The 72089-nt window shown below is 37.9% G+C and overlaps 1 protein-coding gene across 2 annotated transcripts; it reads right to left on the bottom strand.

Annotated features, from left to right (window-relative positions):
* Positions 1-19172: 19172 nt before the first annotated feature.
* LOC134840534 (calcium-transporting ATPase type 2C member 1-like) lies at positions 19173-57842 on the bottom strand. Of its 2 annotated transcripts, XM_063856412.1 has the most exons (20): positions 57572-57842; positions 56103-56215; positions 54648-54737; positions 54273-54370; positions 52860-53008; positions 48046-48200; positions 46928-47072; positions 45629-45695; positions 44177-44498; positions 43393-43584; positions 42748-43072; positions 39833-40148; positions 39238-39306; positions 38989-39105; positions 35558-35705; positions 35198-35293; positions 34639-34780; positions 29896-30022; positions 28453-28495; positions 19173-19674 (listed from the first exon to the last, which is right to left on the bottom strand). In XM_063856412.1, the coding sequence occupies exons 1-19, from the start codon at positions 57654-57656 to the stop codon at positions 28480-28482; spliced, it is 2772 nt and encodes a 923-aa protein (XP_063712482.1). In that variant the 5' UTR covers positions 57657-57842; the 3' UTR covers positions 19173-19674; positions 28453-28479. The 2 variants fall into 2 exon arrangements, with proteins under 2 accessions (XP_063712482.1, XP_063712483.1); XM_063856413.1 differs by lacking the exon at positions 28453-28495.
* Positions 57843-72089: the final 14247 nt, after the last annotated feature.

Below are 72089 nucleotides of genomic sequence, written 5' to 3'. Positions count from 1 at the left end.
TTCGGTACAATCCCGAATGTCCCAGTGGACCTTCTGTTTCCACAATTTTTTTCCATTAGGCATTTTATCGTGTCTTGATGTCACGATAAGAGGCTTCGTTTATCTTCTACTTTCTCTCTGTTTTCCGACTAACGGCTGTTCTATTTTTTCGTATATTTCTGGTCAAAATGGCCATTTTTCGTATTTCTCAGAAATGTTCCAGTCCAAACCGAAATTTTGGGAAAATTAAAGCTCTGGACATTCTGAGCCTCTTTCTGACTATAAGTTTGGTAATAACGCCTTTAACGTTGTTTTCGGCGTGCGTCGGAAGGTTCGACTGTGCCATCCGGTGGAATGGCACAGTCTGATCCGTTTAACAAATGTTTAACAAATTTCAAAAGTTTGAGGCAAGCTTGTTGGTTTATTTGATACAATCCAATATGTAAAATTGACCCTTCTGCGCTTAACTTAACTTGAGGAGGCAGGGTTTCAAAAAAAACTCGAAAATAAGCTAATTTAATTTTCAATCTTTTGAAAACTTCATCCATTTTTTTTCAAAGCGAACGCTACTAATAAGTACTCAAAAAGCAGTCAAAAAATTAAAGGCTTCGACCTGATATTAGCAGTTTTGTTAAAATACGAGACCTTAAAAACAACCGCGTGTTGGATGATAAGACAGGGGGATGGCGGAGATAAAATGACAAAAACAAGGTAGAAAAATTTTTAATTAGTCTTTCAAGGGAAACTTTTCTAGCTAGCCTTCAAGTTCAATCGGGCCATTCTTTGGTTCGCTATGACATATAAGCAGTCTTGGTTGCTTTCAAAACGTTTTAGCGACCCATTTATTGGTTGTATAAACTGAAAAAGTATACAATTTGTTTTCTGAACGACGAACTTTCAAATTGAGGTCTATTCAATTTCCACTCCTCGCTGAAATAGGATCCAATTAGAAAATTTTCAGACCAGTTTTTCTGGTCCTTGAGGCGCTTTGGGAATTAAAATGTCTGCTGATTTTTTTCAACGTTCCCCTCTTTAATATGAACTTACTATTATCAATCGGCTGATGGTTTTTTTGTTTCGAAATTGACATAAACCTCAAACTCTTAACGCCACAGGAACATTTAATACCCATTTGAAACTATTGCTGAAAATCTACACTGCGAAGCAATATTGTTTTTTTAATTGAAAATAGAATTTCCATTCTTTTTTCTAACTCCCCGTGGAAACTAAACCCTACATTGACCCAATTAAAAATTGCTTTGTCTGCCAAAGGTTATGAGGAAGAATGAACTTTTAAAAACTCAATGGGTCCAAATCATTTAAGAAACTGCAGGAACTAATTTCCGAAAAGTTTTTTATCTGACTAACAATTAAGCGCTGGCATAAATGAAAATCTTTCTTTTGAAAAACAAGCTAAAAAATCAATCAACTTAAGTCTAAATGCGCCTTATATCTGATTTTAAATGGAACATAAAAAGTCCTCGAAAAACATTCGAATTTCAGTACTGAACACTTCATTTTTTTTGTTTTGCATTCTAGTCAAATTGAAAACCATGTCCTAAATGATGCAAGGTACGAAAATTGATCTTTTTGATTTTGATTTTTGTTGCAACTTCCTTTTTAGCAAAAAATTTAGCAACCGTTTTTACGATGTACCACAAAATTGGATACCATGTCGACACAATTGATGAGAATATTCAGGTTTCGATGTTCAACCCTTCAAATTCTGATAAATTCCATAACCAGTTACATTTTTGGGTGAAGGTCAGAAATTAGCGTTAAACAAGTTATGCTAGACCTTCTGCTGAATAACTGTGTGTTGGATTTTGAAACCATGCTTGTAGCAGGTAGCCTCATCTTTTAAAACCAAAACCAGTCGAACATCCCGTGGTCTTTCAAAAAAAGAGCCAAAATTTAGTTTGTAGTGATTTCAATTGATGATGCTGAATGACACTTATCTTTTTGTCTGAAAACCATAAGAGTTCGAGAAATTTACCTTGAAAAACGCCCACACAAAATATTGCCTTATTTTAACCGTGGTAGTTCGATCAATAAATAGTTTATGTTTTATTCGATCTCAGGGTTGAGCCCAAAATCCACAGTTCTTGATCAACAAAACAACTTTTCTGTCAAAATTAGGCATAAATCGCACGGAAAAAACGCCTTGTTGTCAGACTTTTTAGCCTTTTTATTTGATGAACCAAAAAAATGTAAGTTTTGAGCTTCAATAATTTTCTGGAGACTCTCCAAATAGTCGGTAAGGTTGAACAAGTAATTGAAGAAGCAAAAAGCTTGCGTTTAGGTATCAAAGTTGCTACTTTTTTCATGACATTCTCCAGAACTTGTTGAATTGTTTGTCGCTGAGCTGCTGTAATGATCACCCAGTAATCAATTTCCTCCTCACAAATATCGTTGAATTTTTTTGCGCAAAAAATTACAATTCGTTTCTTCATCTTTTGAAAAAATTTGCCTCAGTGCCGTAGCAAGCTGATCAAATATGATCAAGTTGTTTGAAAGGTAGCAGTGTGAAAAAAATGGTTTATGTGTAACCGTATTCAAAACATTTTAAACTTAATTCACAACATTTTCTTCAAATCAAAAAAGTCTTCACTTGGTTCTCCACCCAATTAGAAAACGATTAAGAAACAAGACAACTTCTACCTACGATAACAGTTTTTTGAACGCAGCAATTCAAATTCTAGTAAACTTTTTACACCGGCTAGGGTCAAACTTAAGCTGTGATGACATAAGGACAAATTTGAGTTATTAAGTAAAGTCTTTGGTTCCGTCTGGGGACTCGCTGCAGTGACCTTGTGATCGCTACTCGTCTGGCGCACGAAACAGAAGAGTGCAGTTTATAGAGTACTTGGAACAATACAGTTGCCTTACAAAAACAAACATGAATACATTGTGTTTATGGCGCAGCTAGCTGAAAGAAAAGTGGGGGGGGGGGCAAAGAACCAACTGAATTTTGTATCATTTTAGGATGCGCGTACACCGGAGCCGCCTATATACTGCGAAGAGTGGATAATTGAGTGGATATCGACACTGGTGATTGTTATTTTAATGCTATTTTAAGCGCAACAGCGATAGCGGCCTTACCCGCAGACGTGTACGTGAAGAATCGTTAGAAATCGGAAAAAGAAGTTGAAATCAAATTTGCATAAACGACGAAGCGCAGCAAATTTTCAAGCCCGAAAGCCAGCGGTTAGCATTAAGACCGAAATATATTCTAGCGTTTTGAACGAAATGCAGAATGTCTTCAAGCGGGAGCGTATTATTACGCAAGAGCGGGGATTGTTCTAAAAAGAGAATGAAACGTTCGAAGAACTAAGCGCTTTAGCAGGAAGATACGATTTTGTAAATGCTGCTGAAACAGTCGAAGAATCTTCATCATGAACATGCAAGATTTGGCAACGAAAACTATCAAGGTCTAGAAAACCGCCGGAAGAAGTCTATGGAATCGCGTTATCGTACAAAAGAGGAGATCGCGCGTATAAATCTTACACAGGAAAATCGGTATCGTCAGCGCCGCACATGACTATGAAACAAGAACCGGTCTATGCATATGCCTACCCCACTCAAAAATTTTGCAAAAACGAAACCCAAATAGCCCTGTTCTGGGAAATTTATTACCATGTATATTTCAACATATGACGCAGTTCTAGTATTTTGTTGTTAACATTGCAGAAAAAAGAGTAAAGGAAAAATTGGACGAGTTTTTGAGTAATTTTAGCCTCAACGTGGATACAACTACTTTGAACTCGAGGCACCTATCTGCTATCAGTTACCCCGTGCTTTGCGGCTTTCAGCAGTGTACATGCAGAGAGCAGTCTTCATTTGAATGAATTCTTCAATGAGCTTCAGTTTGCAATCTTGACTGGACCCTGGACGTCACCGTCAACCTTCAAGCTGTTATTGCACCCTGCAAAAAAGACCCCAAGGTCTGGCTTCAAGATTCAGAAGACAATTTTTCAAAAATGGAAACAAGAACTCAAACATTCCTCATACAACCATTCAGCCTAAACCTACGCCTTGCAGACTTTTATGGCCATTGGTGTCTGAAGCCATATCGGTTTGCAGCCCCTTCAAACAGATTGTAACCATGGACATCCAATAGCGCATTCGTGGAACAGCTGTGTATGCTGCAAGCTGCTACTTCGTTGGAAAACTGAAAAATATGAAAATGAAGGCTTTGGTGATCTGGATTAGCCTTACAAACGATGTGGTATCTTTCCCAGCGAGTTTGAAATAAGAAAAAAAACGGCGTTTTCCTCTGTAGAGCAAGCATTGGGAAGTGCTGACTGTTACAATGGTAGTCTTTTTGCCTAAAACAAGATTGCTGCCTCCCTAACTGTGAAAAACTGCACCGTTGGCGACTTTTCAGCTTGAAGTTAATACAAATTTAAACATTCTCTTCAATCAGAGTGAAAATGTTTGGTCTCTCAAGATTGGCCCTTGTAAATGCTTATTAAACTAGTTCTAAAGTGTTGATTCAAATCTGACTTTTAATGAGCATAAATGTATGCCCTCGCACTAGATCACTTTTAACTTTTGGCGTATAGAAAAAGCAACCAAAAATGGGAAATTAAAAAAACTATAGGAACTTTTCATGACAAGATATGTTTTGAATATGTTTTTGGTTGTCTTCTTTGTGTCAGTATTTTAAAATTTTAGGCAGTAAAATTCTTTTGAATTTAATAGAATTTAATAATTTTGGGTTTATTGGAACTTTCTGAAGAAACTCCTCAAGGGTTTAAACAAAAACAGGATAAAAAGGTTAAGATTTAGTATTTTTTAGGGTAATCTTCTCATTTAATTACAGAAGAGTAAGTTTTCTGCTTTGATTAGAGACATTTTGAAACATTTTTGAGTTCAGCTGCCCTGCATGTGAAACATTTTAAAAAGCTCTGTAAAACGTTCAATACAACTAAAATGCTCTTAAATATCAAACAGTTTATTTTGAAGCAAATAGATCTCAATAAACAAATCTTTTGGGTGATATCACGCAGGATAATTCATTTAAAGAAACGCCAACTGTCGCCAGAAAATGTGCGATGCTATGGCATCCTACGGCACCAACAAAGCAGCAAAGATCAACTACTACAATATCTCCTTCTGCAATTTCTATTAAATGTTTGTCAATTTTTACATTATCTAATTACTTAAGCGAATTACATATAACCTTGATTCGGCTTCTCGCCGGTTTTCTTCCAGCTTACCTCTTGCTTAACAAAAACAAATCGCGGATTCTAGAACTGGTTCTACCAAGTTTACCATTATTTTTTGCAGGTCGTTTTCCAGCTTCTCTCGTATATTCAAGAAACCCATTGCCGCGTTCAAAGCTATTTACACCTAGCTGGCCCCTTCTTTTCGCTGATCGTCAACCGGCATTATTCGGGTTTCTCAGAAGGACAACTTCTTCAAAGCTAGCTTTGACTGGCTTGCTCCATGCTTCAGCTGGTCGTCATCTGGTTACATTCGTGTTTCTCAGGTCTTCATCCGGCATAATTCGTGTTTTTCAGAATCACACCTTCTTCAAAACTAGTTTTGACTGGCTTGCTCCGTGATTTTGCTGGTCGCGTTCACGCCTCTTTTTTTATTTGGCCGAAAATCTTCGCCACTTCCAAAGCTTAGTACCGTCATGCCTTCACTGGTCGTTTTCCAGTTCTCTTCGCGTTTCCCAGAAACATATCTATGTCGTAGCCTAGCTTGCCCAGTGTTTAACTGACCATTTTCCGGCTTCCTACGCCTTTCTTAGAAGCACACCCTATTTCACAGAAAATTTTACATAGCTTGTCTAGTGTTTTAGCTGATCATCACCCAGCATCTTTCCTGTTTCTCAAAAACTCATACACTTAGAAACTAGTTCCACGTAGTTTGTTTTCTTTCAAAGGCTTGTCCCAATCCGGCACCTGTTGTGGCCTAAAAATCGCCTCAAAGTCCAAAACTAGTCTGTTTACTTCGCTAAATTTTCTCGCTGGTCGTCATCACACTTGTTTCAAGTTGAACTCGTGCCCACTGGTTCTCCTTTCCGTGCCACTCGTAGTCACCTTCTTTCCTCACGTTCCTCTCTTGGCCCAGTTTCCTGTTAAACCAGTGCCCGCTGGTTCCGAATTCCGAGTCTCACCGTAACACACTCGCTCCTAGTTGATTCAGTCTTCACTGGCTTCTCTCATTCTGACATTCAGGATACCCCGTTGATAATTGTCACCTTTACGTGCCATTTTCTTCAAACAAACTAATCATTTTAGTTGGTTCACCACTGTACCTTGTGACACTACTTCTATATACTGCGAAGAGTGGATAATTGAGTGGATATCGACACTGGTGATTGTTATTTTAATGCTATTTTAAGCGCAACAGCGATAGCGGCCTTACCCGCAGACGTGTACGTGAAGAATCGTTAGAAATCGGAAAAAGAAGTTGAAATCAAATTTGCATAAACGACGAAGCGCAGCAAATTTTCAAGCCCGAAAGCCAGCGGTTAGCATTAAGACCGAAATATATTCTAGCGTTTTGAACGAAATGCAGAATGTCTTCAAGCGGGAGCGTATTATTACGCAAGAGCGGGGATTGTTCTAAAAAGAGAATGAAACGTTCGAAGAACTAAGCGCTTTAGCAGGAAGATACGATTTTGTAAATGCTGCTGAAACAGTCGAAGAATCTTCATCATGAACATGCAAGATTTGGCAACGAAAACTATCAAGGTCTAGAAAACCGCCGGAAGAAGTCTATGGAATCGCGTTATCGTACAAAAGAGGAGATCGCGCGTATAAATCTTACACAGGAAAATCGGTATCGTCAGCGCCGCACATGACTATGAAACAAGAACCGGTCTATGCATATGCCTACCCCACTCAAAAATTTTGCAAAAACGAAACCCAAATAGCCCTGTTCTGGGAAATTTATTACCATGTATATTTCAACATATGACGCAGTTCTAGTATTTTGTTGTTAACATTGCAGAAAAAAGAGTAAAGGAAAAATTGGACGAGTTTTTGAGTAATTTTAGCCTCAACGTGGATACAACTACTTTGAACTCGAGGCACCTATCTGCTATCAGTTACCCCGTGCTTTGCGGCTTTCAGCAGTGTACATGCAGAGAGCAGTCTTCATTTGAATGAATTCTTCAATGAGCTTCAGTTTGCAATCTTGACTGGACCCTGGACGTCACCGTCAACCTTCAAGCTGTTATTGCACCCTGCAAAAAAGACCCCAAGGTCTGGCTTCAAGATTCAGAAGACAATTTTTCAAAAATGGAAACAAGAACTCAAACATTCCTCATACAACCATTCAGCCTAAACCTACGCCTTGCAGACTTTTATGGCCATTGGTGTCTGAAGCCATATCGGTTTGCAGCCCCTTCAAACAGATTGTAACCATGGACATCCAATAGCGCATTCGTGGAACAGCTGTGTATGCTGCAAGCTGCTACTTCGTTGGAAAACTGAAAAATATGAAAATGAAGGCTTTGGTGATCTGGATTAGCCTTACAAACGATGTGGTATCTTTCCCAGCGAGTTTGAAATAAGAAAAAAAACGGCGTTTTCCTCTGTAGAGCAAGCATTGGGAAGTGCTGACTGTTACAATGGTAGTCTTTTTGCCTAAAACAAGATTGCTGCCTCCCTAACTGTGAAAAACTGCACCGTTGGCGACTTTTCAGCTTGAAGTTAATACAAATTTAAACATTCTCTTCAATCAGAGTGCAAATGTTTGGTCTCTCAAGATTGGCCCTTGTAAATGCTTATTAAACTAGTTCTAAAGTGTTGATTCAAATCTGACTTTTAATGAGCATAAATGTATGCCCTCGCACTAGATCACTTTTAACTTTTGGCGTATAGAAAAAGCAACCAAAAATGGGAAATTAAAAAAACTATAGGAACTTTTCATGACAAGATATGTTTTGAATATGTTTTTGGTTGTCTTCTTTGTGTCAGTATTTTAAAATTTTAGGCAGTAAAATTCTTTTGAATTTAATAGAATTTAATAATTTTGGGTTTATTGGAACTTTCTGAAGAAACTCCTCAAGGGTTTAAACAAAAACAGGATAAAAAGGTTAAGATTTAGTATTTTTTAGGGTAATCTTCTCATTTAATTACAGAAGAGTAAGTTTTCTGCTTTGATTAGAGACATTTTGAAACATTTTTGAGTTCAGCTGCCCTGCATATGAAACATTTTTAAAAGCTCTGTAAAACGTTCAATACAACTAAAATGCTCTTAAATATCAAACAGTTTATTTTGAAGCAAATAGATCTCAATAAACAAATCTTTTGGGTGATATCACGCAGGATAATTCATTTAAAGAAACGCCAACTGTCGCCAGAAAATGTGCGATGCTATGGCATCCTACGGCACCGACAAAACAGCAAAATTCAACTACTACAATATCTCCTTCTGCAATTTCTATTAAAATTTTGTCAATTTTTACACTATCTAATTACTTAAGCGATGTACTTATAACCTTGATTCGGCGTCTTGCCGGTTTTCTTCCAGCTCACCCCTGGTTTAACGAAAACAATTCGCGAATTCTAGAACTAGTTCTTCCAGGTTTACCCTTCATTTTTTGAAGGTCGTCTTCCAGCTTCTCTCGTGTTTTAAAGAAACATGGCCGCGTTCAAAGCTATTTACACCTAGCTGGCCTCATCTTTTCGCTGATCGTCAACCGGCATTATTCGGGTTTCTCAGAAAGACAACTTCTTCAAAGCTAGCTTTGACTGGCTTGCTCCATGCTTCAGCTGGTCGTCATCTGGTTACATTCGTGTTTCTCAGGTCTTCATCCGGCATAATTCGTGTTTTTCAGAATCACACCTTCTTCAAAACTACTTTTGTCTGGCTTGCTCCGTGATTTTGCTGGTCGCGTTCACGCTCCTTTTTTTATTTGGCCGAAAATCTTCGTCACTTCCAATGCTTAGTACCGCCATGCCTTCACTGGTCGTTTTCCAGTTCTCTTCGCGTTTCCCAGAAACATATCTATGTCGTAGCCTAGCTTGCCCAGTGTTTAACAGACCATTTTCCGGCTTCCTACGCCTTTCTTAGAAGCACACCCTATTTCACATAAAATTTTACATAGCTTGTCTTGTGCTTTAGCTGATCATCATCCAGCATCTTTCCTGTTTCTCAAAAACTCATGCACTTAGAAACTAGTTCCACGTAGTTTGTTTTCTTTCTAAGGCTTGTCCCAATCCGGCACCTGTTGTGGCCTAAAAATCGCCTCAAAGTCCAAAGTTAGTCTGTTTACTTTGCTTATTTTTCTCGCTGGTCGTCATCACACTTGTTTCAAGTTGAACTCGTGCCCACTGGTTCTCCTTTTCGTTTCACTCGGGACACATTTGAGCTCTTAGTCACCTTCTTTCCTCACGTTCCTCCCTTGGCCCAGTTTCCTGTTAAACCAGTGCACGCTGGTTCCGAATTCCGAGTCTCACCGTAACACACTTGCTCTTAGTTGAACCAATCTTCACTGGCTTCTCTCATTCTGACATTCGGGATACCCCGTTGATAATTGTCACCTTCACGTGGCATTTTATTCAAACAAACCAATCATCTTAGGTTCACCACTGTACTTTGTGGCACTTCCGGGCTAGTCAACACTACTTTTAATTGTCAAGTCTTATACGAAACTCATCATCTACTCAAAAAATTCTCAACAAAGCTTGCTGCATGCTGCTGCTAGCCATTAATCAGCTCTTGTGGTTAGACAAAACTACCAATTCCTGAAGACTAGTTCTATCTATAGGTTTATAAAGTGAGCTGTTAGTGCTCCGGCTTTTTGGAATGGATAACTTTGCCATAACAGCAATTAGATAAAAATTATGAGCAAAAACTCACCATGAAAAACTTATTAAGCAATGGATTTACAGATATTGCTCCATTGAGAAATTGGAACGGTAACTCAGAGACAAAATCTCTAATTATGCGGAAGTTGAAGACTTGTTTTCATGTATCGGTGAACTTTTATCATAAATCATTGAAGTTGAAAAGATTTCAAGTGAACTGGCAGAATTTTTCTCCGTTGAAGCAGGAGATTGATTTGGAAGAACATCTTTGTAACAAGGCTAAAAGGCAATTTTTCAAAGAAAGCGAACAGTCTGAATTTTTTTTTCTTCAAAAGGCGCTGACGATTGTTCTTCCAACAGGAGCACTTATGCTGGTTCAAGCTATCAGACTTACTTGGCATCCTCTACACCAGTTTGTACCTTAAGTCTTTTCAGAATCAACAGAGAACACAACATTTTCAATAGGTAGAACCTCAAAGAATCCTAAAATGATTTACAACTTCAGGAACCAAGGTCCAACCATCAGAATAACGTTCAACGAAGGATACCTACTGTACAATCAATCTCACGTTACGACTCTGAATGAGTTGTTTTATACCCATAAAGTTTCTCTCGACGAGATTTTCATTTGGTTTCGAGCTGTCAAATCAATCTAGAAGTTTTATACCTGCTTCCTTTCTTCGAAGAAACAGGTTATAAGGGTTTTCTGAACCCTTGCTCGGTTCAGTGCTTACAACATAAAAGTTTCAAAGCGTTATCGTTGATGTTCATTTAAGTGATCAAACGTTTTCACGCCAAACAACTCTTTTGCCGCAAATACGAAATTTCGCTATGGCAAAATGTCAACAAGATAATTTGCTCTTTTATGGAAAAAGATGCGGTTTACGTTTTGATCCGAATTAACAATTTGTGAGCACTTGTCCTTTCATTCAACTGAGTTTTGCGCACCCACTGAGAATTTAAGAATGCATGTGCCTAAAATTTGAAAGGATTCAGAAATTTGACAGAAGCCCGCTGGTATGGAAAAAGTGGTTTGAATTGTTTCGTAGTGCTATCGGAGCAACCAAACATTTGCCCAAGTTACACGAAAATTTGCAAGTCCGAATTATGTAGTCCCAGCTTCCATCAGAGATCTCGGAGGTTTCGAACGATTTCATACGCCGCAACCGGCACAGTTTTGTGAAAATTTAAGCTTTTCTATAAAAACTTATACACAATTTCCATGCGAAATTCGTTGGCATAAATTTTTTTCTCGAGCAATCTCTAAAGAATAGCCTAAAATAATTGTTTTGCTTAATAAAAAAATAAGTGTTTGGCTTCCTTCACGGCGTAGAGTACGCGACACTAATCAATTTCTTTGATTGGCAGAGCAGTTATGCAAAAACTTAAATAAGCCGCAACCGATTTAAATGCAAAAAATCAGGTTAACATTTTCAAGATTGGATTTTGAAAATAAAAACATTCCACCTCAGACCATTGAAAAATCATTTTGACCTCATTTGGTTTCCCTATCGATTTTTTGGACCACAATTTGGGTCGTTGCACAAAATTTTCAAAACTCAATTAGGAAAAATGAGCCGGTCAATTAAAATTTGCTCTGCTTCAACTGTTTGAACGACAGCTTCATAAAGACGGTAAAAATGAAAATGACATTGGACAGCTTCTGGAAAGTTCTTTTTCCAGTGTTTTCACTCATTCTCATATGCTGTACCAAATGGACGAAGCCTGCAGATGAGATTCGAGTCAACGACATCATTTGGGTACCCAAGGATTTACCCCAATATTTTTTTACGGCTGGTATGATTGACAGAGCTGTTTATTGCCTGCTATGAAGGCATAGCAGGTTCGTGCATGGTAAAACAGCGCTTAGCAAATTAATCACATTCCTGATAAAATTGGCTTGGGTTCATTCAAGGGAAAGTATTAAGGATTCCTCAGTGGATATTAATGCTTATTAGTCTAGTTCTCTTCTTTTGATTCAAAGTTGACGTCTAATGATGATGTAAAGGTGATCCTGAGCCTGAAAATATTAAAAAACTCTGAAATTTTGACATATGAAAAAGGCAACCAAAAACGGAAATCTAAAAGAAATATATACGACATTACTTTTTTGAATAGCTCTAGCTTGCACTCCTAATCAATTTTCATCGAGAACGTCTGCTGCTATAAAAGTCGAGGTTTGTTTGATGGTCTACCTACTTTTTGATTGGAATTATTTATAAAATGAGTTTGGAAAAAAAGATTCACTTTCAAATACATATTTCGTATCGGTCTTCCAAAGTTTGAGAAATGAGCTGAGATTTTAATGAAAAAACAAATAAAATAAGACTTCATCACAATTAAACTAATTTCATGCGGAATGTTCTTGATGTAAGTCTAAAAAATTTTTTGATGAACTAAGTGTGGTAATTTGATGTTTTAATTATTTTACGAAATTGCAAGATATTGGCATCAGTACAATTGTTTTTTTTTTCAGTTTCAAACCTAAACTTTAAACGGTTGGTGTCAAAAATAAAAATGTCAAAAATTTCAGTTATATTGTTTTTAACACCGATTCTTACTTTGTATAAACTTAAAAAAATTTGGAATCGCAGCTGTCAATGTCAGATTGCTTCATATAACTTAATTGGTACAAAATTTCTTTGTGAACCCTAACTTTGCGTTAAAAATAGAATTAAACTAAGTTTTTTCCCGTGGCGTGTCGGATACAAAATAATGAAAAAATAATCATCAATTACATACAAACAATCGCGCAAGCTCTTTTTTTCTGAGTTTTGACTCACATAAAACTTATAAGGGGTCGTCTGTGGTATAACTTTACAGTCATATTGATAATGATCCAAAATCCAAGAAAAAAATCAAAATTTTGCCTCAGTTTCGGGAAAAAGCTGTATGGCGTTTGTTTATCAGACATATTTTTCAGAGTGGAAAATTTACGACTGATCTTCCAAAACTGATCTCATGCCATCTTAATCAACTCAGTCCCTTTCGCTAATTGAACAACAGATCAATAACAAAAGGTAACAATATGTTTTGCTGAACTACCTTGTTTATTTGATGTTTACTCAATTTCAACAAATTTCAAGAACACGGCAACACAACAGCTGATTTGTGTTTTTCTTTACAGTTAAAACTTAAATAAAAAAAACAGTTTTCGTCAAAAAATTAAATAGGCTAAAACTTCAGGTATGTTTGTCTCGACACAGGAAACACTCTGTTGGAACTAATGCTCTTTCTAGTCGAACCACGATTAAAATCGGCAGAGTGTTCCATGTGCTTTTTTTGAACAAATTTCTTCATTTTACTTTAAAAATACCATTATACTAGCTTATTCACGAAACTATCAAATTATTTAGAATTCTAAAAATTTAATCGACGAATTTGGCAAACACACGTTGAATTCGTTAAACTAAGATATTTTTTTGGATTGTGTTAAGAATTGTTCCGACTTTCATAACAAAAGTAACGGAATATTTGTGCTCGAGGGAGGTTTTTTTTTCTTCAGGCAAAATTCGACTTGTTAACTTATCATTTTTACAAAGTTTTTTTCATATGATTCAGAAGGTAATATTTCTGAGCTTGAACTTGAAAAAAATTCACCTGTGATCATTTCTTGTAAAAATATGGGGGGTTTACAGGTAGCCATTTTGGCCAATTTGGGACTATTAACCCGCCATTTGTTTTACGCTTTCAACTCGTAAGCGGCGATTCAATCCGTCTTAGAAATCGTTCCAATTTGGTTGAAGGAAACTTATCTGCCATAATTGATTTTTTTTTATTACTAGGAGCAAATTTTATCACTTTGTACTTTTTATGGCGTGTGGGGGATGATTTTCACAAAATGTCTCGAATTTTTGAAAAAAAAAATCGTTTTATTTTATTAAATTTAATTTTTTCATGTTATTACTGCTCCATAGACCTTAAAAGGCAGTCGGAACATTCAAGGCTCCACCCTGATATGACCAACCTCGATATTTTTTTGTTATCCTTTTTTCACACATTGCATAAATTTTAAATTTTTCTTAACACACCTATTTATCTCACGTCCCTCTCATATGCTTTTAGATTTCGAGTTGGCCAAGAACAGTCCAAAAACTTCTTTGAAGTTTTTTTAAAACATTTTCAAACTCATTATACTCTTTTAATCTTATAGAGTGTATCGTACACTCCAGTTATATTGTATTACACTAGTTGTATACACTCCAATACACAAGTTGTATACACTCATAATTGCTCTGACATTCGAAGAAAGTAATAAAAATTTATGCATGTGATTTTTCAATCAGTCAATTTTCGACTTTTTAACTAAGCTTTTTGAGCTCAAATTTAAAAAGTTATTTCAACTGTGATCATTTTTTGGGAAGTTACGGGGATTCGTGAAGGTTAATTTGGCCATTTTTTTATTATACGCGTAGGCGGCAAATTAATGCGTTCCAAATTCAATTGGGGCCAGCAATTTAGTCATAATGAGACTATTCAGGCGCTAAACACACCCTTTGTATTCTACATAGTGTGTGGGGGTATAAAATGAAGAAAAAAAGTTTAAAAATTTTTCAATTATTTTGTCAATTTATGTAAGGTCAACATTTTTTTTTACTTGACCTTAAAGTGCAGTTGGAACATTCAAGGCTTTGCCCTGGTATACGAGCAGTCTTGTTCTACATTAATATCATTCTACATTAATCATACTATCCTATTTTATACAGTTCATACTCCAACCCCTAAAATTGGATTACAATCAATTTGAAATTTTCAAAACCCAGTGGGTTTTATGAAGTTTTAATCAACTGCGATGTCTAAAAGCCGCAGGTTATCCTATGTAGCCATTAGCCATTATTGTTAGCCCATAGTCATCAGAAAACATACTGCCTCTCAATTTAGCTGGACAATCTACCTTTCGATTTTCAAAATATAAGTTCAATAAATTTAGAATAATTTTTTCTATAATGTTAAAATAAGCAGTTGCTTGAAAGTAGGTCTGCTATTAGTGCTAACCAAACTATCAGTTTTTATTATAGTACCAGTATTTTTCAAATCACGTCTGATACTTTCCAATCATCACTTAAGCGACATGGGAAACGAAACCAGCAGACAAAATGATGGGTAGAGTTGTTGTCCAATCTCAACTTGAGCTGTTAACTGGCAGATTCGTTAAGATTTTCAACCCTTCCCCCCCCCCCCACTTTCACAGTAGAACAGTAGCGGATTTCGATAGGAAGGGTCAGACCAGAAACTCGATTTCTGACCGTGGAAAAGGCCTCCTTTTGGTACTATTCTATGACATCAAATTTTGACCGATTGGTGGTTTATTTTCCTTCAATTGATTTGGGCGCCAAGATACAATATTTTTTGAGTGGGATGCTGCGCACCTGAAAATGGCATGCGCGACTGCTATTAAAGTTGACGGAAAAAACAAAAATTCTAATAAGTTTTTTGCAATACGGCCATAGTTTAACCACTATTAGCCAAAAATTAGCATGATTTTTTTGCTGATTGAGAAACAATTCACTCAGTTTTTGAGCAAGAATTCTTTTCAATTCTTTGGACGAAATTTAAAGAACAGTACAATCTATTTGTTTTTGCTTGAAAAAAAACTAAAAAGGTAGCATTTTTGCATATTCACAAATATTAAAGTTTTTATGGAAAATACGTATTAGAATACCAATTCAAGGAAGGGGTAAAAAGTTCAGTTCTTAAAACATTTTAAAAATTTGTTTGTGTGATGTAAATTCTACTTTTTTTTCGGTCTTCTTGAAGGATTCCATGGTTTTTACGAATGAAATTTTCAAGCTCAAACTAATTTCTTGTTATGTTTACAGTAAAAGCCTCGCAGGTCATTGATTCAGCAGATTTTTCTTGTAAGCAATTCGATAACAGCATCTATCAAAATCAATTTTTCAATTCGAATTCATTTTTTCCTGATAATTGATCTAAAAATGAAAAATTTTTCTCAAATCTTTATAAAACTCATATAATCATATCCCCAACTAAGCTAGAAAGTCATTTTGCAATTTATGTTCAATAAACAGCAATTGTTTTTTTGCGCATGTTAATTGCGGAAAACCTTTAAAAATTTTCATTTATTAAATCTGCATTATGAATCTTCGTTCATACTTCAGACAACTTTAGCTTAGAAACCGGCAGTTTTGATTAGATTTTGGAAGACGAGAATGCGAAACAGCCTCGATAAATTCAAAGCATTGACGTAATTGAGAATAACTATTGCTCGATTGTTTGATAGTCGGACGTCATTGGAAAAGTAACTTTATTATTTTTCCAATGACGTCCGACTATCAAAATTGTTTTTTAAAGCACTTGAAAACCTCTCTCACAATAGAGTTCAGCAAATTTCTCGATTATAATTTTTTTTTCGGATCGTTAGATAATATTTGTTTGAACAACAAAATAATTGATCACCTTGCTATAAGGTGTTGCGATGGGGTAGCTTTGTAGTTCCTTAAAAATAAAGCTTTTTCTTACAAAATACTACACATTTAATCAAGTGTGGACTTGTTTCCAACGAATAGATGTGATTCTGAAGCAGCGCACGTCAAAACTTAAATTGACAACGAAAATTAAATCGCACTTAATTGGAATGTTAAAAAACAATATCAACTAAATGGCACCATCCAAATTTAAATGAACTCTACAATTAATTGCAAGCACGAAGCATCACTCTGGGACAAAAATTTGTGACGCAAGTTCATTGTCCCAGCATTTTTGTTGATTTTCAGAAATAATTGTAACTCCAGGATTTGCGGCAAAAAAAAAACGTTTAAAACAGGATTTGCGGCAAAAAAAAACGTTTAAAACAGGATTTGCGGTAAAAAAAAGACAATTGTTTTTTGACCTACCCTGTTTTGAATGTGTAAACAGGTTACGTAAGCATTTTTTTCACTGTGATTATAGTTTTGACTGTAAGCCATGCTTTACAAAAATGCCGATAAAAATCAACCTGAAGTATGATTTTGTCAATTTTTTTGTTCGACTTTCAACTTTTGTTCGACTTTCAATTTGTTGTTCGACTTTCCTTTTAACCTGGCGAATTATCCAACACTACAACTGTTCCGATTTCAATTGAGGCAATAAGCTAGTTGGTCTTCATAATTACATACACAATTCACAATTGCAACTTATAATTTGATATTATCAGCATAAAATTCATATTTTTGCCAATATTCAATTTACAAAAAACATTCAAGAACAAATAAAGGGAAGTTTGAACATTCAGGGTTTTGCCCTTATACTAGAAATCTACTTCATTTTTTGTAAGCGTTTTTTTTTGTGGAGAAAATGTGAAAACTATAATAAGAAAACGACGAAAAGAATTCTCTGAATCAATTTATCAAATCAATGAAAAATTAACAAAAATAATAATTTACTTCTAATCATGTTTAGTCGAAAAAAGAATAGAAATTGATTGTTTTTGAGTTGTTTCGAGGTAAATTTTACAGCCTTATTTGACAGTTTCAACTCAATTTGAAAAATTTTGTGTCAAAACAATTCTTCAACTAACACCTCTTAATTTTGGCAAACAGCTGACAACAAGTTGGTTGGTCTGAGTAAGCAGTTAATGCTTAATTGTTTCAGAAACAAAAAAAACTACTCGTATCAGGGTAAAGCCTCGAATGTACCGACTGAATTTTAAGGCCAATTTGAAAGTTTTTTGGTTGAAAAACCGACGATATAACTTTTTTATTTTGTCTTAAATTTGGCGACACTCTTTTGTGAACAGCGCGTCCAGACAGTTCGGCCAAAGACAATTCAGCCGATTTGAAATTCAGAAAATTCAGCCAAAAGTATGCAGACAATTCAGCCAAAGACAATTCAGCCAATAAAATTGACCGCCGCAGTCGCGCCAACGTGTTGCGAGCTTGCCAACAGAGGGTAGGACTCTATACGAAAATTGGAGCCGGTTATCGTATAGAGTCCGGCGACCTTAAACCGAGAAATAACTCCAATTCCGATTTTTTTTTCTGTCGAATCTAGCGTTTTGTAAAACTGGCTGAATTGTCTGTATATTTCTGGCTGAATTGTCTAAATTTCAAATTGGCTGAATTCTCTTTGGCCGAATTGTCTGTGCGCCGTGAACAGTAAAGGAAAGTGTTTTTGTTCTGACTTTCGATACGAAAGTAACGGAATATTTGTGCTCGGGGTGGGTTTTTTTTTTCTTCAGACAAGTTTCGACTTTTTAACTAGCTATTTGTGACGGAAATTTTTATATCATTCAAAAGGTATGCTTGTCCTGAGCCTAAATTTGAAAATATATTTCACCTGTGATCATTTTGCGTAAAGTTATGAGGGTTTAAAGATTGCCCTTTTGGCCATTTTGACTAATTTGGGACAATTAACGCGCTATATATTTCGCGCTATTAACGCGTAAGCGGAGATTTAATCCGTCTTATAGATCTTTCCAAATTTGTTGAACGAAGCTTATTTGCCATAATTGATTTGTTACAAGGAGCGAAATCTATCTTTTTGTACTTTTTTTGGCGCGTGGGGTGATGATTTTCATAAAAAATTTCAAATTTTAGACAAAAAAATTTCATTTTATTTTATTTCATTTATTTTTTTTATGCATTATTGCTGCTCCATAGACCTTAAAAGGCAGTCGGAACATTCAGGGCTTCGCTCTGATTTGAGCAGTCTTGTTTCTCTTGTATCCTAATACGATCGTATGACTTGTACCCAAATACGACTTTATAACAAAATTATTATTCGTAGACTACTTGTCTTTGTAACTTTGCTATGGCAGAAACTGATCTTGTTCAACGAAAGTATTGCCAAACGACAATAAGGCAAAACAAGATTGCTCGTATCAGGGCGAAACCCTGAATGTTCCGACTGCCTTTTAAGGTTTATGGAGCAGTAATAACATTAAAAATTTCAATGAAATAAAACAAAATCAAAAAAAAAATTTCTAAAATTTGAAATTTTTTATGAAACTCATCCCCCCACACGCCATTCAAAGAACAAAAGGATAGATTTTGCTCCTTGTAACAAACCAATTATGGCACATAAGCTTCTTTTAACCAATTTGGAACGATTTCTAAGGCGGATTAACTCTCTGCTTACGCGTTAATAGGGCGAAATATATCGCGCGTTAATTGTCCCAAGTTGGCCAAAATGGCAATCTTTAAACCCCCGTAACATTACGAAAAATGATCACAGGTAAAATATCTTTTCAATTTTAAGCTCAAGACAACAATACCTTTCGAATGATATAAGAAAAATCCGTCAAAAATGGCTAGTTAAAAAGTCGATATTTGTCTGAAGAAAAAAAAACCCACCCCGAGCACAAATATTCCGTCACTTTCGTATCGAAAGTCGGAACAATAACTGCGGTGGCAAAACATGTCGAAAAATACTTGAAAAAATTTTAACTGACTTGCTGTTGGTGATAAAAGTTTGTGTAAAATTTATATTGAATTTTGGTTAAATGGTACAAATTACAATCCGTTCAGCTCAGTGAAACTATTATTTGCAATAAAACACTAAATTTTAATATTTTCATTAAAAACAAACAAAAAGAAGATCAAAGCTGTCAGAGGATGTTATCAAATCACAAGTGCCGGTTTTCCGAATTTCTCTGGTTTTCTTTTCCCAACTGACAGCTTTTTCAAAATAAACAACAGATTTTCGACAAGTTTAATACAATTTCATTGAGTAAATATCGCACTTTTTTAATAGACTTGGAGCTCTGATTGAGTAATTACAATTAATTAAACGTGCATTCAAGCAAAGCAGTTTATGCACAAAGGTTAAAATATTAAACTTGAGATGGTTTTTACAATATTGACATTAAGTAGTATCTATGCGCAGATTTTTTCTTTGCGAAACTTGGAGGTTTCGAAGTCATACGCTGAGCATCTTTGAAGAAACTCGTTGCTGAGTGAATTCCTCGGCACCTTAGTAATAGCTAAAACACAGACCATAACTAAGTAAATAATACAAATAATCAATTTGCCTTCTAATGACAAATCGAAATGATCTGGAGCTTCAAGATTCAACAAAGATGTATAGCAAACAAGTTTGAAAGTTTATAGCTGACGGCCTTATTAGGAATTGGTAACACGAAGGCAATTTGAGGGCTTCTGGGCATGGTTTGCTGCTTTCTGTTTTCGTGCTTTGAGAAACCTGACTTATTTTTGTTTTATTTTAGATAAACTTTCCTAGTTTCTTGAAAGTTTTTTAAGTTTTTGAAAGTTTTGTCATTTTTGAGCACCATGTTCTCATATAAATTGTATGCACTCAAAACACTTTTATTCAAACGCAACGATCCTTCTACTTTATCCTGTTTCTCAATGTGTTTCACAACTTAACCTACGGCACAATTGATTCTAATGGTTTTGCCATTCGTCGCGAAAAAAAAATTTTTCGCAAAAAAATCAGATCGAGTCGCTCAAATGGAAAAACATGCCTGTTTGGCTGCTGAGGTACCAAAAAATTTTACTTGAAGATTGCTTTTGTTATAACCGAATTTTAATTTGAGAAGTTGAATTATTTTTTAATACAGAACCTTTGAAATTTGAAGCTTGATCTCAACCTATATTTCAAGCCAACCTGGAAATTGAATTTACAAAAATTTGGAGAAATGAAAATTGATGCAAAAAAATTTGTGCATAGAAGAAAAGCACAGCTCAGTTCCAAAACAACAAAAATTTATTTGAAAAACATACTGACACTCATTTACTCAAACTTTTTAAAGAACTAATTTTATGAAAAAGCTACATCCGTTTTTTTTTGTTTCCAACTGTGTCTCTTTTTATGTTATTTCTGAAATCAAAACAGTAAATTAAACATGTAATTGAATAAATCATACAAACTTAAAGCAGCACTTCACAAAAATATTTGAAAGTTTCGATCTGGAAGCGATTTCAGGTGCGAAATATTTCTTAACTATGCATTCAATTTGAAAGAAACTAAATAACAATCCAATGAATTTAAAACGTAGCCAAAAAACAGTGGGAAAAAGGTTCATGAACGTAACTAAACAGCAAAAAATACTGACTTGAAAATATACTGACTTGAAAAAAAATTATATGATCTTTTGAAGATCATTTAAAAAGCCTTAACTATCTTTGATTTTCTAAAAACTATTGATGATTGACATTTTTGATAAAATTAACTTAATTTGAGAAAACTGGATCAAATGGTAATTTTTTATTCAGCTGTTATATCTGAAAAATAAAATTGCCGCCAACAGACAGTAGGAAAAGTGTCAATGAACGCAATTAAGCAAAAAATAGAGTCTTTTTTTTAAAAAAATCAATTTTCAAAATATTGAGAAGAAAAACATGCCCTTAAAACTTTTTTAGTTTCTAGAAAAATTAATGAACGGTACCAAATTATAGAAAACTGAATCATTATTTTAAATTTTTTATTTCGCTGGGAGAACTGAAAATTAAATTCTAGTTTTGAATTTAAAAGTAGATCGCCTTTTCTGAGATCTTTACACTTTTGCTGTTCATCATTGGAGTTTGCTTCTTTTTAGCAAGAAAAATTGAACTGAAATCTGAAGTCAAAAAAGTGATTTTGAGCCTGAACAAATTTAAAATTTTTCCTGAAAAAAACTTTAAAAATTTATCGCGACCTTTATATGAGTCTGAACTAGGTTCATTGACATTTTTAAAAAATCTCTTTCGAAACTAGAAGTCTTTCACGTTTCTCAAGGTCCCTACAATTTCGCTGTTTGATATTGAAATTTGCTTTCAATTTAATAAAGAAAATAGTCAAACTCCAAACCGCTAAAATTCAAACAAAAGGCAAAAAAAAACTATAGGATTTTTCCCAAAAACAAATCCTCGCGACCTATATTAGAGTCGAATTACTACAATGACTCTTCAGAATAAAACTGACAAAATTTGTTTGAAAAATGAAAGAAAATCGTAGGGTTTGTAACAATTTGTTAAATTGCATCAGAACCGCAGAACCCTACATACGTTGACAATTGATAAAAGACAGATTTTTAATCTGATCAACTCTTCGTCAAAACTGGCAAAGCTTGATGAGCAAACGAGAAAAACTAAAAAGAAAAAAAAAATAATGTTGAAGCAAAACTTGAATTATCTTTTTCAGAATTCGTTATTTAAAATCAAACCGTTATTTTGTTATTCTTAAAAAGTAAAACTAAAAGTACGAAACAAAGTAGTAGAAACAAAAAGGTAATGAACGCAAGTAAACATCAAAAAAACACTGACTTTGTTGAAAAAAGCTCAATTTTTCAACTTCAAAGAAAAAAAATGCCCTTTAAGCTCTTTGAATATTTAGAACGATTAAAGATTTACGATTGGCGCTTTTTTGATAACATTATTTCAATTTGAGAAAACTGGATCAACATGTAAAGTTTTCATTCCGCTGGAAATCTAAAAAATAAATTCCACTTTCGAAACTAGAAATCGTTCACATTTTTCTTGCGTCAAATCCACTTTCGTATTTGAAGTGTGCTATTTACGTCAGTTTCAGCAGGTGAATTTCAAATGAACTCAAAAAACGCATATACACTTAAGTGCAGTCAGAAATGCATCAATAAGTATGAACGCACATCTGTAATTGTTAGAGACTTTTAAGACTTTTCCTGAAAAAAAAAAACGAAAAAAAATCAGCAAGACCTATACAAGAGTCTTCACTACGTTCATTACCTTTGATAGTAACTGCAACCAACTACGTCACTACAATTATAATTAATAAATTGTTAATCGACAAAATCAACGTCACGTGGAAAATTTTTTTCAATTTTTTTTTTCAAATTGAATTTTTGGTTCAAATAAAAATTAGATCAATAGGCACGTTGTGCACGTGTCTTGTTAAGCAAGAAAAAAAACAACAACCACTGCAACATCGACAAATGAGCGGATATTTTATCTCAAGCAGTGCTTGTATTTGAATCAGAGCTCGTGTTTGGAGCTGAGCTCGTGATTTTGGAGCAGAGCACGTGTTCGGAGTACAGCTTATTAGTGGATTGGTGCTCGTGTTGGATGCAGAGCCGGTGCTTGGAGCTCGTGTGTGTTTGGTACAGAGCCAGTGCTTGGAACTCGTGTTTGGAGAGGAGCTCGTTTCTGGAGCAGAGTGGCCCGTGCTCGGGAAGAGTTCGAGTTTGGTTCGAGGAACTCTCGTGATATCATGAGGCGGACTCAGAGAATTATCAAACCACCTATTTATCTGGGGTATAATTCTGATTCGCAGCTCAGTGTTTCCAATACCAGCGGGTTTGAATTGGAAGACTTGTTATATCACAAGATAACAATGACCGCGTTAATGTTACACCGACAAGCAATGGCCGCACAGGATTAACTCAAGCCATGCAAGACCTGCAAATAGAAGATGTGCTACCAGAAACTGATCCGAATCTTGAAAGCCATGACGATGGAAGACATAATGATGGAAGCATTCGGTGCGTCACTTGACAAATCAACTTGTCTTGATCATTCGATTTGGACTGAAAGATGGGTGAAAAGTGTACAGTTGCCAAAAATACTATATACTTTGCCTAATGATAACATAGGTAGGAAGTACGTGGACCTCCTGACACATGAACTGAAGCTTTTTTTCTACCACTGCTGATTCCACTTCAGAAAGAGTTCTGGTGATGAGTCGTGTTTTGTTACAAACAGATCCAATGATCAAAACATCAAAGGACATTCGAACACTTATTGGACGGCGCATTGAAGACTGGAAGGAAAACAAATTCGACAAGTTGTTGGCGGAAGCAGTGAGATGTGGCAAAAAGAAACATATAAATCAAGATAATTTGGACGACAAACATGTCTCGAAAGTGTTTGCTTCAATAAAGATGAAAAGCAAAGTGAGAAGTGCTTTGCGTTGGCTCTCGGAGAGAGCCAGCGGGGGTCTGCTTGATCCGATGCAAGAGGTTAAGAAAGGTGTGACCGTTTTAGAGACTTTGAAGTCAAAGCATCCAGAGCCACACAAGTCAAATCTCTCTTCGCGATTGCAGGTGACAGTTTTACCCGACTTTGAAGATGTTATAATCAGTTCTGCTTCCATTGAAAAGACGACACATTCTTTGCAGGGCAGTTCGGGAGCTTCGGGAACAGATTCTGAGCATTGGCAGACGGTTTTATTACGTCATGCGGCTCACAGTTCACACTTGAGAGACGAAGTTGCAACTCTCGCCGCAAATATGTGCAATCAAATTTTACCATGGTCGAAAGTGCGAGCACTGGTTTCTGGAAGATTGATAGCGCTTGATAAATGTCCTGGCGTGCAACCTATTGGCATAGGCAAATGTCTACGGAGAATAATTTGCAAAAGTGTGGCTGAGTTCACAAAAATTGACCTTGAAGAAACAAGTTCGACTGATCAATTAGCTTGTGGGCTGAAAGCTGGCGTTGAAGGTGCAACTCATGCGCTCTCTGATGTTTCTGATGACAACAACAAAGATGGCTGTGGCATGCTGGTGATGAATGCATCAAATGCTTTCAACTCGCTCAATCGTGAAACAGCGTTGTGGAATGCTCGAATATTGTGGCCTAGATGTTCTAGATTTCTCTTCAATACTTACAGAGGCTTCGCGTCGCTTTTCGTTGCTGGCGCCGATGAAGTGATATACAGTAGGGAAGGAACAACACAGGGCGACCCACTGGCAATGTTCGTCTATGGTGTTTCACTTCTTCCCCTGATTCGGAAGTTAAAGGATCCGAACAAAGTGTTACAAAGTTTTTGTGATTCTGCGGCCATAGCAAAACTCAAGAAATTGGAGATATGGCTCAAAACTTTGATTGAGGAAGGTCCGGCCTTCGGTTACTTTCCAGAGCCTTCCAAAAGTTTTCTGGTTGTCGATAAACAATATGCTGAAGAAGCGCATCACATATTTGACAAGTACTCGATTACTATAGTGGAAGGGAAGAGGTTTTTGGGCGGTTTCATTGGAGACAGAAATGAGAAGGACATCTACCTGAAAAAGAAATAACTTGAATGGGTAGACAAAATTGAGAAACTTTCTTTTGTGGTAAAAACAGAACCACAATGAGCTTTATCAGGACTGACTAAATTCCTACATGCGGAATGGAATTTTTCCCATCGTGTTATGGGTGGCTCTAGTCAGCTTTTTCAACCGCTAGAGAACTTTTCTGATGGAGAAATTTTTACCTGCGATACTTGGAACTTCGTCAATTTCATCAATGGAGAGACGTCTCTTTTGTTTGCCAGCAAGAAAGGGTGGTCTTGGAGTGTCTAACCCAACCAGTTTCGCTGATGAGTCTTACAACACGTCACGGGAAGCAGTTACAGTTCTTTATGATGCTATTGTTGATCAGCACGGTTTTTCCCATGAAGACCACAGAAAGCAAATGTCTCGATCGCGGAAAAAACATCATCGAATAATGGAAGAAAAACATGAAGAGTTGTTGAGGAGTTATTGAATGAGCTACCAGCAGACCAAGTTCGCGCAGTAAAAAGAATCGATGAAGGAAGCTTGTCCGCTTGGCTGACAGCGTTACCGATTGCTGCAGAAAACTTTGATCTTTCGGAAGTGGAGTTTCGGGATGCATTGAGTGTCCGGTATAACAAAAACTTGATCGCTTCGCCTTTTTTTGTGATGGTTGCCAGTCACCATTCACCCTACGGCATAAGTTAGCGTGCAAAAAAGCTGGTCTCTTAAGTTTACGGCACAATGAGATTAGGGATGCTGTAGGCGACTTAGCTTCTTTAGTGTGGAAGGATGTACAGAGAGAGCCTGTTATTAGAGAATACAATCCGCAAGTTGAGACACCCGCATTAATTGCAGATTTGTTTTGTCGTGGAGTTTATGTTAGACAGGGAGGAGCGTCTTTTGATATTCGTGTCTCTGACACCGACGCCATCTCCTGTCAGAACAGAAGCCGCATTTTGTGTTTTGCACTCAGCAGAGGTTGAGAAAAAGATAAAAATATTCAGACGCGTGTCAGGAAAGACATATGAGGCCCAAGTGGAGGAGTCTTGGCTCAGACCATGATTTCTTATCCTAGAGAAATATTTACGGATGTTCTACAATGAAGAGAAATTGGCTTGAACCAAATAATTGACTAATTTAAAAAAATTAGATCATTTAGGTGTTTAATATTTACTCTTTGGTTTTTTAACCTAAAAATTTTTTTTTAAAATTATTTTTCAAACCAGTTCAATTACCAATAGTTGGGATAGGTTCATCTCGGGCGTCATTTTTATGCAAAACGAAAAGAATTAGCTGGAACTTGATGCCTTGGTAAAACTACTCGGAAAAATCACAAGCATAGTTTGAGTAAAATTTCATACTGCCAAAAAACACCAAGAACGCTTATTCGATACAAGTTATTAAGGTTAATACATTCAAGGACTCAGATTTGAAATTCTTCTCTGACTTCTTTTTGTAGAAAATTCTTTCAAACAAACTCCTAATTTCTGACAATATTTTCATCCAAATTTGAAACAAATAATTCAGCTGCAATTTTGAATCGATTTACACTTGGAGGAAAACTGAATGGAAGAAAACTGACGTTAAACAACTGACTTTCTCTCTTGGAAGAAAACTGACTTTAAACAACAACCCCGTACCCCCAACCATCCACAAAAAAAATTCAACTCCATTAGAAAAAAGTAGCCAAGTAACAGTCGGAATAAATTCAATGAACGCAAATAAACAGTAAAAAAAAGTGCTGATTAAGTATTTTTAAAATCTCAACTTCCGAATTTCAAAGAAAAAAACAGATGGTTTTAAACTTCTTCGAACTTCTAGAACCATTCATCGTCAACACTTTCTTTACAAAAAGTTACCCAAGTTGATAAAAGTCCTGGATCAATAGCTAATTTTTGTATTCTGCTGTGAGATGTGAAAACCAAAGCCCACTTTCGAAACTAGAAGTTGATCACGTTTTTGTGACCTTTACTATTTTGCTTTTCGATAACGGAAAGCTTCCATTAAAAGAAATCAAATGATTTAAAAATAAAATCAAGCGGCAAACCGCGAGAAATCAAAATAAAGCCTGATTAAAATTACAATTTTTCCTTAAGAAAATGAAAAAAAACTCGACCTATATAAGAATTAATGTATTGATTAAGCGTCTTTTGCGGAGCAATTTTTCTGTTTTTTGGCACAGCATAATTTAATCTCCGTCAATTTCAATAGGAAACAAATTTTTTGAACGAAAAAATGAGGGCGCACAAATTAGAATTTCTTTGCAAAACGTACAGGAAAAAACGAACACCTAAATGAGTAAAAATTCACTGTTTATCAAGAACAGATTTATCTCAAAAGCCCTATAGTTACTAATAGAAGCTGAACAGTAGCTGCAACAGAAAAAAGTAAGCAGAACTTATGCAAAAAGCACTGCTGAACTAATATTTCCCAGGTCAATCAAGTGAAACGGATGTCAAAGCTTAACCTATACTGAAATATCATGGCATATATTAGCAAGACCACCTTCGTTTCTGTTTTACGACAGATACTGCTTTTATCTCATAACAACTTTTAATTTGAAGCTGCTATTCATGCGCTTCTTCTGGTCACTAAAAATCTGTTTTAAAAGTCTGTAGAGAGCAAATAATGGTATGACACTCTCATCCGATCCATCGCAGTCCTAATCATACGAAATAACTGACCAATGAGATCGCCCTTTGATAACTAGTTAACCATTTTTTCAGTAGAACGTCAGCAAACATTCAACAATAACTACAGTGCTGATTTAAATTAACCGGACAAAACGCGTTAAACTTGAAATTTAAAACGCGTTTTTCTCAAACTGGGTTGAGTTTAGGTGAAAACTTATGAAGACAAAAATTGCTTAGAATTTTAGCAGAAATAATATGGTGTAATTTGTTTTGCAAAATTCGGGTCCAAAATTTTACCCCAAAAATGGGTCATTTTGGCTTTTCTTAGTTAATCAAAAATTACGCCAAAAATACCCAGTCGATCACAGACATAATAATATCACAGTGAGCCCCTTACGTAGCCCAACAAATTTTATGAAGGGTATTTTCTCCAAAAAAAATTGCAAATTGTTCAAAAACCGTTTTTAAATAAAAAGTTGGTATTTTATATAGTAAAAACGACCTTTTTTGTCTATCAAACAAAAATTAATTAACTTATACAATGTTTTGGAGATTATACCCTTCTTAAAGTTTGTTGGGCTACGTAAGGGGCTCACTTTGATATAATTATGTCTGTGATCGACTGGGTATTTTTGGCGTAATTTTTGATTAACTAAGAAAAGCCAAAATGACCCATTTTTGGGGTAAAATTTTGGACCCGAATTTCGCAAAACAAATTACACCATATTAATTCTGCTAAAATTCTAAGCAAGTTTTGTCTTCATAAGTTTTCACCTAAACTCAACCCAGTTTGAGAAAAACGCGTTTTAAATTTCAAATTTAACGCGTTTTGTCCGTTTAATTTAAATCAGCACTGTACTACCTACAGCTCATTCACCTGTTACCAATTTTGGGCCGTTTCAAATTTGCAAGGCTCCGAAAACGCTGACTTTCCCTGAAAATATTAATCTTTTTTCGCCATCAAGTTCGCAACTTAAAAAACTTATTTTTTGTTGATGCTAACGAAATTTCTTGAGATTAGTTATTCTTCTTGTCACAGATAGTACAAAATTTCTGCTGCAATTTGAAAATCTTTTTCAAAACAAACGCGTTAATAATTGTGCATTGTTTTCCGAACTTTTTTTTTCTGATTGCAGTAATAGGTTAGTAATTCAATATCGCCAATTTATCTCACCTTGTTTTTCACAATTAGATTGCGAGTTTATTCACTCCGAGATCTAAAAGAGTGAAATTATTCTCATCCGTGTGTTTCGACATTTAGTACGCAATTAGCATGCACTTAAAAAAGTGGAAAACTCCTATAAGTAATTTTATAAAACTGGTGACCGGGACAGGCAATTTGTTCAAGCATGCCCTCAAAGCTCCTGAAATTATCAAACCTCACATCTCGATTGAGAAAGCGCAGAAAAAATGAGTTAACTTAGAAATAAGGGTTAATGGCATGAAACGTAGAGTAGGAAAAGTTAAATTGAAAAATAGTTCAAGAATAATTCGACTTCATTATATAAAGTGCGGATACATAGAATAATAAACAAACGCGTTATTATCATAATAGGCGAGTTAAAATTTGAATTTCTTCATTTGTAAAATATTTCGAAATAGCTAAATGTCTTTCTAGAGCAGACAGACAAATGGATTTTTTCACTAACTTACGGCCAAAAAAAAAACATTTTTGAAATGAATTTATAACATTAATTTTTTTTTCGGCTTTGATTAGTTTTCACTAATCATTTTCAAGCATTATGCTCCATTATATAATTATTTAGAAAAACGAAATCTGGGCCGCATGTCAGAAAAGACCCAACTGGTTTGAATTGAATTCAAATTCATATTGCTCGTGATATGCCTTTAATGTGCACTCTTTTCGCAGGACAAGTATCAACTTACAGCCTTTCTCGACTTTTAACGTCGTGAACTACAAATGTTTATTTACAGCATCCAATGATGATAGCCATTTAAACGTACATGCTCGGATCTTGGCTTGGAGATCTCACATAAATTTTACGAATGATCGCGTTAATTTTAAATGTTAAGTAGCACCATAGCAGTATATTTGTCTATAACTTTTGATAGTTCTGCATTTTTCCATTTGTTTTACTATAGGTAAATGATTTTGGCAATGCACCTCTGAAAACTAAACACCCCATCATGAACGTTGGTTAACTATACCTTACTAGCATAGTTCGGAAATTGTTATCAAAAACGTCCCTGTAATGTTAATGAACACTTCAAACATCACAAGTTAGTCACTTCAAAAGCTCAAGCTAACTAAGAAGTTTCTACTCTTCGATTTCAAAATCTGAGGTAAAAGAGGAACAATTAATGCAACAAACAGACGAAGCGAATTAGGTGAGATTCAAAAGAAACAAACAACAAGCAACAGATTCAGTTTAGAGAGTTTAGTTTCAATTCTGCATCAGCAGCTGTGCTTTTGAGTTTTCACAACAGTAGTTTGAACAGATTTGAACGGAAGTAACGAACAGATGTTAGAACAAGAGGTGCAATCAGGCTACTAGCTTCTCACAAACCACCGAGGTCGAACGGGAGAGCGGGATTGAGTTGGGCACAGATTGGGTGAAACAAAGGAGGTAGGAGAAGACATGTATTCTAAACGTACTCTGCCAGTTTCTTTGAGTGTGTGTTGAATTGGCGTGCATTGGCTGCGTCTGCCTGTCTTTGCACCCACTTTTTGATCTCAGACACCACAAACACCGATGACGTCAGAGACACCAAGAAGAACAGATCTGAAATAAATAAAAGAAATTTGATCACGGAGTATCTTTTCAACAAACGCTAAGCACCAATTAGCATAGGTGAAAACGCAAAAAAAAATCTGAAGTTTCAAGAAAATTAGAACTTAGTCAACAGACAGTTGGGAAAAAGGGCCAAACTTCCCAAAAAACAAGCCAAAATTTTCAGAACAATTTAAGACCAGTCACCCTAACATGGATTTCTCAAAATATAACAAATGGGTGACCCTTTGGGTCGGAACCCTGAGAGGGGGGAGGGCGTTCACGCCCCTCCCCCTAAATCTGCTACCTTTACACAAGTGTTGTTCGATAGTGTAACTTGCAGGGTTACCACTTCGTTCAGATCAAAAATCTGACCACAGATATCATCAAAAAACTGACCATTTTGCTGACCTTTTTCATATCTGAACTACAACTATGAAAAAATTTTTGTGAACGTTTAACGTTGAATTTCAAGGAAATGTTTATTTAAACATCGTGGAAATGACATTATTGGAGTATTTTCACCATCTCTCTGAAAAACAAAAATGTGATTTTATGCCGAGTTTCTAGAAATAGAACCACTAGTAACAAGAAAAAAACAAGTATCATGGCAAATAAACATATATTCTGACTTTTTCTGACCTCCGACCAAATCTGACCATTTCTGACTGGTCAGAAAAATCTGACCAAGTGGTAACCCTGGTAAATTGCCTTCCTTAAAACAAAGGACGTGCAATATAAAAAATCAAACTGAATATAAAACTGAATATAAAAAAGTCAAAATTCAAACCGCAAAAACTCGAATTTTTGAGCGTGAACAATCTTTCTGAATAAAATTTGAAAAATTAAATCATCGAGACCCATAGAAGAGTCTTCGCTGCGTTCATTGGCTCTTAAAATTAAGCTATGGAAGGTTTTTTTGTGACTCGTAATTCGAAGACTCCGTGTTTGGATTCAAAGACCTTCGGCCTCGCAAGAAACACAATTGACTACTCCGCATGAAAGACAGCTTATCAACTCAGACTTTCATACATGATTGATCCAAGAAAAATTTTTTTTAAAAAAACTGGATATTCTTTTGATTTGAATAGCTAGGATTGGATGTGCCGTAAGTAAGCGGCCATAACTCACCTTGTTTAAACTATAGCTAACAGAAATGGCAAAAGGACGTCTGGTTTTCTTACCTTTTCGAGTTTCAAAGAACTACATTATTTTTATTTCTTCTTGACCTCTAAAAACTTGTTAAAGAGGCGAGGCGGAGCTTCGCATCACTTGTGATACAACACAAGCGCAGCATTGCAAGCTGGCAAATAGAAAAAGAGAGGGAAATGACAAAATCGAAAAATATTGAAAAAATGAAAATAATTTCAGAAAAACAGTTTTAAATAAACTTTTAGCATTTACCGAGCCGCCACTAAGCTCACAAAATGGGGGCTAAAGCCCATTGAGCCGAAAGCGAAAATGCTATAAGAACTTGTAGTCACAAAAAAAATTAAAGAACAAAAAAACACAAAAAAAACACTTACCACCTGACTTTTCAGAAAAAATCAATCCGTTTTTGCTTTTGAAGTGCCCTTAACACAAGGTGACACAGATGATGAAACAATAGCCGAATAAAGCTTTTAAGCGAAGAAATAAGGAAAATATTCAACTTCAGGGCTATTAATTTTACAAATTGCAGTAAATCAAAAACACTTGCATCTACGGCACAAGCAAATTGCTGACGGCACAAGAAAATCTCTGAATTAGACAACTGAGCCGACAAAAGATAGGCAGACAAAAAAATCCAATTCAATTTTTCTCGAAAGGAAAAAAGTTTAGTTCCTGCTTAAAAGACACTAGCTCTCACAAGTGTAAAAACACTTTTTGCAAGAAAAAAGCCATAGTAAAGAAAAATTGGGAGACTAAGGGATTCTAACCTAAACGCTGCTGATTATGAGAAATATCCTTAAGCTAACGCTCCATATGTTATCCTGTAAATTAACCATCAACAGCAATGAATGCACTAAAATTTGTCATATATAGGTCATGCTATCTAAAATCTTACACTGAAACTAAACTGTACACAGAAACTGAACACTGAATGCGCTCGTGGTTGGAAAAAAATCCCTCATTAAAACACGATGATTAAGTGTCTCTTGTGTACAGAACCACATGATATTCCCTTCGTTGATAGGCACAAATTCAGGTCTGCGGTTTCAACTTCATCTTAATGACAAGGCGACTTGAACAATTATTGTAACAGCTGCCGAAGAAAAAGGCAGACTATTTATGCTTGACGTGGTTTTTTATTGAGAACAAGTTTGATTTTGTAATTAACTGTTTTTCTATGCCATCTGAAAGATATTGATATTGTCCTTAGCTCCTTAGATATATTGTCCTTAGCTCAAACATGAAAAGATATTTCACCTGGGATCATCATCATCAAGTTATGGAGGTTTGATAATGCCAATTTCGAATAAATGGGCGCTTTCTGCCAGTTTTCTATTTTAACGCGTAACCTGTGCGGCGACACAAACCTTTCCAAATGATTTCAGGGATATTAGCTGTTTTGATTAACTTTTCTGGATAAGAAAACTATTAATTTCATCTACGTGGCATTGTGTTTGGGGATAGGATTCAACAAAATATACAAAAACAAAAATTATGATTTCAAAAATGCAGATACTTTAAGGACAGTAAGAACCTTATTATTGTTCCCACGTTCCAAGATAAAGAGGATTATAGATTCTTGTGGTGATTTTTTACTCGTTCTACTTTCCAAAAGAACAATTGTTGAGCAAGACGGATCGATCCCTGGAGCTTCGTTTACCCAGAGAGGACGCGCACACTACACTGCTATACTAACCTACCTCTATGACGCCCTGAAACGAGTCTATCTGAACTGCTCGTTTAATAATTTGATGCCTGAAATGTAACGCGATTTATTTATGCGTGTCGAATTATCCCGCCCTTCAAAATCAATCAAAAATGAGTTGAGGCAAGCTAATTGGCCTTATTAATTCCATGTATAACTCAAATTTTACAAAGAGGCGAAATGGAGCTTCGCACCACTTGCGATACAACACGAAATTAAGAACATTACAATCGAAAAAAAATGAGAAAAAGTGGAAAACTAACTAGGTTTTGGTAGTGGTATTTTTATGTGTCTCAATAGAAGTTTTTTCTAGGCTAACATGCCAGACATTTGAATATTAAAAAAGCAACATAACAAAATAAGCAGACACAAGTTGAGTCGAAAAAAATGGATTTATAATAAAAAAAGTTTAAAGTCCCACCTGAAACTACAATGAGCACCACTTGCAACTACATTGAAAATTGCTTTTATCACAAGAAAAATAAAACCAGTGGTATGGAACATAAGTCGACAATCTTTGAGCAGCCACCAGTTGAACCAAAATATGTGATTTTTTGAAATTTTCAAAAATCTTTGAAGTCCCCCTTAAACTAGAATGAACAACAATTGTACCTGCAACTACAATGAATGTTGCTTAAAGCACAAGAAAAATTAGTGATGTGGCAACTAAGCCGCCAAGCTTTGACCAGACACCAACTGAACCGAAAAAAAAATCAACTCGCCCCCTGAAAATAGAATGAAAAACACTTGCACCTGCTAAGCAAATTGCTTACAGCACACGAAAAAACCATTATGTGCCAACTTAGCCGAAAGCACTTGAGCAGACAAACGAAAGTCCGACAATTCAATTTTGATTGAATTTTTTTTATTGGAGTTTTTAAGTTGCAACATAATAACCAGAAAAAAACTACTTGTATTCAAATTTCGAAATTCAAAAAAAAACAGATACCCTTAAAGCTCATTGAATTTCCAGAACAATTTATGACTGCACTTTTTAAATAAAATTGACCAAATTTGAGAAAACTGGATCAAAATGGTAAAAAATTTTTTATTTCGCTGGGAAATTTGAAAATTAAATTCCACTTTCGAAACTTAAGTCGATCACGTTTTTCATGACCTTCACAATTTCGCTGTTCGAAAGTCAAGTTTGCCTTCCTTTTAATAAAGGAAATGAACAAATTTAAAAAGAAATCAAAAATCAAACTGTGAGAAAGTGAATTAGAGCCTGAACAAACTTTAAGACTTTCCTGAAAAAAAATGAAAAAATCATCGCGACCAATATAAGTCTAAACTACGTTCATCGAGTCTTACTAATTAAAAACACATCCGGCCAGGACTCGAACCCCGTCCAGGACTCGAAGAGAAGAGAAAGAGAGACTCAACCTCGTCCAGAACTCGTAGTTCCCGGTTACAAGACACTTGCTCTCGCAAGTTTAAACACTTAATTATTGATATTTTCAGCCCAAAATTCATAGTTTGTCAATATTTCATTTTCCAAACACTTAACTATTCCAGAGCAGTTAAAGGGCAGTTGGAAGCCTCGGGGCTTTACCTTGATATACGAGCATTTGTCCATATTATTGACAGGATGCAAGGCAATCAGCTCACTTAAACAAACAAGCTTACTCAAGTAAATTTTGGTTGCATGTTTTTGCCACGTTTTAATATTGGTTCATAAAATAACATTTCGCTTCGCTTGTGTGATGCTGAACAGTTCGAAGATGATCATCTTAGCGTAACATAAGTATTGATTCTGTGAGCATCTGTGTACCTGAGAAATAGAGTGCCTCCGTCTGGAAGATTCTCTGGGCAGGTGGGAAGTAGATGACTGCAAACTGTCCCGCTAGAGACAAACCCACTGCCAGCAGGAAGGGCTTGTTGTTGAAAAAGCCTATCTGGAAAATCGATTTCGTCTGAAACACACAGCGGAAATGAGTGAACTGATATCTATCGTCGATAATCCGAATATATATTTCAAAATTTCCAGTATAGAAGTTTCAGTAAAAAAAAAAGAAACTACCATTTTCAGCGATCGCGCCAAAGAATAACATAATGCTACAATTTGTTTCAACAATTCAATAAAGCCATAATTAGTTGCGTACCGGGGGGGGGGGGGTATCCATTCCCTGTAAATTCTGGCTTCCCGATTTTCCCAATTTCACAACAACCATTTGGTACAATTTCACAACCATTTCTGGCTGACAACCCCATCGGTGACAACTTGTACTAAATTTGAGGAGGAAGAAAGTACCCAAAAAATGAGTCAAAATGTTGAGTTAACTAGATAAAAAAGAGTCAGCTCCAAGATACTATTTGTCTTCATTCCTGACCTGTGAGCGACAACTGAGTGCGTTGAACATGTCGAAGAATACAAAGCAGGTGAAGGTCATAGTAGTGTCACGAGGGGTCATCTCATTGTCACTCATCTAAACGCCACACAAACATATCGAACATTTACAAATCACCATTTTTCAAGTTTACAAAAAGTTACCGAATTTAAACAGTCCATTGTTTAGAAGTGCTTAGTGTTCTGAGTAATTAAATCCCAGTATTTCCATGAAAAAGATACGCTTTGAGCTCTTGAATTTAAAGAACCCAATTTGAGAAAACTACCTCTACATGTGTTTTTATACAGCCAAAACTACGACACGGGGAGGGACGGTAAAACAGGACAGAACCCTTCCACGAACCTCACGCATGAATACGTAGAGAGTGCCAACTACAATTATGAGTGCGGAGATGAGGACGTTGGTGATGAGGTGTCGGGTGATGATGGGGTCCTGCACCCTTCGAGGGGGACACTTGATCACGTCAGTATCCACCGGCTCCACGCCCAGACTACACAACACAACTTCGTCATTATAATTACCGAATAAGCATAAATAAAAGGACATGAGTTGAAAAGAACAAAGAACGCGAAAAAGATTGGTTGAATTTTTTTCCACTGAAAATCAGGAAATTAAAGCTCCATTTTTTCACAGAGGCGAAGCTGCTCTTCGCAAGCACTAACGAGAATACGACTAAGAAGCAGCTATATAAAGAGTGAAATAAGAAAGTATAAATAAACCTTGAAATTAAAAAAAAATGCGGCTACGTATCGGTTTCGATGCCGCGATCTAGAGATTATGAGCGCATCTGTGTTCGTTGAATCCGTTAATATGAGCTTCAAACAAAGAAAACTTCCGAAAAAGTTGCTATTGTGAAGTTTATTGGAAAATAGATAGTTATAGGGAAAAACAACAGAAAAGTTGGAAATAGTTGTTTTTAGTTGCTAAAACTATTATCCGCTCCCTGCTCATGAACTAACCACTCAGCAACGGACGCTTAAAAATCACAAACACTAGCCACAAATAAAGCAGAGAACAGATGCTATGAAATTTCCAAAGCTACAGATCGTGATTACAGCAAAAGTTCCACCAAATAAGCACTTTTAAGTTAAGTTGGAAAAAAGAAGGTTCGAAGGTTCGTAATATTACACTACTCTCAAAAGCTCGTTGGTGCAAAAACTAGGTCATTCACATTTTTCGAGACCTACGAGAAAGTGAAAAAAGCAAAAAAAGCGGTAAATATAGTTTTAAAAATACCCAACAGACAATTGGAATTGAGTCAATGAACTTAAGTAAACAAAAAAAAAAACGCTGCCTTGTTTTTTGGGAAAAATCTCAATTTTCGAATTTCGAAGAAATAGATGGTCTTAGAGCTCTTTGAATTTCTAGAGCAATTTTTATTGACACTTTTTTAGCTAGGAAATCCGCAAATTAAATTTAATGATCTTTACACTTAAGCTGTTTGATATTAGTGTTTTTCTTGCTTTTAACAAAGGAAATGAATTGAACTTCAAGCCGCTTCAAAGATATCAAAAGTCAAATCGCGAAAAAGTAATTTTGAGCTTGAACAAATTGTAAGAATTTTCCTGAAAAATGAAAACAAAAAAAATATTCACGACTTACATAAGAGTCTGAACTACGTTCAACAATCTTAATGTTTATAACTGTAATAGAATTAACTTTGGGAGGAGGTCAGCATCTCGTGAAATTTCGTTTAGCTTCTCTTGACTCTGAGACAACTTTTTTAAACCACGACCAATAGAACTTGTTACACACTTCGAGCTTTCTGTGAGGTAGTCAAAATTTGCTAGAAAAAGGGCCCTTCTTCAGAGTTCCTTCCAGACAGTTTCAGTGACATGGTCGGAACAATAACCAAGTTTCTATTTCCCGCCTATATTTAGGCAGGCGATAATTTCATCAATCCTTGGAAAAAAGCACGAGTTTATCAAAAATGGCTATTTTTTGACGTTAAAGTAGAAAAAGTCTCCTTTTGAACATATATTAGATACAGAAAAAGCTGCACAAAAGCCAAAAAACGAGCCTTAAACAAGAGTATTTCGGCGGACATCAATAAATCATTTATAAAAAGGCTGCCTACGGGATTCGACTTATGGATCTCCTTCTTATGACTATCTGGTCCCGTCACCGCTTCATCAGACCTTGCTGCCTTACATAGTAAAAACATCATTCCATATAGAATAACAAGCAAAAGTCAGAGCTTTATAAAGCGGATAAAATATTTGCCACTAAATACGGATACATACAGAGCTTGGCACACCTTGCGATACAAAAGTATATTCCAGTATTCGGGTGTAGAAAATGACAGTAAAAAAACTGCGACTATTTTCACATTTTTTCAAATAGTAAATGTGTTTTAAGAGTAGGCCCAATCCAGCCATTCTCTAACACACTTTTGATTCCACTTATGATTGATGAAAGCCCATTTGACAAACTCAAACACAGAGTCGAAGCTGTGCTTCGCAAACACTTGCGAGAACACGACCAAAAAGCAGCTCTATCAAGAGACAAGAAAAAGTAGAAATAAGCCTCGAATTTGAAAAAAAACTCGAGGCTTAGCAAAAACTCCAATTAGCAAAAATCTGCGATCTAGCCAATTCGAGTCTCACGCACTAACCATTCAGCCATGGATGCTTAAAATCCCCAAAAACTAGCCACCAATTACGTAGCTATACATGCTAATAAAATGCCAATTCGATGCAGCAAAAGTAGCACCAAATACAAAAAGATACAATTTTGCATGTAATAAATCGCAAATCATAAAGCCACATTAAGTATAAGCTATGCATTTCACTTATAACGATTCGAATGTCAAAGCTCATGTTATCAAAAAGCTGTAAAGGTGCAACAAATTGCTAATCATTTTGTATTGCTAATTCGATGCAGCAAATATTGTTGCTTTAAGTCGCAACAATATTTGTCAATTAGGTTGGAAAAAAAGAAAGTTCGTTATATAACACGTTGCTTCGCAAGTGTAAATATGCAAAGGAATCATTTGTGAAAACCGGATTTTTTTTGCGAACACAAGATCATCAAGATTTGGTTGCGCAAGTGTCAAAATGAACGAATCTATTAATTACTTTCTAGTTAATAAGAGGAGACTTAAGTGAAAAAAATACGAAGGCCAGTGTCATCCGCCTTGAAATCTTTTCGCTTTTTCTTGCAATTGAAAAATCCGTTCTGGAAATGAAAAATCTTTCGATGTATTCCTTAATGGTGTAGATAACTGAGATTTTTTTAGATAATTCTATTTTTTATACAACTTTTTTGTGAAGTTTTTCTCCTTCACTTAATTCTCTAATTAGTCACGAAAAAAGTTTTCACAAAAAAAAGTTTGAGAAAAAAAGAGCAAGATTTTAGGGAACTCTATTATTATCCATTAGGGAATACATCGAAAAAATTCACAATTATATAAAAGATTTTTCAGTTGCAAAAAATCGAAATGGTTTTTCAAGACCGAAGACACTGGGACCTCTCCAACTGTGACCCAATTGGGCATTTGTGCCGCGCTTCTTACCCATCGTCCACAGGGCCAAATGTTCAGAAAAGAGCTGAATTTGAATTTGTTATAAATCAGGATATCAAACTATTCAGTGATTGCATTACTCTAAGCTTTAATCTGAAAAAAGTGTTATCCGATTTGATATTGCAGGTTAACCGCACCCGTAGGACATTCAACGCAAAATTGAACCACTTTGTTTGGAAAAAAAGTGAACTGATATTCTAACTCATGCCTTTGCGTGTGTAATTAAAATTAGAAATTTTTGATTTCTTACCTTTGTGCAGGAGGTCCATCCATTATGATGTTGATCCAGAGAATCTGCATTGCGTTCAGAGGATTGGGTATCTGCAGGATAGTCGAGGTAGCGATCAGAGTCAGGGCAGCGATGCTTCTAAAAAAAGTTACTCTCAATTCTAAAAGAAATCCCAATTGTAACTTACATTCGCAATACAGGCATCAAATTGATAATTCTTAGAAGGTATAGAAGGTAATACAGAATAGTTCGTTGTTCTAGTTGTCTTACGTGCTGAGTTGGAAGCGAACGAAGTTCTTGATGTTGTAGAAGATTCCCTTTCCCTCTTCAACTGCACTCCTTAAACATCCGAGTTTATGCCACAGGAACGGAAAAGAAACTCCTGATTCAAGTTTATGTCTGACCAATGGACTTCTTTACTAATAAAAAAAATTGTTTCCAAACGATATTTCTGAGTTATTTATAAAAAAATTTACAAATACAACTTGGAATTGCATGGGAGAACATCATTAAGCCAGCACGACCCGTTTCCAGGTGTCTCATTAAGCGTAGAACAAAACCGCCTCCTATCACATTAAAAAAATCTGCCCACCTCTCAAATGGGCTAATACAACGGTTCAGCATTTGCGAATTATGTACCTAGCAATTAATCCCCCTTCAGCAATACGAGTGGGTTAAAAAGAATTTAACCAAAAACTTCTGAATTTTTTTCTCTTTATTTCGGAAGCAATTGCCAAGTTCAGAGGACCACTCATTGCACAAAAACTCGAAGATTGATGTACAATAGTTGAGAAATTTTTAGGACACAAATTTTGCGAACAGGAAACATATTCCGAACAGATATATAAGACACCTTTCAACTTACAAAATAGTGGAGAAGTCATCGTCCACAAGAATCATATCCGCTGCCTCCTTTGACACGTCAGTACCAGTCTTGCCCATTGAGATCCCAATATCGGCCTGTTTGAGTGCCACGGCGTCATTCACCCCGTCCCCTGTCATGCCGACCATGTAGTCCAGACCCTGCAGTGCCTCCACTATCTTCAGCTTGTGCCTCGGATTCACCCGGTAGAACACCGCAACGTTGTCTATGATTTCGCCCAGCTCCTTACTGCTCAGCCGCTCCACTTCGTCTCCAGACATACACTTGCCGATGCCGCCCAAAATCCCCAAAGTTGAGGCTACAAAACAAATAAGTTAATTCGATTAACGCCTAATTTGATCTATCTAATTTCAGCAATTGGCTCATCAGCAACCGTGAAGAGGTAAATAAACTCATCAAATCGAAAAACTAACCATATTGTCTGAAGTCAAAAACATAGTCAGCCATGAGACAATTGGAAAAGGATTTATGCATTGCACTCAACGAAGCGGATAAAAAAAGATTTTTTTTTGAAAATTGCTCCACTTTCCAACAAATCTTTATATCATCTTAAAGCTCTTTCAACTTCAAAAACCTTTTATGATTGAGACCGATGCTTTTATTGATAAAACTAACAATACGAGAGAATGATTTCTTCTTCTTGTACATAGGAAAATTAAAATGTGATAGAATTTAAGTAACAAAAATGGATTTTAATTTTCACATCCGCTAATCACATTTTTCCGCGCCATGAGCTTTTTTGCTACTTGAGAGTGTAATTTGCCTTCCTTTTCGGAACTTAGAAAAAGATCAAAAGTCAAGCTGCGGAAAAAAAAACAAATTGGCCACTGAAAGAAAACTCAATCAATTGCTGACTGATCAAGGAAAAAATGCAATCAACTTTTTTCTGCAAATTAAAGTAATAAATTAAATTTTGAATCTAAATGTCAAATTCCATATTTGATGCCCTTTGCACGGAATCGGAGCGCGTGATATTCCCACTATTTACAAAATGAACCAAACTCGAACCTGAAAAAAACACCATAAATCAAAGACACCTTTCAAACCTATAATTTAACGAAAAAAAACAAAGAACTCGAACCAAAAAATGGAAAAGAGTCAATGAACTTAATTAAGCAGAAAAAAATACTGATGTTTTGAAAAAAAAAATCACTTCTTTCGAATTTCAAAGAAAAAAAAACAGCTGGCCTTAAATCTCTTCGAATTTCTAGATCAATTAAAATTTGACATGTATTTTCATTAATTTCACCAATTTGAAAAAAACTGATCAAGAGGTAAATTTGACATTTAACAATCTACAAATATATCAAAAAATCAAAAAACATAGCCGACAATATTGGGATTATTTACGCTCGAGCTGGTTTTTTTATTCAGCCAATTTTAAACTATGCGTGTTTGTTCCCCTGAATTAAAAAAAATATATATATATTTTACATGCGATCATTTTTCGCAAAATTGCGGAGGTTTGAAATTGTAAATATGCGATAATTAACGCGTAATATACTGCGTTCTTAAAACACGTGTAAGCAGCGAATTAAAGCGTTCTAAATTGAATTGAGGCCAGCAATTTAGTCCTATAAAAACAATACGAGACGCTAAACACACCCCTTGTATTTCAGTGTGTGTGTGTGTGGGGGGGGGGGATAATACGAAAAAAAATTAAAAAGCCCCCTTTTCGATTATTTCTTCAACTCTTCAGCCAAAATTGTTTAATTTACCTTAAAGTCCAGTCGGAACATTCAGGGCACAGCCTTGATAAACGAATAAACGAGCTCTACCTTTCAAGAACAATTTAGAACTGACATTTTTTTGATAAATTAACCCAATTTGAGAAATCTGGATTTTGTTTTTTAAATTATATTACGATGGGAAACCTAAATAAAAAAAATTCACTTTTGAAATTGAGTCATTCATAACTTAACAGACCATTTCAAAATGAAAACTCAAACTCAACTTATTACTTAACAACAGCCATTTTTTTTGGAAAAACTTCAACTTTCTAATTTCAAAGTGAAAAATATAATTTTTGCTCTTTGAATTTCAGAAAAAATTTATGGTTGAAACTTTTTTGATAAAAAATAACTCAATTTGAGAAAACTGGATCAAATGGTAAAGTTTTATTCTGCTGGGAAATCTGAAAAAAAAACTCACTTTCGAAATTAGAATCCGATCACGTTTTTGTGACCTTTACACTTGTGCTGCTCGAAAGTTGAGTTTGCCTTCCATCTATAAGGGAAATGAACTGAACTTTAAAAGAATTCAAAACTAACACCGCAAAAATCAAATTTGAGCGTGAACTAACTTCAGGCCTTTTCTTTAAAAAAACATCAAGACCTTTATAAGTCTTCATTTATGTTCATCGACTGTCAATAAAATACACTATTCCGAATAGTTACACAGAAGTGAAGCTTCGCTTTGCAAACACTAGCGAGAACACGACAAAAACGCAGCTATATGAAGTGAATCACGAAAAGATAGAATTAAGCCTCGAATTAGTAAATCTTTGCTATGTATGTGCTTCAAACCTGCGACCTAGAGAATTGGGATCTCACGCCCTGCCCTCTCGGTCACGAACGCTTAATTAATGACAAACACTAGCCATAAATAAAGCAGAGAATAGATGCTATGCAAACTCCAATGCTACAGTGAAAATTTCATCAAAACGAACACTTTCAATGAACATTTTTATTCGCGAGTTAGGTTCGTACTAATACACTAACGCTCGCAAGCTCGCTAATGTAATGAACAAATTTTACTTCCTGAAAAATTCAAAAAAACTGCAGGAATTCAATAAGTGATTGATCTCAGTTCATCCACAATAAAAGAAACAAAATAAACACATCCTAATACAAATTTCCTCCCCATTTTCAATGGTCGGAACAGTTAACAAAACTAACCAACAGATTTGGCCGTTTCTTCCGCGTCTCCCGTCAACATCTTCACTCTGACTCCAGATGATCTCAGCGTATCTATTGCCTGTTTAACTCCAGGTCTCGGAGGATCATGGATACCCACTAAACCTAGCAGAGTCAGCTTGCCCAGGTCGGTACCAGTAGCCACAGCCACTACCCTCAGGCCCCTGGATCCCAGTTCCTTGGACTGCTGGATGTACTCTTGGGTGTTATGACTAGTTATAGGCACTGGGTTGTTAGCTTGCAGTGTGTGCGTGCATTGTGTGAGCACCTTTTCTAAGGCTCCTTTCATGAACAGTATCTCCTCTTCCTGAAACATTCTCGACTCAGAAAACTGACAAATTGATTTTTCACTCTCCTCACATCTTTTGAATAAAAATGTTATCATAAGGAAGGGAAGGTTAGCGCGATGAAGAAACAATCTTGCCACACTTGTTTTTTTATACATTAATTCCATGAAACTACATTAATCGGACGCAATTGAATTAATTCATTGAAAGCCTTTTTGCATTTTTCCTCCAAAGGCGAGCGAATCAAAGACGCGAAAATTTTCAATTTTTCGCGAGAGTTTCACTTCAAAATCTCGCGAAAAATATCTTTGTCTCAGTTTGGGTAAACATTCTGACTAACTGTGTTGACGTATATTCCTTTGACCGCCATCCACTTGTTCTCGGAACTGAAGGGGTACTCGAAGGTGCGTCGGAACAGCAGTCTGGGATCTCCCAGTCCATACTTCTTGCCTAAGGCCAGCATCGCCCCCTCAGTAGGGGTACCCAGCAGAGCACCATCTTTGAAGTCCGCATCGTTGCACAGACACGACGCCTAAACAGAAAAAATCTATTCACACTGACTGATGATAAACCACTTGTTTTGGAAAACTGAACGCCCACTAAACGAATAAATTCAGACAATACAGAGATTGGTCCTTCATTAAAGCTTGGTTTGGTGCAATTTAGTGTTACTGCTAAGTAACATATTCCTAAAAAGTCTTTCAACACAATTGTAATTGAAAACTTTTTCTAAGCGAAACCATGTATCAACCGTACAATATCCCCCAAAATTGATTTGGGGGAGGGGTGAACATGGATTTATCAGAAACTACATTTGAGTATAGCCTTAGATTGATACAAATTTTCAACAGTTTTTAACAAGAAAATTAATTGAAAGTACATTAATTTAGGTCATAAACAGAATTCACATACAATCACATATAAACATTGAGAAAACCAACTTTGTTTGAGCGTTTCGTTCGAAATACATACTTTATAATAATTATTTTCCAGAATTAATACATGCTTGGGGAGCCAAAGCTTTTAGAACACTTATCCCTGTTGCCAAAATTATGATAAAAATTATTATTATGTCACTTATCCTTTCATGTTCAAAATTATGATAAAAAGTCCAATTTAAATACCTGAATGAGTTTCGTTAAGGACGGGTACGTCTTAGAGTCCTTGATTGCCTCTTGATTCACGTACACAGCCCCTTCGTGCGAGTAGCCGACGCCCTCCGTTTCGGCTGTGACTCCGTCCGAAGTGTAGATTGTCGTAACTGTCATTTCATTCATAGTCAGGGTTCCTGTCTTGTCGGAGCAGATGACGTTGACACAGCCTAGTGATTCGACAGTTGGCAGTTTCTTCACGATTGCGTTTCGATTGGCCATTCGCATTGTGCCTAGAGCCAGTGTGACTGTGACGACGATTGGCAGACCCTCGGGAATCGCAGCAACGGCTAAGCTGCAAAGAAAATTACAAGTAAAAGCTTGAAACAATTCGAATATTTAATGGTGGCTACATTGGATTTGAATTGGAGCTACTAACATTAACGGAAGTACTTAGTTTTGTGGTTAATAAAAACTTAATAATCAACAATTAATACAGAGGCGGAGCGGATCATCGCATCACTTGCCATACAAAAAAAGCATAGCATTGCAAGCTAGCAAACACAGCCAACAGACAGTTGGAAAAGAGTCAATGAACGCAAGTGAGCAGAAAAAAAAAGTTATTTTTTTGAAGAAAAAAAAATTTTTTTTTGAAACTTTCGATTTTCAAAGAAAAAATAGATGGCCTTGAAGTCTTTTGCGTTTCTAGAACAATTTATGATTGACATTTTTTGATAAATCGCAGGTGTAATAAAAATTAACCCAATTTGAGAAAACTGGATCAATAAGTAACTTTTTCTGAAAACTCGAAAATAGAAGTCGATCACGTTTTCCGTGACCTTTAAACGATTGCTGTTCAATCAAGGATTTGCCCTCCTTTTAGCAAAGGAAGTGAACTTTTTTAACTTAAAAATAAATCAAAATTCAAACCGCAAGAGAAAGTAAATTTGAGCCTAAACAAATTATAAGGCTTTTCCTAAAAAAAAATTAAAAAAACCATCACGACCTATAGTAGATTCTTAATTATATTCGTCGACTCTTAAAAAAGCCACCACAGCCGACCTGAATTAATTGAAAATAACAATTTTCTGCTCTTCATGCAGCGCAAAATAGGTTTACTGAGTCGATATAGCATAAGCCGAAACCATGCTAGCCGAATGAAGAATTCAAGTGAAAAAAGGAAAATAAGAACAGCCAGGGTTAATAAATTTTAAATTCCAGGAGAAAATCAACAATATATGCAATTACAGTGAAAAGAGCTTACAGCACAAGAAAAATCAGTGATTGGAAGTTAAAAAGGTTCACTAATAGAGCAAGCTCAATTTCTACCAAAGATGTAAGAAAAATCGGTAACGTGGAAAAAGCTTAGTTCCCGATTACATGACATTTACTCTCGGAAGTAAAACAATATCTGAAACGAATTTTACGACGGCAAAATCATCGCATTTTTTTACTGGTGAAACTCTAAACAAGTTTGTGCTTTACCTGACTCCAACAGTGAACATCTCCAGAATGGGTCGTTTCTGGATCCAGCCGATTAGCACAATCACGCCTAAAGAGATAAGAAAAATATTATAATTAGTACAGTACAGATAACAAATAACACACATACATCGGTATCTAGAATATCATGCATAGCCCATATGTATTCATGGCTTCGAACAAATTCAGGAGCTTATCAAGCATTTTCTCGAGACTTTTTCTGGTCAACTTTGACTAAAAATTCTCGCTGTGGCGCAGTATTCTTTCTAAAATAATATGTAATATCGCGGGGTCGGGGTAGTCCCGTAAGTTTATTTGCACAATTTTGAATTAGGCTTTGCCAATTTTATATTAATTGAAACACCTACCATACGTCTTGCAAGATTTTGTTCATGATTTCCTGTAATGAAACACTTGTACAGCCAACTCCAAATTAGGCAAAATTAATAATTTATCCAGTGTTTCAGACCACAACGGGCACCTTTTGCAGTTATCAGCCGAAACTGCAAACCATTCATTTCTTCAGCTAAAGGGATTGAATTGCATGAGCATGATAATCTTCCCAGCGTTTTCACAAAACTTATTACGTAACAAAATTTCAACCTCAGAAAGAACATTTTATAAAAGGACAATTTATAGACGAAGGTATTGGATTCCGCTGGAAATCCCTGGTAGGCGTAATAGACCGAAACTTCGAACCAAACTCAAATCTCACATATTTCAGGTATAAAACGAACGAAATATGGTGTTGCATTTTGGCAATTTGTTATTGATCAGTAGCTGTGTTGTTATGAATACGCGCAAGAAGTCTCTTTGATAACATTTAACAATAGCGTTTCGGCAAAAACTTCAGGTTGGTTAGAAATTGCAGAGCTAGTTTATTAAACAACTGAAACTTATTATATTCAAGTAGTCGGGGAGCCCAACTTCAAGGTCAAGTTTTGTCCGCATGCGCATAATTCCGGTTGTAGCACAATTAATAGAACATTGAATAACAAAAGACCACTAGTCAGCTCGATTCCACCTAGATTGAAACGAGTTATTGAACCGAGAACTCATATTCTTAAGTATATCTATTAAATACGAAACGCCTTATTTTATCAACAAAGCTCTAAACTCTAAATCCAACTATCATAAAAATACAAAAACTACATGTAATTTTTCAAAAGTGTGTTTTTTCATTGAATAGAAACTTTGGTATCAACTGAGTGATAAAAATCAGAACATTTCCAATCGCGCCTTTAGGTTGAAGTGAACATCATATAGACTACAGGGGGTCATACTACTCATATGGGAACTAACCAATGATGAGCATGGAGTAAAGCGACAACTGCTGTCCTAGGGTGTCCATAGTCTTCTGCAGGGGAGTCTTAGGGGGCTCCACATCGTGCATGAGCTTGAATATCTCCCCGAATTGCGTGTTCTCTCCTGTCCCAATCACGATACCCTAAAAAGATCATATCTAATCTTCAATCTCCAGTCAATTCGAAACGAACTTGCTTTTCGCTGATGTACTATATGTATCTCTAAATGTTCAATTGGAGATTTTCTAATAGTTGAACCAAGTGCGTCGAAAGAAATCGTCACAGAACATTGGGGAGAAGGAGAGCTATGAAACACCAGCTATATAGAAAAGCAAAAATTAAACTCGAAATGAAATATATATTCGTCAAGTAAAATTTCGATTTCGCTACGAAATCTGAAACTTAAATTTCACTTTCGAAACTACACTTTTGCTGTTCGATAGTGGAGTTTGCCTTCCTTTTAACAATGGAAGTAAATTGAACTTAAAAAGAAATTAAAAGCCAAACCGCGAAAAAGTAAGCTTGAGCCTGAACAAATTTCCTGACTTTTCCTGAAAAAAAAACAAACAAAAAAATCATCGCGACTTATATAAGAGTCTGAACTACGTTCATCGACTCTTAATCACCTCAAGCGTAAGAATTTCACTGACTACATTACGAACCTCATTTCATATTCAATCTAAACTGTAGTTAACGCCACCCAAATTTTACTATATAGCCAATTTTGAGCATAAAAAATCCGTTTTGAGCATTGTAGAACTTTTTTCTGCCCGAACTCCCCCTTCAATGCTAGTCAATATTTGCGCGAAAGGCGCCTTTAGAATTATTTAAGAGTCGCTCAGCCAAAATGGATGCCATAAAAGTTCCAAAGCAAAGAGGAACCTTTGGGTAGTCAAGGAGTTAATTTCTTCAAAGAGTACAACACTCCCTCCATTAAAGCCAGTATTGCATACGAGACCAATTTTTTCCCATTTGACCACATAAAACCGAGTCAGAAAAGTCTTATTTGTCTAAGAATCATTTTTCTTTACCAAGAAAGATGCTTTACCAAGGTCACCAGTTTTACCGATAACTTTTAATTAAATTAATGATACAAACTTCAGTGAGTTAACTGACCTTTGCCTTTCCTGTCCTGACTAGGGTTCCCATGAAAGCGACTGTTGAGAGTGCCTTCTTGTCCCCCTCTGAGACTTCGCTGCCTGCCACGTGGTAAGTGTTGTCTACCGCATTCACAGGAACCTCCGCACTCTTATACACAGGCTCGTTCTCACCTAAACCAGTTAATGGGCAATCATAAACATCGGAGAACATGTCTCTGTGACTTAACAAATTCAGCCACCAGCAAAAAAATGTTGCTCTGTTATCGTTCTGACAATTTGAAGAATGCGGCGGAACATTGTATTCGGGGGGTTTAGTTTTTTTCCACGAAAAATCAGGTAACACAAATAATCATCGGAAAGGGTCGAGTGATATTTGTTATTAAGGCCCTTTCAGTCGTGATAGGCAAGCAGGCCTATTTTAAAATTGAAACCTAAATTTTATCACATATAATCATCAGAAAGGGCTGAGTGACATATCATATTGAAGCTCTTTCAATCCTGATTCGAATGCAGAGAAAAATTTTCGTTTCGAGAAAAATCTGTTAGATCTTTTTTTTAGTTTTAGTCTAAATCGAGTCCAATTAGAAATTGGGTCTTAGTCTAATTTCGAACAATTAAAGCCACCGAGTAGGCTTATTAATGAAAGATAAGCCATGAAATGTTAGTAACACTATTTTTTGAAGTTTTTTAGCTCCATTTTTCGGATAAAAAATCAAAATTCAAAACAACTTCTGCGCAAAAAAATACAATGAAAATTTTGAACAATTTTTTTTCTAGTCATTTTTCGACAAAAACCTTTTCCCGATTTGCGTTTTTTACTGAGACTGTCAAATATACCTAATTTCCAGGTTTTCTTCAGATCCTTCCATCACACCACGCGCAAAAACATAACTAATTTGAAAACAAAAAAAAACACGATAACTAATTTTTAGGTATTTTTTTTAAATATCGTCGGAAAACTCTGTGCTACTTACACAGCAACCGTCTATCCTTGTTTTACTTCGAATCTGTCTCAGATGATCGTCAAAAGCAAAATCTTGAGAACTACTTTTCTGATAAACCTAAACCAAAATGAGAACAATAGGAAAAGTTTTTATTCCACTGGAAAATCTTATAAAAATCCACTTTCGAAGCTAGAAGTTGATCACTTTTTCTCAATTTTTACTTTTTGGCTGTTTTAGTGGAGTTTGCCTTGATTTTATCAAAGAAAATGAACTGAACTTAACAGGACATAAGTCAAACAGAAAAATATCATATTAGAGCTAAACAAAAAAACTATCACAAGAGACCTACATAAGGGTCTAAAACAATTCATTGACTCTTAAACAACATCAAACGAAAATTCTGAGCAAGGAAAGCTGGTTATTGTGCAATCAGAACAGATAGTTCCGACCATAGTATTAAAAAACACAACAAATAAAATTGTTTTTCAAATTAGTGTCGTTTTTTCGGCGTGAAAAGATCTGAAAGAAAAACTTGAACTTAAGCATATTCGACATTCATATTAAAATTGGCGAATTGAAAAATAATTTTTGAAGAAAAATGACTAGAAAAACAAAGCAAAAAGTATCAAAATTTTTTTTGTAGTTATGTGAATTTTTTTATTCCAAAAAAGCGCTGAAAACCTTTTAAAAAAACAAACGTAATCCAGTTAAACCTAATTTAAGCTACTGTAAGCATTTAAGCCTTTAAAATAGGCAATTGTAAGCCTAATCTCTCGCTTTATTCGTTCGAAAAAGACGAAAAATCAAAAAACTCAAACCGGTTTTCTCGACACTTGGAAATTTTTTTTTTAATTTTTTAATGTCGTTCGAATCACGACTGCAAGGACTTTAACAGAATATATCACTCAACTCTCTCCGGTGATTATTTGTATTAGCTCAATTTGCGTGGAAAAAGGAAAAAACTTAAACACCCGAATACAAATGGTCGGAACAATAAAAAATTAGCATACAAGCAAAATTTTCGAATTGATATCTCAGTCGGCTCATCTTGGATAACCTCCCGTTGATATGCACAAAATCTAACATAACAACTTTGAACTACAAAAAAATTTCAAACGCGAAGTTCATACCTAGACCCTCGAGCACACACAGGACAGAAATTTTGTTATCACCATTCAAACGATGCAATATATGGCGAATAAGACGATAAAAGATGAGCCAAAACCTTTCAAGCCAAAAACATTTTAGCGAAAAAATCAGAAATTGTTCAGAAACAGCACGAACATAGATTTCGCTATAGAAGTAGCATCATAAGTGTCAAAAAATCATTGTTTTGATTAAAAAAACAGCACGAACATAGATTTCGCTATAGAAGTAGCATCATAAGTGTCAAAAAATCATTGTTTTGATAAATAAAATAACTCAGAAAATAACTGAAATGAACCTCAGTCCTCAGACATTCAAGTTTTCCGGCTGACAACTATACACAATTGAGCCACTGACGCTTATAAAAATCTTCAAAAGTGCGAGAATGTGGCAAAAGGAAGCTTCGAAAACCACAAAAACACATTTTGCATGTAACAATTTCGGATGTAAAAAAACTATCCCTACGTTTGCATGTAAGTGATTGGAAGGTATAAAGCCAAATTGTGTACAAAGAGGCTTCGCACAACTTGCGATACAAAATAAAATGCCAAAACTCAAAAGATAATGTGCCTCAAACAAAAGTTGAAAGACCTGACCGAAAATGTAGGCTTAAAAACTAAGAAAAAATTTATGGCAATTGATATAAAAGACAATAAACCTAAAACATAAAAAGGATCCGAGCTACACAAACTCATTCACTTCTCTCTCATAACTAATATATCGAACCGCTCAAAAATCTTGCATGCAAACAACCTCCAGCACATCCTAGAGAAAAAATTGTGTTTCCCTCGAAAGTTTTGTAGAAGTACAGACAGCTTAAGTAAATCAAAACACTAAAAACCAACTACAACGTTAATTGCGCACAGCAGGAATAAAACAATCTAATATATTGCAACTAAGCCGAGAAATCATAAGCAGACAAACGATAAGCCGACATTTTTTTGAAACAGAATAATTTTCAGATTCGAAACCATGAGCTTTGCCGTTTCAGATGTATTTGTTACCTCAAGACCATGTGTCCCAGAGACGCAAAGAAACATGAATTGATTATGAACTTTACCATTTCTATTTCTGACCATTCTGTGAACAAAGTTATTTACAGGGGAAAACGTCAAGTACCACGACTGCAATACCCTTGCTGATCGCAAACGTAATAAATTATTCAACACAAAAATTTCGCAAAATATACTGAGTTGGAAGTTTGTGAGTTTTTAGTATAATACTGTTGTATAAGAAAACAGTTTCAGTCGGTTCATTTGATATATTAAAAAGGCATTCACTATGTTAACTTAATCGTTTTCTATTGTCAAAAAAAACATTAAATAGCCAATTCAAACTCCTGCTGTAAAATTGCCATCAATATTAGAATTTAAATTTACATATCATTTTGGAAAAAGTAGCCTTGTACTATCGCACTACGCTCATCTTGTGCAAAAAGAATTGAAACTTGAAATGCAGACGTGTTTCGAATTTATCTTTTGACCAGAAATATCTGTTGGCGACATGATTCGGTGATTTTGTTTAAATAGTTAAAAAAAAGATTTCTTTAACATGAAACAAGTTCATTCTGAATTAAAAACGTTCGCTAACGCAAATGTGACAAAACTGGCGCAGTTTGATAAAACCGGATCAAAAGATAATTTTTTTTCATTCGCTGCAAATCTTAAAAAATAAATTCCATCTGGTAAACGCAACCAATGACATTTTTCCCGCCAATCCTCTTTTTGTAACTTCAGAGCGTATTGTGCATTCCTTTGTGCAAATGAATTTCAATTGGACTCTACAAGAAATTTAGAGTCAAACCGCGAAAAACTTATTTCGAACGTGAAGGTTTATACCTAAAAATCCAGACGAACTGAAAAATCGCCAACGGATAGTGGAAAAGAGTCAATGAACGCAAGTAAACTCAACATTTTGAAAAATATCAACATTTGCATTTCAAAGAATAAATTGAATCAAGCTCTTCAAAGAATCAAGCTCTTCAAATTCAAGCATTTTTAAGACACAGAGGCAAAACTGGGCTTCGCGAACACTATGGAGAACACGACAAAAACAGCTTTGTAAAGTGCAATAGAAAATGTAGAAATAAACCTCGAATTGTAAATTCGGCTACGTCTCGGATTTCATCTGAACCTACAGATTAGGAGTCTCACGCCCTAACCACTCAGCCACGGACGCTTAGTTAATCATAAATACTAGTTACAAATAAAGCAGAGAACAGATGCTATGAAAGTTCCAAGGCTACCGTTTGTGATTATAGCAAAAGTGCCACCAAAAAAGGAACATTTTTAATGAACACTTTTTTTCCGAGTTAGAGTGGAAAAAAGAAGACTCCTAGATATACACCTACTTTTTTTGATAAAAGTATTCCAATTTGAGAAAACTGGATCAGGTACATTTTTCACTTCACTCAGAAATCTGATAATTAAAATCCAGTTTCGAAACTTGATGTCGACCACGTTTTTTGTGACCTTTACACCTTTTGCTGTTCGATACATTCACTTTCATCCGTTTTTCACTTAAATTTAGCCTGAATAGCAAAAACCATCTCTCGAAACTACAGAATTTCGTTTACCTTTATGTGGAATCCGAGGCACGTTCAATAATGCTTTGATATAACACCACACTATCCCCCCTTAGACCTCTTTGATGGCTTGAAAAAACACACGCCCCAAACCATTGTGAATCATATGAGGAATCCACCAGTTGTCCCTAGATCGCAACATGCAGGTATGTTCACCTGTGAAGGAGGACTCATCGCATGACAGCTCTGCCGACTGCATCACTCGCAGATCTGCAGGGACCCTATCGCCAGTTGCCAGATGTACAATATCTCCCGGCACCAATTCCCTCGCCAACAGCGTCTCCGTCTGGCCCCCATTGCGCACTCTGAAACAACAGACCAAAATGACCTTTAAGAACGAGATAGGGTCCGCAAGAACATTTAATAGAGTATTCTACGTTGTCATTTTTTTGCAACGAAGGCATATATTTTTTTGTATTGAAATGATTCAAAGCTCCACCTCGCGTCTGTGTTCAAAAACTGCTTTTTCATTAATGCAGGACAGACGTCCAAAATAAAATGTTAACTTATGTTATCAGAACTTGAATGTTCAATACCAACAATTTATCAAGCTTCGCACCAGTTCCGATACAAAACTTCGCACGAGTTCCGATACAAAACTATAAGCATATTTTGCAAAACATACGACACTCGAAAAACTATTGCAGATTAATTGAAAAATCGGATTGTATATAGATTTAAAGCAATCAAATATCTATTCTCTTACACTCGCATGAAAGCCGAAGCTCGTTAGATACGAAAAAGCAAATTTAACGCGAAAATAAATTTCTTTTGAAGAACAGCAAAATTAATGAAAATTTTGAAATGATTGGAAATAGCAACAGACAGTTGGAACAGTGTCAATGAACACAAGGCAACAGAACAAATACACTGACTTAATATTTTTAAATTGCTTTCGACTGACTAGTTTTTTGAAAAAAAAACTTAAATTTAAATGGCCTTAAAATATATAAATAGCCTTAAAATAGAAAAATGGCCTTAAAGCTCTTTGAATTTAACAAACATTTAATGATTGACATACTTTTGATAAACCTAAACCAATTTGAGAAAACTGGATCAATAGGTAATTTTTCTGATTCCACTGGGAAATCTGAACATTAAAATCCACTTTCGAAACTAGCAGTCGATCACGTTTTTCGTAGCCTTTACAATTTTGCTGTTCGATAGTGGAGTTCGACTTCCTATTGACAAAGAATATAAAGTGCACTTTAAAAATTCAAACCGCCAAAAATCAAATATAAGCGTGAACTACGTTCAAGACTCTTAAAAGGGATACAAGGAAAGAAAAGGCAAAATAAGCTTTATGAAATGAAACTTTTGTTGTGTGCCGCAACAAACGGAAACCTGGATATTTACAGACCCACCTGCTCGAATATTCGCTACCCTACTTGAATTTACATGATTCTTCGTGGGCGAGAATAAATATCTCTTTTTACTGAAAAAGGAGAAAAATTCACTCTGCTTAATTGAAGAAATTTCACTAGCCTTGAACAATTATCCGGAACATTATTAGCCAGCGAGTTGCATTATATTTGATTTTTAGAGTGCAACAAAACAAAATTAACTTACACTTTGCAAGATGGTGGCATTAGCTTCTTTAGCTCCTCCAGGCTCTTTTCAGACCTGTACTCCTGGATGAAAGCTACTGTGACCACAATGATTATTGCCTAAACCATTTGCATGATCACATTCTAATAAAATGCACCTAATTTAGATCACTTTCTTTCATAAGTGAGAACCAACTATTTCTACTATATTCTTGAGTCATTCGATACCGGGTTTTTAAGAAAGAAAATATTATCTTCTAAGAGTCTAAAACATAATGCTATAGCAGACTAGTTTGCTATCCGGCTTTTTTAAATCAAATGTAGCCTAGGTCTCCGAGCTTCTTACAGGCAAGCAGTTTGATGTACGTTTGTTTTTAAAGGATATTTTTATACTTACAGCTGTGATACTGAATGCGTCGTCGAATTGTCGCATGAGAATGCTGACTAAAGCCGAAGCCAAAAGCAGACCGATCATCGGGTCTTTGAACTAAAACGCAGAAAACATTTGAATACAATTGAAAATTATGCGATACTTCAATCGACGCATTTGAGCGAAAATACACACGGTAATAACCTATTTCATAGGTTTCTATTTTATGAAAACTGGGTACCAAAAATAATGACAATGTATTCAAATAATAATTTTTTTTACTAATGTATAATAATTGATTTGGGAGAAAAACAAACTTTTTCAATGTTAATTATGGGAAATCGGCATATTTTGGAATTGCACTCATGTCAAATCGGTTCTCAGACCTACGGTCAATTGATAATTCCATCAGAACAGAACTGTTCAAATAATTACCATATTGAAGTCATTTTAAAGCCACGCAGGTATCCTGTTAACTATACCCCCCTTCCCCCTATGGCGCCCAGTAATGAATTCCCACCCCTATCCAACCGCATATGCGTACCTTGCATTTTTTGTACCTCGTAACGAATCCCCCAAACATTTCGCAAAAGAGGGCGAGGGAATTGTTTATACGATCCCCAAACAGTAACATAATTATAATGAAAACTTCTAGAATGGGTTTTTCAATGAAATTCAAGAGCCAAACTAGTAGCCTAACTATTCGGACAATTGTTCGAAACCACAATCTACAGAAATTAGGAAACCCTATAATGCCTATTTGACCCAAAATGGCCATTCAATTCTTACGTTATCTTCATAATTATTAGCATATTCATTTTCAATTTGTAACATCAAACTTCGCGCCGAAACTTGCATCAAAAAATATGACAGTGAGCTTCTTTCAGAGAAACTGCGCTTCATGTACGCACGCGAAAAAGCAGACATTTAAGAAAAACAAAGGGTAATTGATGGAGAAAATCCAGGAAGAAAATTGACTTAAAACACGTCAGGATTCAGCCCAGAACTTGCCATTTCAGTCACTAATTGCTTGACCAACGGAAAAAACTATAAGTCGCTTTGATAAAACTCAGTCGCACAAAATTAATCCATATACTGCAAGCAGTTCAATTGGATGTCAATAAATCAGCTCACAAAGCGCAGCTTGACAAAAAATAGCTATAGCCGAAGTACTTAAAACGGGCGGAAAAAAAAACAACCAACACCACACCTTAGTTCTTTCCTGTCACTTCTAGACGTGGTAGCAACACTTCTTTAATAAGTAACATAAGTTCGACCAGACAAAATTAATTAAACAGAGCAACTGACCTATTTCAGAAAAGTTTTACATGCAAAAGCTAATTTTCTTGACAGAATTCATGTGCAATTTGTTTGCAGGATTGAAATTGCATGAAAAGCAGAGTCAAAATGGAAAGATAGCTCTTTTTTAATTAATTCTGTCTGTCTGAACTTTTTGCAACTCTCTGTAACCTACGCGCTTACTTGTGAGATATACTTCATAAATAGAGACTCGTCGTCCCCAGATTCGAACTCATTATAGCCGTGTGCTTTTCTCCTTCTCTCTACCTCATTTTCCGTCAGTCCATTGTGCGGGTCTGTGAACAAAAAAGAAAGCACATGGAAAACTACCGCCATTATAAAACATCCCCTTTAATTTGGATGCTTAAAATGTAACTAAAAAGTGTGCAGTTCATTAAAAGTATGATTGAGCATTGAGAAAATCAATATATAGACAGTGGTCTGAAGGGGACCGCAAATATTAACTGCGGGGGCAATAGAACCCTATATAGACATCGCTTTGAAAAATTTTTTTGCTGATTAAAACTCAGAAAGACAAAGCTCACTTATGAATTGATGAAATCATTTCTAATTTTGTCCAAAATGGTTTCATCCCAATTCTGCAGTTGTAAGATTAATGATAACTTACCAAGACAACTCACATTTCCTAAACAGCAAACTGGGACAATGGTATGCTTTAGCGCTTTTTCTACTAGCCTTAACCAACAAACACTGGAAACTTATTGGCCGAGAGGGCAATTCTAGTTTCCGATAGAAAAAAAATTCTTCCAAAATTTCCACTATTACAACTAAAAAGATATTTGCGGTCCCCTAGATTATATGAATACTGGATACATTTCATGAGTCACCTGTAAATGGACAACCTAGAAACAGATGGCACATAACCGTCGTCTTTTTTATTATATGGGTGAATAGCAATACTTCAAACTTAATGCTGTTTCCCATTTTAGCCCCCCAACTTATTTCCTGTTCCCTTCTACCTCACATAAGCTTCAGTTTCATCGTGTAATGAGTACTTTTACAGGATTTCAGGACCAAATACGTTTGGAATAGCCTACAAATCGAGCAGGCCAGTTTTTATAGCAACTATGAACAAAAACTATACTAGTTCAAGCGGAGCCAGTTACTGTACAATTAGTCGAGAAAGTTTCAAAAAAAAATCATAAATTTTTTTTTTCCTTTTTTCATAAACGTGTCGTTGTTTTTGCTTGGCGTGGGAAGAAAAACAAGAGAGTTTAAGGCATAAAAAATGGTCCTACTTTAATTGACTACTGTTTTTTTGGAAACTGAATCACAAATCGAAAACAATTTTTTTTCAAAATTTTTTCTCAAAATTTTTAACATTTTTCAGTCTTGAGCTTTTGGTGCCTGTCATGCACTAAATCGAGCTTCGAAAAACAGTTTTCCCTTTGTAAAAAATTAGTTTCTAACAACAACCTAAATAATTTCTTTTCAGATTTTAATAGCTACTCGCTCGTTTCACACGTTCTAAATTGGACTAAATCAAAACTTTCAGGCCTGTTTTCGTGTAATCTTTTTGCAAATGGGAGAGCCCAACTTAACAATTAGTTAATTTAAGCCTATTCAAAGAAACTTGACCAATTTTACAGATATATTAATTTCGAGTAAGATCATTTAATGGAAATCAATACCTGTGTGAACTGCGTCGATGACATCTTGGACGGATAATTTGGCAGCAGATTGGGTAGAGAGCGCATCCATTCCGTCTACAGTCATGATAAATTTTTCACTTCGGTCCGTGACCAGATCTTCAGATCAATTTCGTCACGCAAAACCAGTCGAATGCTTTGTTTGATCGACGAACACAAGTATTGTACAACACTCTTACTTCTTGTATTCTGTAGCTGACTTAATGCTGCTGGTCTATGTTAAAGCATGTTAACTGTTCTCATGGCATCGCAGAGTCTAAAAAGAATTATCATGAGCTTTCATTAAAGTTCGTCATTTTCAATCAGCATTATGATGCTACCAACGAACGACACGTCACTTATTTTTTCTTACAAATAAATTACCGCCAAATTTATATGCACCACTGCAAGTGTAAGATAGTCAAGTCAAGTGAAATTTTTTATGATCGTGAGGCGCTGCACCTCTTGTAATTTCATCTTTTCGCCTTTCGGTGCCCGATACCTGGTAGAATCATACGAAGCGCAGTATCATGCGAAATACATATAAGCTATAATTCTCCCTGCGAAAATCGAATAACGTTCTATTTCCATCAAAAATTCTTGAGTTTCTTCAAACGTTTGATTTACTTACACCTTTTGATCAATCTCAATTTGATCATCAACAGGAATTTAAAAGCATACTAAAAACGGCATGTAGTATTAAAACATAACAATCTATCAAAAAACCGTTACCAATAAACACCAAAGTGCTGCAAAATAAATTCAGATTTAAATTTTTTTTCATAAGCTTTACCATAAGATAAAACAGTTGCAGCCTAGTGAAAAATTTTATAAGATTATTTCTTGAAATTTTGTTTAAGCAATATAATTACACTTCATTTTTAATCTATGATTATTAATGAAAAAAGTGTTTCGTTTCTTATGTTACAATCATCCCTTAGGATGGAAAAGAGCTTCATCCTGGGCAAAATTTGTCACTCAATTTTAGGAACCATAAAAAAATCGTTCTAGTATGGAGTTTTGAAGTTGTATCACAGTAAAGAAGTTCCAGTCGTTACAAATACTTTTCTGTTTTTCATTGTAATAAATTTGAATGTTAATTTCAACTCACTCACTTTGTCCGAAAGGATATTTAAGGACGTTATTTGAGAAAATAAACACAAAACTGAAGGTGATCTATTAAAAACGAGTTTTCCATGTATTGTCTGTTATCTTTCGACAAAGTATAATTTTTTTTATTCTTATATTTGAGTCGAGACAGTAGTTTTCATAAATAATTTTTGGATCTTGTTAACTATCCCAACTATGGTAGCTTGTAACGAATCTCCCCCCCCCCCCCCTACAAAGAAAGAATTGAACAGTTAAGGGTATACGAATTTTGTGCCTTGAAATTTGTGCCAATACATTTGAGTTCATTTCAATGGCCCAGCTCTGATATTTTTCAAGTGTCATCATTGTAAATCATCAACTTATAATAATAATCATAATAAAATGAATTTAAGAGTAAACAACTCTAAGGGCCGACGGCCCATCAGTTAACAAGTCCGAGTCTGTAGTTGTTAGAGTTGATGCATGATGTACACCAACAGAGTATCGTCCACGTACAGCTGTTCCCATGTTCGTAGGATGATATGAAGTAATTCCAGTAAAAGTTTGTTAACCTCTGCTTCAAACCGGTAGTTTCGAAAAAATCTACTAAAGAGCCAATCATGTTAGCTAACTTGGGTGCCCGATAACAGAAGTTCAGATGAGATCTGCTTAGCCGGGGTGTCTCAACGTCGAACAGACTCTTGTTGATCTACGCGTAGATACATCATTTGCGAACGAAACATATTCATGCCCGTCAACTTCATAACCACCAGAGATAATAGAAGATAAGAACAACAAATCATGCATTTCAAGATACAGAGAAGCTGGAAGTAACTTAAATTTTAGAAGGCGTTCTTTGTAATTGAGCTCTGAACCCACAATCTACCGGGTTGCGGTCTGCTGCACATGTTCCACGACCCTGCTATCACACTTGTTCGCACAACAAACTTGGTTGCCGTACGTCATAATAGGCATGATGTATCCACAGTAAATATTTAACTTCGCTGTGATTGACAGTCGTGGGGACGTATTGCGCTTAACGGCGAAGAGAGCACCAAATGCTTCGCCACACCCGGCCTCAATATGTTGGCTCCATTTGAGACTTCCATGCACTAGAAACCCCAGATCCTTCTGGCTGTCGACTGTTGAGATTTCGGTTGACTATAGTGAAGCCACAGGAGCAGCTCCTATGATGGAAAGTATCTTACATTTGTCTTTGTTACAACTCATCAAGTTATCAGCACACCATTCGGTAAGCAATTCTGCAATTCTAGGTAACTCATTGTTGTTAATTGTCAAAACTTTCAAATCGTCTGCAAACATGAACGGGTGCCCACTGAATAGATCAGGCAGGTCGTTGACATATAGAAGAAATAGTAATGGACCAAGGAGAGATCCTTGATGTACACCGCTTCTCATTGAGACGGGATCAGAAACAGAGCCATTAATTTTTACACATTGGCGTCGTCCAGAGTGTAACATTCGTCTACTGTAGTCACACATGAGGCTTAAGAAAAATAGGCCCTATAACCATTGGCTCAAGAGTCAGGGACACTATCTCTTGTGTTTTTCTACCTCAAATCAGTCGGAGCCAATTCGGTTCGCTTGTGACATGAGACTAAGACCCGTTACAGCTTAAAGGCTACTACCAAAATATCCCCCCACTCTAGAAATAAGAACGTCCCCATACTTAGGTATCTAGATACCCAAAATACATGAACGCCGTTAAAAACCGGGTCGGAACAATCCGTTAAGTTACTTTTTATTAGACAGTGGAACTTTGATCCATTTCAGATGGATCAACCTAAAACTCGCCTTACCTCAACATAACAATCATAAAACACACTCTAGAATTCTAAATTAAGTACTCACATCGTAGCACGCTCAAGAACTGGAAGTAATTAAGTCGGTCAGCAACTCGAGAATTAAATTATGTAACTAAATGAGTTTAAAGTTTATCAGTTTCAATAACAAGGACAAGTTTTAACTCTAGAATATAGTTTCTCGTGAACCATTGGGACACTCAAGCTGTCCACTTTTTCACCGAAGGTTCACTCTAGTCCAGTTCGAATAACAATCCAATCGAGTAATGATAGTCCAGTTCTCGGGAATACGCTTGTCTCTGTTTCAGATGGGACAGCTCTACTCTTGTTCTATTGTGACAGAAATTGCGAATAGCAATTTCCCACTGTTTTATCTAGCAACTTTCCCGCATTTGTTACTCGATTGTTCTGATTTCTCTTTTTCGGTTTTCAGTTATCGCGAGTAAATCGTGCATGACAGGCTCCATTCGAATTTTTGAAAAATTAAATTTCACTCCAAAATTAAGTGCTCTTGCTTTTCTCAAGGTCAAACTTCCAAATATGACCGACTGGCACATACTCCCCGGACTCAAGATCGATGTCCTCATCGCGTGCTGTCGTCTGCCAGTGAGTCCCAGAAAACTGAGTGTTGCTCAAGGTACAGTGCCAGTGGTCATTTACAGAAGTTTGCAGCAGACTTAAGCTTATCTACACCCCAAATTTCACGGCCATGTAAAATTTTCACACTATCGCTAAACAGCAATCAAAATCTGCACACACCTGCACCCTTGAATTCTCGCTTTTCAAGCCAATTATTTAAAACTTCTTTTGTCCCATTCAATTAGGAAATTGTCATGCAGCATTTTGATTTATATAATAGATATAGCATATTAATAACAATATCTGATTCGTTAAAATTTCTTTTTCGTGAACCCAGGTTTCACCCGGATCCACACTCAAGCCCCCCTTCCCTCTCAAGACTTAAGATCCCTTCGAACCATCCGCTCATCTCGCACTCTTCGCCTTGGAGGTGCCGCACCCTGAAGTACTAGATACGGCAAACTGTCTCAACTGTTCTTCTTCATCATCGGAGCTAATCACGATCTCCTCCCAAGCCTTCAGCTGTTCATAGGATCGCATCCATTCCTTTTGCTCCTGCAACCTCTTTGCCTGGTTGGGTAGTGCCTTCACCCTAGATTCCCGGTTCAAACAAAAGGAGTTGTGCAGGCTCAGGCTCACGTTCTTCGCCAAGTCCTCCTCTAGTATCGATTCCCTCGCTTTAGTATTGTCTCTAGACATTTTACCCACTCTCTTCCATCCTGTCGTGATCGCATTTCGATGGGTTAACAGGGGTCTCTTGAAAGCTTCCGGCCCAATCTCGGCCTGGAACTGTCGATACTCCTTTTGATGCTTTCTCATGTGATCTTTCGTTGTCATGTATAACCAAGACGTCTGTGTCGCTCGAAACCATGGAAAGTACCTCAAACGGCTCCATACGTGTCTGACTTCCGTTGGTATGGCGAATACTTTGCACGAAGTCTCAAACAACTCGAGTCTCCTGCTGTAGTCTATCGCATATATTGATTCAGCCGTTGGCGTCTCCGCCTCCCGATACTTCGTTATATTCTCCTCCATCCATCTCAGAGCCATCATCGTACTCACTACTAAGAGCGTCACCTTCTGCCGGTGATCCGGTAATCCGATCGACCGAATTTCTTCCATATCCCACACCAGGCAAAGGTTCTTGTGATCTGGATACCACACCGTTTGTGCCAAACAGTGGCATGGGCATTCTCTATGGGTGATCTCAATGCTCCTGAGGTTACGCTCCCCCGAGGCTTCCAAGAGAGGCTCAAGCTCCATCATTTTCTCATGCATCGTGTCGTTCTCTTCCATATTTGGAGCACCCCCCACAGGTTTTCCGATCATGTTTTGTCTCTCATGATCGCTTGTGTTCTCACTTTCCAACTTCAAAAGCTCTTCTCCCCAGATTTCACTCAAGTCATCTCTCAACTCTTTCGGTACTGTCCCTCTGATTTTCCTCAACAACTTGTGCGAGTGATGCGATATCCGAGCCAACCTCACACACTTAGGCACTGAGAAGGCCTTGTCCACCAATACTCTCTGGCTGGATGCTTCCACCATCGCCATGTGCAGTGGGTAGTGGCTTCCGCACAAATTGGCCATCATTGACCCTATCAGGGATTTTGCGTTCAATGGCAGGCCATAAGCTTCGCTCATGGGAAACCCCGTTTCCGCCTCGAGACCAACCTTCCAGCTCCGGATGTGTTTTTGAGTCACCTGCAACACCCCAGGCCATGATTCTACGCTCAACGCAGTCACTAAATGGTGTTCAGACTCTAGCCTCTCCAGTGATTGCAGACTACACATTCTCGAGAAGAATCCGAGAGCTGTCGCTATATTCACCGTAGTTCTCGCGTAACACTCCGCCACTATTTGCACTTCACTTTTCTCCCTCTCCGTGATGTCTTCAAACCAAGTAACCAGATCTTTTTTTTGAAAGGACAGTATCCTGACACATGATCGTCCATCGCAGGTGTGCTCTCCATTCCCACACGTCGAATCCAGACAGCTACCCGGCTCCATCTTCTTTGCTGACCCGAGATTGTTCGTCTTTTCGCCTGACTCCTGCATCTGAGGTGAGATTAGTTTGTGCACCACACTCAACTTTGCCAAATCTTCATCTTCCGTTGGTGCTAACCTCACTCGCTCGGTGGTTTCCTCGATCAGACTCGCGTGGGGATGTGGGCACCAGGAGGGTCTTAATAACTTCCATACCACTCCCAAGTTCGTGATCAACAAGCCATTGCCATCACCCATGTTCACTTCAACTCTCTTGTTGGAGCGCGGTATGCTCACCACCTCCGGTGTTTTCTCAAGAATCAGGCCCAGGCTCGGGGGGCTTCTTTCTCCACCGCGTCTATTTCCACTAATTTTTCTGTCCAAAACTTCAGTAGCTCCGCTACCTCGTGGTTCCTGTGAGCACCTCCAGTTTCTGAGTCTATGAAGGGGCTGTGGGCTATCCCCATCACTCCCGACACGTATTGGTATTCCCCCTTCTCACTGAGTCTCGAGTATTGCTCTGGCGAGGCCAGGTTACGGTGAACATCATGTTCTTCTTCGAACTTTTTATTATAAAACCTCCGTACCTCGTCCAGCTTTCTGTGGTTCCCTAGGGATAGTCTGGAACCATTTTCTTTTTCTATTCCAGTACTCTGATATACGTTTAAGTTGATCGTTGAGACTCTTTTTCCCACGGTTTTACTTCCGCTTGCTCTCTGGTGGCACGCCAAGATGGTGCTATCAGACATCATTGACATTATCCATCTCAAGAAACATGTGGCATCCTTCCTCCTCGCCAGGCTCAAGAAGCCTGAATTGTCCCTGGCCACGTGTTGCATCAGTGCTTGATACACATCTAGCTTCTTGCTTCCCAACTTACGAGGTCAATGTCTCCAACTCTATTCCCACCAGACTCCAGGTGAACATCAATTGTCCTGCGGTTCTAACGAAGGGATTCGCCATCAATGGCGGTGCTGATGAGGGTGTCCTCATTGCCTCTTCAAAATGATCCTTCAACAAGTTCTGCCAGGACCTCTTCAGCTGATTCGCCAATTCTATCTTGTTAACCTCAGCCTTTTGCTGGGTGGCCCAATTGCGTCGTTTGCGAGCTACTCCACTGTCCAACTTCTTCAAGCAGTCTTCGATTTCCTTCAATGTCTCGAGGGCCACCCACCATGTCCGGGAGGTGTTCCTCGTTTTGTTCCTCTCCAGTGGATCACTCGTCACTTGCTTCCCCGTGGCCTGGTGTCCCTTCGAGACCCATTCCTTGCCGACATCCACTTCCCATGTGTGTCCGTTCGTTGAACCTCTCTTCACGTTTATCTTCTGGGGCTTGAAGTCTTCCTCCGATGTCGAACTGGTGGAAGCCTCTATTTCCCTCTCAACTTCGAGTGGTCTTCTGAGCTCCGTGTTGCTCTTGTATGCCGCCGTCTTGCATCGAGCCAAAACCATGGGCGCCGTCTCTCTCAAGTTTCCTTCCGAGACAGCATCCACTGAAGGACTACCCAATCCCTCTACTTCTCTCTTCCTCTTGCGAGTCTTCACATCTCTGCTTGAGGGTGTTGTGGTTATCATCACTGATTCGACCTCTCTGTCTACCTCCAACCCTTCCAACTCTTGCCTCCCCCCTGCTCGAGCCTTAAGGATATTAGTACTTTTAATCATATTACTAGTCCCAACCTTATCCCCTTTTATATCATCAACTATTTTATCTTCAGTTTTTTGTTGCAGAGTAGAGCTGTCTTCACATTTTTCTTCTCTAGTCTTTGATCGTGAATTCCTCAGCTCTATCTGCTTTTCAGCAGCTCTTTTCTCGCCTTCTCATCCAGGCCCGTTCCTATCAGAAGCGGTTCTCCAAACTTCACAACTGTGTCCCACAGTTCCTCCTTGAATTTGTCCAGCGTCGTCTCGCTGCCCAGTTCTTGATTGAATTCCTTCAAGAACTCCTGCCAAGCATCGTCCTTCAGAGACCCCAGGAACATGTCCCTATTTCTTTCGAAAGTATTCTTTTCCCTTTCCTCCGAGCTCAAGAGTATCATCCCCATATTGGAGGTCTCGCTTGCCAATGGCAATTCCAGATTCTTCCGGGGGGACGGGGTCAGCGGTGGAGTGGCAGTATCTGCCCAATTCTCCTCGCTCAAGTCTCTTGAGTGGTGAGCTCCTCCCCTGATGGTCTCGGTTCAGGCGTATTCCCCACTTCCATGTCCTCACCGGCTTCGCTGAGAGTTTCATCCATACTCTCTTCTTCTGACTCATTTCTTCTTCTCTCGAGAATTCTTTTGAAACGGTCCTCCACGGGTCCACTCCTCTTGTCTCCAGGTCTATCCACTGACAGTGGTGATGGTGTCGCCGGATCCAATCTCTTGTACTCCGTCAGGGCCACGTACAGTTGACCTGCAGCATCCAGTTCTTTTCCCTCCTGTCTCATTTCCACCTGTTCTAAGCCATAGGGTGCCCTATACTTTCTTGTTGCGAATTTCATGTCGTCCACCAATGCAACATGCCCCTCCATCATGATCATCCTGCCATCATCCCATATTGGTAGCATATTCTCAAGTCCCTCCTGCTCAAGGGCTCTCAAGACCTTTCACACCTCATATCCGGGGGGCTGCGAGCCTCTCATCTTTTTTGCTTGCGTCGTCCACGAATTTATTTTCGCCTCGCTAGTGTGAAAGTAAACCGCCACCGTATAGCCGACGAACAGGGGGTCCCAGCCATCAGTGAAGTACTTCTGCATTTCCTCCGTTGTCATCCTCGCCATTATGGATGGAACTACCAAGGGGCTGTTCATTCCCAAGGTCATCCTCCTAACTATAGGGAACTCAGGCATGGTGGCTGGCAGGACTTCTTTCTCCATTATGGCCTCCAGCTCCCTCTTAACCAGTGCAAAACTTTCCTTCCAAGCAGGAATCCTCAAGATCTCTCGTCCGTCTGCTGTCAGTGGGTTCAAGTTCCAGAACTTGGGATATGTCTCGATGGGGCGCTCGCGTTTGCCTCCCATTCTACATTGCATCTGTCCCCTGAAGTTGCACACTATCAACTCGGCATCTTTCACTTTTCCAAAGAGTACCGTTTTGCTCATTTGTGCCCTGAGCACCTCCTGCTGACACCAATTGAGCGCCGTCCCATCCAGTACGCTGATAAGACTCAAGTGCGTTACAGAGTAACGATACGTTGTTACCAGGGGATCTGGGAATGCGTACGTCACTGCTGGACCGTAAATGCAGGTTACCACCTCCTCTAGACCCCGGATTATCCCCATCGGGTCCGAACTCATTGCCAGGCACAGGTCCGTCAACAGAGGCATCCCTCCATTCATCTTCTTCCATTCTTCTCTCGATTTTGGGTTCTTCTCTTCACCCGTCATGTGCCGATTCTGCATCATGAGGTATTGCACTAACAACGTCTTCAACCCCGCGGCACACTTGTAGGAGTAGGTTTCGATACTCGAGTGGACTTTCCCCATTGACAGGGGCTCCCCATATTCCATCAATCGATGAAACGACACGAATTCCCCATGGGTCAAGAGTACTAGCGCCAGATACCCATCAACCCGAAGTGTCTCTACTCCTCGACTAAACATGTACGCTGGGCCCATGTTGAACAAGTATCTGGGGTAGACCAGATATAGAGCCAAGAGCAGTCTGATGGGCATGCCCAGTATCTCCTGCACGAAGGCTCCAATGATAGTCGCTGTGGTGCCGAACATTCCTGCCATGAATTCTTTCCCCCAGCAAGGACTCAAGAACTCAAGAATCTCATGATCCCTTCTAGTCCTCAGCTCACCCTCTGCGTGCTCTCTCCAGAACCCTCCAATCGTCACTTCATTGGCTGCCGAGACAAATCTAGCCACCGTCATCTCTCTTCCTTCGGCCAGCTCCAGTTGTTTCTCGAGAAAACTCCAGACTTGTTTCACGAGGGGTGGTGCTTCCTCCCTCGTCTTATTCGTGGCGTTCTCCAGCCTTGGTGTCAAAAATGGCCACCATCCATTCTCTTGCGTCAGACGATATTTCATCGACTCTAATTGTTTCTCCGTGTCGGCCACATTTTTTCTCTCGTTGCTCGGACCTCTAGACTTACCGGTGGAATTTGTGATCTTCACCTCCATGCTCCGAAACCACAAGCTGGCCGTCAATTGGTTTATCGCCGGGTGATCGTCCCCGATGACTGGGCTGAACTTGAGTTGCCTGGCAAAGTTCGATATCTCTAGCAAAAGCACCTCGTCCAGTACGATCAGGATGTCGGCTAATCCATAAAAGCCCCTCAGTGCATGAGATATGTCCGCCCATGCCGCTGCCAATTCTGACTTGCGGAGCCTCAGGTTCGATGGCTCCAATTCCCGATTGGGGGCTGCCATAAGAATCCGCCATTCGTTTCCCTCTGCTATTAGGATCAAGACCGCATACACGAATTGTAGGGCGGGTGGCATATTCGCGTATCCAGGGGATGTAGTGAACACCACCTTCGTCTTGGATCCGAATCTCGAGACAACATTCTCTTGCACCTCATTCATCGCCGCAAACAACGTCTGAATGGCTTCCCATATCTTTTTCGATGTCGGTTCACTGCCCTTCAGCTGCTCAAGAAGTCCCGCCGCGTGCAGATGATCATTCATTCCTGCAAACAATAGGAGCTCAGGCTCACAGGGCATCTCCGACTTTATTGCCACCACTAGAGTTAACATCTGGTTTAGTTCGGCTCCTGGCAAAGAGTATATCAGAGTCTCCGGCCAGAACAGCTTAGGAGACGTTCCTTCAAAGTCTGATCCCGCCACAATGACTACCCTCGCAGCAGCTGGATCTGCTTTATCGTAAACTACCAAAGTCTTGGCCAGCTGGGTGCTCCCACAGGGCTTCCCGTACCTGGGACCTTCCGCCAATTTCGAGCCTTCGTAAGCGGATTCTGGCAATTCCATTCCCCCCGGATTCAGCAGCTTGTCCACCACCCTCAACTGTGCCGGGGTCGCCAATCTGATCCTGGCGATGCTCGTTCGGTGTTTGGAGGGTTCTGCTATGAGTCCAGGACTCCCCAGCAGCTTGAGAGGTCTATAGTTGATGGGTCCCATGATCGCTTTTGTGGGAACTCCGGTCAGGTCCGCGGTCTCCATCAGTTTTGCTCTCGAGAAGTGCGTCTCATGAGCCTTCAACCAGTCCACGCAATGATGTCTGCTCAAGTCTTCGTGCGACACTCGTTCAATACCCAGAGTCTCCGCCAATTCTTGCCTGCATTCCAAATCTTCTAGATCCAGCCCTTTCACCTTCTCTGGATATCTCAAGCGAGCGGTCTCCATTGGCCTCTTTTCCCGCTTGCTCTCTGCCACTACCACTGAGGATATTGCCGAACCTGGAGGCGTTGATGACGTCACCTCCTCACACTCCATTGGCGTAGCACTCGGCAATCTGGCCTGGTTGCTCCTCGAGCTGTCTCTAGTGTCGACCCTCGGTCACAGGCGACCAGACAAGGCCCTCGAGGCAAGGAATGGTGGGTTCGGAGGTGGCCCTAATGTAAATTGGGCCGTCTCTAGCAGATCCGCCTCTAGCACATTTATGTGTCCTTGAAAGACGTCATTCAGCCACTCTGCTCCCCTCGGTCTATCGAAGTGGATTCCATCATTGGAGGTGTCCTCAGGGAATCCCGCTTGCTCCATGCGCTCCGCCACGTCCAACAGTCCGACGGGGAGCACACTCTTCCGGTGGATTTCTCGGATCACCCTGTTTAGGTTCCGCACCTTCTCGTTCATTTCCAAGGCGTGCTGATCGAACTTCATGTTATAAGGGACAGTACGCACTGTCAACAGGATGGGGTCCATCTGGATCCTCAGCTCCTCAAGAAGGCAGCTCATCTTGTCGTGCAGCCTCGTTATTTTCCTCGCTTCTCCCCTTGATACATCATTCGTCCCGATCATCAGGGTAGTGTACACTTTAGTCATCCCTAGCATCTCAAGCGTTGCCAACATCTGTGGCGTGGCAGCTCCAGCGAAACTCAAGATTCCTGTCTGCCAGTGCGATTGGATCCGGGTCAACACCCGCACTAGGCTGTCCCCTATGATTAGGTGGACCGCGCCTTCTGGCACACGGGGTGGCGCAAGATATTCCACCCAGGCTGCATCATGAAAGCAGTCCCTCCTGGCTTTCTGTTCCGCATTCCAATGCAGCCGATTGTGCCTGTGGTGCCTCTTCTCTGTGTTTTTCTTATAACTCGAGATCACGACGCTCCTGACCGGCTGTTCTCTCCAAGTTGGGGGAAGCTCCGGTCTTGCCGAACTTTCACGACTTCTCTGCCTCAATTTCTCGCCCAGCTCCTTCAGACGCGATGAGCCGCCGCTCACCTGACTGTCACTCGAGGTCGAGGTTGGGGTATATCCCGGCAGTACCACATCCATCATTGGGCGTATGGGTTGCGTCTCTAAGCTACGCAAGGAGGACGTTGCTTCATTCGGTATCCAGACTTCCAACCCTTCACTCATGTGTTCTCGGGCCTCGCGGTCAAGGTTGAACCGTCCTCTTGCCCTGGGGGCTTCATCCACTTCCATGCGTGACTCTGGCCTCGAGCTGGTAACCACTCGCTCCTTTGGCCTGGCTCCCTTCTGTGCGTCAAGTTCGCGTTGTCGTTGTTCTATTCTCTCCAACTCCGACTTCAGTTGTTCACTATTCGCGGCATTCTCCCGCACCCTTAGTTCCTGCTGATTTTCAGCCTTTAGCATCTCAAGCAACCTCAGAGTCTGATCTCGTTCGTTGACCGCCTGGTCCCTTTCCAGCTGAACCTTCTCCCGATCCAGCTTTGCCTGATCCCGATCGAGGTTCGCCTTGTTCCTTTCCTTCTGCGTCTTCTCGAGCTCTTTCTTTAGAACACCAAGATCCGGATATGCCTCAGTCGTCTGTTGTGCTCGCGTCATCGATGGCACCTTACTCGAGCTCTGGTCTGTGGATCTTGCTGATGGCCTAGTTGGTAGTGGGAATTCTCCTGCGCCATATTCGATGTTGTTACTCAGGCCAGGATTTCTTGCCAAGTCAAAGCCCGTTACTCCTCCATCCACATTCCAAGACAACCATCTGGTCTGTTCCTGATTTGATATTCCCTCGGTGGTGTAGCCGATCATCAAGACAGCCTCCGTCGCAGACTCCCTGCATTCACCCTGGTCTTCCAACTGGAGGATGGCATTCAGCATTACCGCCATTCTCTCGTCTATCCGGGTATAATCCAGGTCCCTCAGGCGTCTGTATAGCTCATCGAGAGTAGGCTTCTTTAGGGCCGCGGGCATGGATTTCCAGAACCTGTCTGCCATTCTCTGTGACTTCGGGATGTATTAGAATATTAACCAGCTCAAGAATTACCTTACCAGCTCAAGACTTACCTTACCGATTCAAGAATTACCCAACTCAAGAATTCTCTAGAAATGTTCCCTTGCAAATACTTGCTGCAGGTGTCGTTTATAGCGAGTTCAATCAAGATTTCTCTTTCTGTCTCTCGCTTGAGTATAGTTGGATTTTCAACTTTGTTTTTCAAACTTGATCTGAAAACAGAAACCATATTAAGACTTAACATGTCATGTTCCTAACTTAGAGACCCCCCTTTTACCAGTATGATTAAAATCTTCTCATTTTCATTCCACTTAAAACAATTCAATTGGAATTTCCTTAAAAGCATGCAGATTCATTTTATGTTTTAGCACCGTTAATTCTTTTAAAATTCAATTGTCATGTCAATCACGTCTTAAGATCCCTTTACATGTGCCGCACCCCAGTACCTAACTCAAGACTCCTCCCTCACGCCCAACTGGAGACCCCGTGTCCCCAACTCAGGCGATGCTCAAGTAGTATTTCTTGTGCAGATACACCATTATCTCAGTTTCCGCGAAGACTACATGTAGGATAGCGTACAATTCCCTCGAGCTCAGTTTGCCCCTGTTTGGGTCATACACCGGCATTGAGACCTCCGTTATTCCTCTTTCAACCATGAAGTCTCGTAGTCTTGTTAGTGCCAACATCACGTGTTCGGGATCAATTGTGTTCCTGTCATTGACCCTCGTCACTAGGAAGCACAGATATTTGCCCGGGAATTGTGCTACTGATGGTGGAAGCGCTGCCATCCCTCCCAGTCCTGGTCTCTGTCTGAACAGAAACTCCACGTTCTGGTACTCTCTTTTGAAGTCAGCTTCCAATCTTGATTTGAAACTCATGTCCGCCGTGATGCAGATCGCGCTAGTCCTGTTTGACAGGATGAAGTCGCTATCCGTTATCATGATGTTTTCCGAGTACTCATTGGCTATTTCAAATTTCGTTTTGAAATTCCGACCTATGGTAGGCTCTGGCTCTTCTTCTTCCAGTTCCAATTCGCTTGTTTCTCTCACTTCCTTGAGCTTCTTTATCAGCAAATTTTTGGTGTGGGTAAGTCCTACCCACTCCCCGGACAAAAATATTTATCGACGTCCCCGTCGATGTTGTCGGGTGTGAATTGTCCGGAGGAATGTCCAGTGGCCTGTCTGTTGCCGTCCATCCGGAAAGAGGGTCCTCTGCCTTCATATAATTTGCCGATGACACGTCGACTTGTTGAATGCTTTGTCCTTCGTGGTTCTCGTCTTTGACATCGCGAATCCACTCTAGTATCCTCAAGTTCGTGTTCTCCCTCCTCTCTATCTCACTCTGTTCGAGATCCGTCTCCAATTCTGGCGTCGAGTAGTCTTCCTGTGGATAATGTCCACCAGTGTCAATGACCTGCCATTCCCCTTCGGCTTCCAGTTCGCCTGCACTCAGTAGTTCCTCGCCCAATTTGTCTGGCTGTATCTTATCGATCAAGAAGTTATCCCCGTATCTGTTGTACCTCATGCCGGTCCATTTACGATTGCCAGTCCTGGTTCCCGGTGGTATTGGTCGATCTGGCTCCATCCATTTTGGCACCTCATCTTGCTCCGGGTCGTTCCAGTCTTCTTCTACAAACGATCCTGCTTCAGACTCCACCTCTATCTTTTCATTGTCGTCCAAACTCAAGTTGTCATTACCATCATTTTTCTCTCTGGTGCCTTTTTCATTCACTTCACACGCTGGCTC

This window comes from Symsagittifera roscoffensis, chromosome 2 (genome assembly GCF_963678635.1).
Source record: "Symsagittifera roscoffensis chromosome 2, txSymRosc1.1, whole genome shotgun sequence".
Lineage (NCBI taxonomy): Eukaryota > Metazoa > Xenacoelomorpha > Acoela > Convolutidae > Symsagittifera > Symsagittifera roscoffensis.
This window is presented reverse-complemented; position numbering and strand designations above follow the sequence as displayed.

What these genes read in the sequence shown, in the direction of transcription:
- LOC134840534 (XM_063856412.1), bottom strand. Translation starts at nt 57,656, where the DNA reads ATGACTGTAGACGGAATGGATGCGCTCTCTACCCAATCTGCTGCCAAA. An exon ending in CATCGACGCAGTTCACACAG is followed by an intron (nt 56,216 to 57,571) that starts GTATTGATTTCC and finishes TTTTGTTCACAG; the next exon opens with ACCCGCACAATGGACTGACG. An exon ending in TCAGGACAGGAAAGGCAAAG is followed by an intron (nt 47,073 to 48,045) that starts GTCAGTTAACTC and finishes TGATCTTTTTAG; the next exon opens with GGTATCGTGATTGGGACAGG.